Consider the following 72,089-nt stretch of genomic DNA (forward strand, 5'->3'; position numbering starts at 1 on the left):
TGTTTCAAAATTTTGCAATTGAATTCTGAAAGAAACAATGAGAAAATATGAGAAATCCTATGCAAACCACAAAAAAATCCTGTGGATGAGGACTCATCTTCTCTCCTGAGCCCACATCCAGAGGCTTTTCCCTGCCCCTAAGGAAGCTAATCAATAAGACATGGAATCTAATTTGGATATTTATTTCTAGATCAAGTATAAATTATTCCTTGGTTCCTTTTACCTTTTGTCATTTGGGGTTTTTATATCCTGCCTCTTAAGCTTTCTAAACTCAGAGTCCATTTGAAACTTTTCACTATGAGTACCTTTTCAAAGAAGAGGCGGTAGTGTCTACCAACCTAGTTTACAATTGACTTTCAAGACAGCTTAGATGGCAGTCACATGGGTTTTGGTATATGCTTCATCTGAAGATGCTAAAATTATGTCTGAAAAATGGGAATTTGAGAAGTATTGATTCTAACCCTGCATTAAAAATCTCTCCAATTTATTTTTCTGTTTGACTCTTTAGGGAGATTTATAGGGAAACTGAAAACATGAATTTCGTACTCAAACTTCTTCTTATGGAACTTGGTATGCTAGTAAAATAGCCTTCAATTGCCACACTCTTAAAATAGCTGCAGGAAGCCCAAGGTATGGGGACACAGGGCAAGTGGCATAACTTTGTCTGTCTTGTCTTTACCATTTAAAGTAACTGGTGCCCTTACTATAAGCTGGGTTTATGGTGATAATTATATCTTTCTAATACACTGTACAACAATGAAGTGTAACAGAGATGCTTTAGCAAGCTTTTGCAAAGCAATGTATCAACTTCTAAAAGCAAAAGCTGACCAGTCTTTAAAAGCATAGTGATTGCTATTACAAATTGCTAAGTAAGGTGTTTAGAAGTATTTAAAAGACCTGATCTCTGGGCTAGCTGGCACTTTTCTGAAGATATTTTCTCTTTTTTTTCTTGCTCAGATGGCTTCAAGTGGTGATTTGGGCAGCTGGAACCTGGGGGCATATTTGCTTCATTACATACATTATTTTGTCAGCTGGAGCTGATTTTTTGTTAATATACAGATGGACACAGAAAACCTTCAAAGACCTTACAAATATATTTTGTTTTAAATGTAAATACCACCCTGGTATCATTAATAACCAAGCTAGCTTGTTTCTCTTAGCATTCTACGCCTTATATGCCAATAATCTCAGGGCTTTATTTTGCCTGAAATAAATTTTCATTAAGCCTGAGGAGGGCTCTTTCTGTCTTTCCTGACTGATTCAGGTTTAATTGGCCTCTAAGGATAGTAAGCTGCTTGAGGGTTCTTTCAGAATCTGTGTTCCTCTGCTTCCTTGCCAAATATTTTTTTTTATTTCATCTAGCAATTTGTTTCTATCAGCTTCTTTTCCCCATTTTCCCTGCCAGAGACAAAGCTGCTATGTTTTTTCTCTCATTATATTTTAAAAGCATTGCCCCCCCATCAGTGTTCTCAGAAGAAACACCATTTTTCAGGTAGCTCCGCCTTTTCTTTCAAAGTCTATTCTGGTATGTCCTAAAAAAAGGTTTAGTCAGAAGATTTTTACTATTTGTCTCCAATCCAGTCTAACTGAATCTCCATAATAGATGTGTGGGCTGATGATGCCATTTAACCTCTTTCCAACAAGGCCAAACTGAGTGTAAGGAAGTCAGAAAATAATTGAATCTAAGATAGAGACAATGTGGTAAAAAAAGAAAAACAAAAACCCCCTCATATAAGGAATTCAAATTATGCAGGAAAGTACTTTCAACTTTCTTTTTCTTAATAATCATATAGAATTCTTGGAGCTTTTTTTCCTTCTTTCTGTCAGGGAAGACTAGGATTCTTATATGATTTCCTTTAAACTGAATTAAGAGTTTTGCTATCATTGTACATTTTCCTGATTTTGCATTCTCTTCTGTGTGGGTACAGAAACCTCCATTTCAGCAATATATTATTTCCATAAGCAGTACTGAATCTATTATTTGCTTGCCATACCTCTAATTGTGCTTTCAGAGTTTCAGAAATAGTCCCATTCTGCAACAGTAATTAGCAGATTTCTAAGCTGGTAGCTCACAGTTTGCTTTTTCAGGCTGCCTTTGTAGCCAGTACTCCTCTGTTCCTCTATGCAGCTTTATTTATTTAACAAATTTCCAACCATAAAGTTTGTGGCAGTCAAAGTCATCTTGCTTTTTCATAGATGATGACAACATTCAAATTAATGGCCATTTCATATGGCTGAGCACTCAGAGAGCCGAGCTTAGCCTGAGATGGATTCTGATCTCTCACAGATGATACTTGGGTTTTCAGTAGTGTAAACTACAAATTTTGAACCATGACATTCTCAGATATGCTCTCATGTTCATGTCATATTCTGATGTTCAAGAGCCTTTAAAAATGGAAGATACAACTATTCCAGAATTTGGTGAAGCTCTAGGTAGTGACAGCAGAAATTGTATCGAGGAGTCTAGCAAAAGTCAGTATTTTACAACATTTTTTATGTCTAAGAACTAAAAATTGCACAGAAAAGCTAAAAATGTATACTTTGTACTTTCTATAACAGGGAGAGAGGACAGGGGAAAGACTCCAGAGAGGTAAAAAGAATGGGAGAGAAATAATAGGGAGGGGATAGAGAAATAAAATGTTAGGACAGAGACATGACAGACAGAAGCAGTCTGCTTCTGACCCAAATGTGGTGGATGCTTCCCATTAAAGCACCTGTCTCAGATTAACACCCTGAATGAAATTCTGCATCCACTGAACATCAAGGGGGAGAAGATTCCATCACAATCTTCAAGATAAAACCAAATAACTGGATAGATGTTTAAGACTGCTGTTAGAATGTTTTCTGCAGTCTTTCTTGAAATGAAAAGAGAGAGCAGAGCATAGAAGTAGTTAAACAGTTTCATGCAAGTATTTATGCTTACATGGCTGAAGAGAAGCAGGAAAGCATGTTCTCCTAGCTCAGATGCTTGCTTGTAACTTGTCTTGGACCCTTTCACTACCTTTGTCTTCCTCAGAACATGCAAAATTTTCGTGCTCCAAGAAATAGGAACCTGAGATAACAAGCAATAATATTTCTTTGCCTTAAGTTTACATATACAAAGGATATATATCGAAGGATACAAGATCTCTTTTATAAACAGTGAAGCCCCACATTATCTGATAAGCATCAAATACTGTACCTGTATCCCAGCCTGGTTTTGAAGTCTTGGGATTGCAGGACTGCATTTCACTTGTCTGCTATGCACAAATCTTCTGCACACACTACACTGACCGATCACAAACTGTGCTGCCAAACATAGAAACTAAACAAGAAAAGAGTAGAAAACTTTTGGCCTCTGTGGTCTTTTCCAGTTATTGCCACTTCAAGTGTTCCTTAGATTAAGCACAGGTTAAAATATACTCAAAGAGAAATGTCATTTTAAATTGCAGGGATCACTAATATGTACTGAACAGTGCACTTGAAAAACAAATCACATTTTGCATGCACACACCAGTCGTTAAACATTCAGGTTGCAAACTGTTTATATTTGACATGTCGAGTGGGGGGGTGGGGGGTGGTGTTGGGTTTTTTAAACTTACAAAACGTTATTAATTCTTTAAAAAATTTTGTTGCCATCTTTTACAGCTGTTTACATCCTCTGGTCCTGAAATCTGCAATCTTCCTACAGTATCTGGTGCTGAATTTCAAAACTAGCCTGTTTCTAAAGTATGAAAAAAGTCATGAACATTGGGAGAAAAATTATAGCCCTTACTCAAAGTAATAAAAGTGTTTCACTTGACTCATTTTTTGTAGCGTAACACCGAGCTGAGTTTTACTGTGGCAATCCCTCCCTTTTGTCATAAAAGTAGATGTGAGCCTTACCAAAACAAAAGCATAAAAGTTGTTTGTAAGCAATAAATTATTTATTAATTTGTATATTTAATTATTTTTTTTATAAAATTGAGAAAGGGATTTTTTTCTAATTGTATAGGCTTTATCGTGTGAAATTATATAGATGGGATAACACAATCTTGCACAGATTTTAAAACCTACACAATGACCAGACAAGAGATATTCACAGATAGCTCTTTTACCTTATTTAACATTCACAGATGTAAAGGTCCCCTGCAGTGACCTCAGGCCACAGTTAACTCTTTGCCCCCTTTTTACGTGTTCAACATTCGAGAGCAGGGTCCTCAGTTTGTTTTTTCACACTGTCTCTCTCATAAGCAGGACAGAACAAAGTTTTGACCATTTCTACCCCAAAGCTTTCTGCCTCCCACAAATAAACAGACAGGAAACATCTGCTGCTCTTGCTCAAAGAGGCAGGAGGAGCAAAGGGGCTTCTAAGAAATTTGGAGAGCTGCGGAAGAGGCGTGTGTTAAGTGAGGCTGAAAACGAAGGCAGTGAGAGGATTAATGCTGGGAGGTGACAGTTCACCTCCCTTACTCTGCTCCTGAAGTCAGAGCTCATCCACAATTACTCTGTATTCCCATTCACTAGTGTTTAGTATCGTGCACGTACCGAGAAGGAAAACTGTAAAATATGCCAGATCCTGCAGTCCTCCCGCATTTGAAATATTTCTCATAGCTATTCCTCCCTCTGAGGACTGTTAAGACTTCCAGGGAAGCTAGAAAACACCTTCCGCCCCAAATCTCAGATGAGCAAATACATAATTGGACATTTAAAAAAGCTCATTAGCACAACTGAAAATGGTACTATTTTAATTTTTCAGGTAAATACTGATTGGGAGCGTAGGGTTTTTTTTTTTTTTTAAGGAAATGTAAGAGAAGTCCCAAAATGACATTAAGTATTGGTACAATTTTAAAAGGTGCATTATTTACAGAAAAGACTTGAATAGCTCCTTTGGAAGCATGTCAAGCTGTTAAATAATTATGTATTTAGGACAGACTACATTTAGTAAAAACATCTACAAACGTACATGGAAAAATTACGGCTAAACCCTGTTATCTCAGACGGCAGCTTTTGCACAAATAACCCCAGACGGAATTACAGACTTAAGCCAAGAACATAAGGCACTGGCCTGCGTATGACACCCCCTCACAGCTGCAGTGACCCTCCTCGCTTCTCACCAGCATGGCAGCACGCTGACCAAATGTCGCGTAAAAACAAAGCCCAACCCTGACCAGACGTCACTTAAAAACAAAGCCCAACCCCTCATGCTTGCACCCTTGGCCCACACCCCCGCCAGACCCACGCCACCCGCAGCCCCACACGCGCTTGTGCTGCCGGATAATGGTGAAGGGGCAGGGGGGGAGCTTGGGGCCATAGTGCGCGACCTACTGCTAGGCCGTGGATCCCCCACTGCAAGCAGGACCCAGGCCAGCCCATTGGACTGGTCCCCAAAATAAATAATGTTAGTTGAATTGTGCTCTGTGTGTGTGTGTATGCCTGTGGAGGCTGACACGGCGGAGTTGTGGCGGGGGAGCCGTGGGGCTGTGGAGGTATATGGGGGTCTGTGGGTCCTCCGCCCGGCACGGGCATCCCCCCACGGCCTGGGCCTACGTCGCCATCACAGAACAGCTGCAGCCTTCTTATAAGACAAGAGAGTGGCATAGACCAGCTCTAACCACATCAGGCGAACAAAATCACCTTTTTTTCAGACAATAAATAAAGCCAACATGCAAAAGAGCCGTGGAGGCAAAGAGGCAAACAAGCCTGATTTTGCCACAGGACGAAACCCCCCTCTCATACTTAATTTCCAATCCAGTTCCTAAACCATGCTATCCCAGTATTTAAAATGAAAGGAGAGGATTCAGCCAAGACACCGCTCAAGCAGCAGTCCACAGTTCAATCTTTAATGCGTATCTATTTTACTCCATCATAAATTGCCTTCAATAGCGCATATTGCCAGATACAAGCTTTAGTAGTCCTCAAGCAATAATGCCTATCTATGGCAGACCTCAATCTAGCATGTGCCCTCTTGCTGGGTTTACAGTATCTGGTGACCTGGCAGGAGAATTATGACAGGAAAAAGAGGTACACAAAGCAGTAAAGAACCAAAAGGCAGCAAGGACTGCTATGAGAACATTATGAATGCCGGAAAGCTTTATGAATGCCAGAAAGCTTTATGCAGCACTTAAATTTTGCCTTCTGGCCCCTTTCCTTGCTTTATCGCATCTCATCTGATCTGTCTACAGCCCCCCCAAACGGCTGCATTCACACCTGCCTGGAACCTCGACCCCAGAAGGTTTTGCAGGGGACACACCAGAGATTAGACCTGTAAAATTGCATCAACTCTTACTGTTATGTGTCTCCACAGCCTTCTGCAGCCCTGCTCCAAGTCACTTGTCCAACCCATCTATTCATACCTCTTTCCTGCCATCCTCACTTCGCTCTCTTGTTCACAAGTCTTCCTACCAGCCCATAAGCTGTGCCCCAAGAGCACTCTTTTATTAACTGCTTGTTCACTATCTGGTACAGCAGTTCACTATCTGGTACTAACAGCCTGCTTGTTACCAACTCACTTACCTCAGCTCCTCTTACCCACTCCCTGGTGCGGCTCTTGAAAAATACAGCGAAGCACTGCCATACAGCTCTGTATCTGCTCCAACCACACTTGAACATTAAATGTTTCTTTATATAAGGCTGTAGCAGAGGTCCCAACAGGGATCCAAGGCTTACATAGTAAGGGATACAGCTGTGCCAGATTAGCTTGTGCTCAACACCTCCAAAACAGGCAAATAGTGTGACCAAAAATAGCAGGAGCTCAGAGAAGTGGAAGGGCTGGTGGAAGGTCCCAGAGTAGGTCACAGCCACGCTAACAATACAAGACATGGCTTCTTACCTTTCAGGAGCCATCCTTTTCACCAACAAACCTTCCAGCAGTACCATTTGTAGGACTAGAACCAGACTCTAGTACCAGGGAAAAGAATGGTTCACAGAATAAAAAACCAAAGTCTCCTAAACCCACAGTGAGTAGAAGCAATAGGATTTTTTTTTTTTTTATTTTATTTACTATCATCCCTACGTACTGATAATGATTCTTGCAGTGGCCTAGATAGAGAGGAGAGAAATTGGGAAACAATATAAGCAGTAAATGTAGATCAGTCCTGTCAGAAACATCATCATGATGGAGACATCCACCATGGGGTGAACACATACATAGAATCCCAGTGATTTTCCCCCTAAACCTCTACTATGGTGTCATTTAACACAGCAGCAATAGTTGCTTGCAACATAATGGAGTAGACTGTTATTCTAAGTGTTTGTCAAATCAAAACACACCCTGAGGGAGGAAAAAAATCCAGTTAGGAAGCATCTGTAATGAAGTAGCCATTTGTGGGTTTTGTGCATAAATTATGAATAAAATTCTGTGAATACCTTGCATAGGGGAGTACATTCTATAGAAACAGAAGTGAGAACTTAAGAATGTGGGTGGGTGGCCCAGCATATGTGAAAGTCAAGGACTGCTTTGGATAACATAAGATTTCAGTGATATTTTGTCCATGCCTGGAACCCAGCTCTTTTCTTCTGAAGGCCCAAGAGGTCCTCACTTGAAAGACCTTCCTGGAGAAGGGTGTGTTGGATTATATGATACCACTTACCAACTAATCACTGGTGCTTGAAAATTACTTGCTATGGTGATCTAGCAGCCTATAATCCTTGCAAAGGTATTGTTCTTCACGTAGTTTTGTGAAAAATGCAAGTATGTTTTAAAATATATAAAGAAGTAACTCTTGTTTTATCTGTAGGCATGCCACTAGCATGCCCAAGATTTGAGCTTTCAGAGGGAACAGGAAAGCTGTGCACAAACAATAAATAGTTCCAAGTCTTGCTTTGGAACCTTTTCCTGCTAGTGTCCATCTCATGTTGAGTTCAAAATCTGTACAATTGGGCTTTTTGACTAAAGAGAAAGCATAGCAGGGGAGGGAAGGTTATTTCCTTGCAGATAATTTTCAGACCATTCTTCTGCCAACTCAGCAATGATAGAGCTTGAGAATGTGTACCAACTTGTCCAGACAGGGGCTTGGTCAGTGCCAAGATGCGAAAGTGAGCTCTGGAGTTACATAGACACTCTCTGGTTTGAGTCAGAAATGGCTTTTCTTTTCTTACTTTCAAGATTAAAGAAGGAAACATATGTAGAACCCCTTGTATAAAATGTTTCCTTTTGATACGATCTTACAGAAACTAGAGCACAGAACAACCTGATGCAAACCACCAGCACCCCACTGGTGTGAAAAATGGATGCAATCCCTGTCTAGTAGAAATGCTAAGGGTAGCACAGCATCTTTCTCTGCCAGGTGATCAGAGAAGAGCTGTGTGCTGTGTATTATTACTTTGCAGTCTTTGTTTTATGTTTTCCTTAATTTCAAAATATGCAAACCTTGAACAATCTTTGTATGGGCAATTTTAGGTCCCAATGACCACCAGACTACGGGATTTACTATACATAGTTTGTAGCAAGGTATGACTGTGAGAGACAGTGGAGACTTACCACTGAAGTGAAGGATAGGTTTTCACTGTCAGCAACGTTTCTGCCTTCTGGGTGAAAATAAAGAATCTTCAAATAATGTATTACCTCCACACAAACACATTTACAGAAAAATGTATGTAAATCCTTTGTACAATGCAGTACGTCATGTATTGTGTACCTAAAAATTAAATTATGTACACATTTTATAAATAGTCATTTTCCAAGCACAAAGGCTGAGACACCGTGCAAAAAAAGGCACGCAGCACAGTTCTAAGCAAAGGGACAACTTCAATCTTTGGACTGCTGCAAAATCGAAAAATCACACTCAAGAGCTTTTTACTCTGACCTTTTTTTATTTTTGGGTTTTTTTCATTTTATTTTTGCCTGTGGCCTCTTGGACATCTCAGGAATTGGGAAGGATCAACATATCTGGACAAGAGAGGTAGAAGGCTCCCACAGACCACTGTTTCACTGCCAGGAAGAGGTGTGGTCACAGGTGCTTATGATAAATTACTGATCCCATTTGGAGCAATACTTGAGACTGCATAAAGCACCTACTCATCTGACTAAGATTCTAGCAGACATCCTACAGACACAGATTATAGGAAAGACGTACCAGAATACAGTGAAGTAGTAATGAACAGCAATTCTGGAGCATTAAATGGAGGTGGTCTTTTTATAGAAAATATCATCTGCAAGATAAGATCTAAGTCAGCCACGTCAGCATCTTCTGCCCTTTTCTACAGTGCATGCTCCACACGTCTGGTGGTAATGGTGGTGGTAAAAGCTGGAGGAAAACCAGCCACCTGCTCGTTAGATCTTTACTTAAAGAACTAAGAACCATTTGATAGGTGACTATTAGCTCCATTCCCTCATTCCCCAACACCCAGAACAACTTGTTAGAGAACATATCAGCTTTCCTGAAGCCATTGGGAAGGTTTATCTTACTGATTCCAGCATCTCAAAATGCCTCAAACCAAAGCCTGATATTTCTTGTTCAGACAAGCCAAAAGAAGAGCTCTGTAGAGTCCTTTCCCAGAGGAAAATCTGAATCTTCAAACCAGAAATCCTGCTCCTCACAAGCGTTTCAGTGATTATATCATTCTCCTTAGTCATATTGCCCCTTGGCCTGGTAAATAGCAATGATTAAAACCTCGTTCTCTGCAAGAATCAGCAGTAGTTTGTAACTTGCAAGGATCAAACCATTAGTTAATTCAGGAATGAGCCCAAGAATACTTATATTATAGCAAGTGTATGTACAGGCCTTGTACTTACTGAAAATCAGTACCCTGGCTGTTGAGATTGATAACATGGGTAGCTGTCAAGCTCATGCTCTGTTGCAGAACCAGTTTTAAGGTCGTCTTAATTGGCGATTACATCAGACTTCAAGAGACAGAAAGCATCCAAGGATCTAAAGGCTACTGTACCAAGAAAGTATACAAGCAAGGAAGCCTGATGAGAAAATAAATACGTAAAATGCTACAGGTTGTACCAAGAAGAAGCAAGAAGCACACCAAGCAACCATCATCAGGAACCCATGAAGAACTGATTCACAGATAAACTCAGAAAGCCTTCTACAGAGTGCACAATTTTGTCTTGGTATCATGAGTTGCTAGAGTGACCACAAATGAAAGCCATGAGGTAGCAACAATCCTAGATATACTGAAGATCTTATTCTTGGGCTCGTGAACCTTTGCCCTGGAGGTGAGCAGAGATCTTTCAAAAATCACTACCACGCAACATGTGAACACACGCAGCAGCGTTCTCAAATAACACAAATGCTATGGCTGTGAGCCATTAGGCAGACGGCCCTTAGACTGCAGGCTTTCCGTCAGACTTTTACCTACACATTTCCAGAGTTACTTTCTTTCAAAACTTCTGCCTTCTGAAGTTTCTTAACAACAAAATATCCTTTTAAAAAATTCTGCCACCTAAACATTAATTAAAGTAACCACTTGATGTACTGAGCATTAAAGTTCTGACAAATAAAGCGATCTCATCTTCAGCAATGAGGCATCAAAACCCTTGGCACCAAAACACCTTCAGCCACAGATGCACATCAGTGAAAGTGTCATTCCATAAAACTTTTGAAAAGCAGTTTCATTCCCTCCTTCTTAAATAATGCACTAATATAGCAACAGATAGCTAGAGAGACGAGAAACAGAACCTAAGTATTAGGAATGAAAGTAATTTACACTAACATGCTCTGTACACTAAAACAGCTTTCGGAAACTAAGCCCACTGACCTGTCTAAAGGAAGTGGATTCAGAGTACGTTAAAATATTGACAACATCCATGGAATGGTGTAAGCGTAAGCAGAACTGTCTTCTCTCCCAAGCTGCTTGCTGCTCTTGTGACTTCCCACACAATTTCACTCTCCCATTTTATTAAATAGAAGATTAAGCTGATGGTGAATTAACTCCCTTTTCTCTGTACCTGTCAATTCCTGTTGCTCTGAATCTCAAAAGATTTGCATTAATTTTTTTTTTTCTATTAAACTGCAAATGCAGCACATCTTCCCTTCATGACTTTTTCCAGTTCTCTCTTTTCTAGGCTGAACTCTACCTGGTTTATCCTGGTCTGTCCTCTGGCCATTTGATACTCCAAGACTTTAGGCTTCACAAACAAAAGCTTTTCACTTTCATTATAGCATCATATACAACCATCACTCTCTTTAATCTCACAGTTCTCACTGGTCTTTCTTACTTCATCTAAACCATCACCTCACTCTTCCAGTCATATTTTCTAAGCTCACAGCTTTTTCCCCTTGTACTTATTATTTCTTCCTATGCTTTAAGCAGAAGGCCATTATCCCCCTTAGCCACAGTTCCCTATCAAGACTGTATTGTGGCATTTAAGTGTTATGTGACTTAAATGCAACTTTATTTTCATATTCTATAGCATAGGACCTATGTTTCCTTTGCACACTGCTCAGCATAAGGTCAAAAAAGTTGCCACTACACCAACACAGTATATAGCACATGCATGCCCATGCGCATACAGATGGGGGGCGGGGGTGGGGGTGAGAGCAAGGAGGTGGTGTAATACCATCTCCTTGCCCATAAGGAAAGGAAACACCATTTCTACTTCCCACCATCTAGTGCAAAATAATAAAACACCTCAGGCTATCAAGATGTATTATGAAATTACACCCTGTTAGTTAACAAGAAGTACAGTAAACTCAAGTCAAAAGAAAAAAAAAATAGTGTTTTATTAACTACCACACTGTTATAATACACTTTAAACGTACAATAAGGTAGCCTTTAAATTTGAGGTGGTTTTAAGAATAACAAATGAACAGATTTCCAAACGTTTGTAAATAGGTGAACTGCAGTAATTATTGTTGTACATTTTTTGAAAATGGTATAGCACTTACAGACTGGCTATATAACTTCATTTTGTACATTTTTCTATAATTGAAAATATAAACAGTAATTAAAAAATAAAAAGAAAATTCAGCATAATAAAAAACATATATGTTTATCAGTTAAATGTACTGGATACATACAATTTTTAAGGGAAGAAGCAAAAAAGGAAAGATGGCTGATATTTAAATGCAGATTGACTAACCAAAAACTAAACAACAAACAAATAAAAACCTCATAAAACCCCTAGTTCACTATGACTATATCCGTATGTTTGGGAGTACTGTCAATATGGAAGTGATTTTTCTATTGTATTTGCATATGTTATATTTTACTGGTAATTTACATGATGGCTTTTAAGGCCCTGGCAGACAGATGTTTTTTGGAAAAAGATTTGATTAAAATCACTGCTGAGACGCAATACACCTTATTTTTGGTCCTCCAATGTTCAAAAGAAGGGATATACTTCACTATAACATTTGCCTTACCACCCAAATGCTTCAACCTATACATTTTTTTTTTTTTTTTTAACATTTTAAGCTTTTTAAACATTGGTTATATTGCCCACCTTGGTTATTGAAAGAATATTAACAAGACATCATTTTGGCAAATTAAATCTTAAACATGGCTTTTCAATAGGATTTAAAAGGTGACTATCCCTAGAGTTCCATGTTAAAATGTAGTTTTCAAAATCTTACAAGAGTAATGCTTAAAATATTGTACATAGTTAACCTAATTAAAATAATTAGCTTCAAAATGACAAGTTGATGAGCTAAGTAAAGCCTACACTATGTAACATTTGCTTGGAAACTTGATTTGTCAGTTATGCATAATAAAAATTCCAGTCATCAAGAAAATTACAAAATTTCTTTTATCATAACATGATTTCTTTCCACCCATCAACTTCTTTTATCTTACAATAGATAAATACCAACATGTTCTCATTTTTTTTTTTTACACTAAACCACACAGGATTGATGCATTTGGTTAGACTACCATTTCCATCGTTAAATTCTTTTTTTTTTTTTTTAATATAACTTGGTAAAATTTCATCTCTTCTAGATTCCAAAAGTACCTACAAAACCCATGCAATTTTACCATTTTAATATACTATGGAATATCATACAAAGTAAGGCATTTCAGTGTCATGTATAACCAAGTTACTGTCAATCCAAAAATTTTTGCACATCAATAAAAAGATATCTAAGAACTTAGGAACAATATTCTTCTCACTACTGTATAAAAATAACCACAATTAATAGGTATCTTGTGTAATATTTACTCCATTGTCTCGTTTCCCGAAACTGTGACAAGCTGTAAAGGTATTTCAGTGTTGGTAAGAATATCCTGATTGCTGGTGCCAGATGTATTAACAGTTCCTATTCCTGAAACAGAACCTTGTTGAATATTTGCAAGGATAAGTGTTGTTCCTCCTGCAGTAATCAAAGTATCATCAGGTGTTGCTTCTACTGATGCCAGCACTGTACTGCTAGAGTGAATACCTTTTTTATTCTGATGTGTTTTAATGTGTTTGGCAAGGTGGTCACTTCTCATAAAGCGTTTTGAACATTCTGGACAGACAAATTTCTTCTCACCTGTCACAGAAGATAAGAAAAAAAAATGTTTTCAAGAACATTAAAAATATCACACATACACCAAAAACTGAGATAACTTACTGCCTTTAAGAGTCAAAATTCTAACAATATCTACACTGAAGAAAAAAGCAAACCAACATGATAAATCTGTGTGTTAAGTTTCTAGATACCCATGCAAATTCTTTTAAAGAATTGATTTATTTTTCTGTGTCTCACTGAGTTTGGGAGATCTTTCAAGCAAGCTAAAGAACATTGCCATCTCATATCCTCAGGCTGCTAAGTTTCACTGCAATTATTACCAATAAATAACTTTTAAGAGGAGAACAAAACCTGCCAAGTGATGGACCGGGAAGACCATATGAGCTTCTGCATAATCACATTCAAGACTGACAGACAAAATCACAGGGTAATTTAGGTTTGAAGGGACCTCTGGAGGTCTCTAGTCTGATCTCTCAGCAGGGTCAGCTATGAGGTCAGACCTGGTCGCTCAGGAATTTATCCAGTTTGGTCCTGAAAACCTTTAAGGATGGAGACTGCAGAAACTCTCTGGGCATCCTGTTCCAGTGCCTGGCTGTCCTCACAATGAAAAAGTTTTTATTTATATCTGGTCTGAACCTCTCTTGTTTCAGCTTACATCTGTTGTCTCTCAATCTCCCACCAATGCACCACCATGAAAAGTCTGTCTTTGTCTTCTTAATGGTGGCCTTGCAGGTGCTGGAAGGCTGCTATTAAGCTCCCCACTGCCCTTACTCTTCTCTTTGTGCAGCTGAATAAGCCCAGTTCCTACAGCCTCTCCTCATGAGGCAAATGCTCCAGCTTCCTGATCATCCTGGTCGCCCTTTAGTGAACTCAATCCTGCTGATCAATGTCTCTCTCATGTTGGGGCCTGAAAACTAGATGCAACATTCTAGATGCAGTCTATCCAGAGCTGAGAAGGGGATAATGACTTCCCTAGAACTAGCGTCTCTGCTTCTGTTGATACAGCCCCGGCCATCTTTGCTGCTGGCTCTTGCTCATGTTCTTGTTGTCTGTCAAGACTCCCAGGTACTTTTCAGTAGAGCTGCTTCCCAACTAGTCAGTGCTTAGCCTGTGCTCCAAGGTTAATTCCATCCCAGGTGCAGTACTTTGCGTTTATCCTTGCTGAATTTCATAAGGTTCCTGTCAGCCCATTCCTTCAGTCTGAGTCCCTCTGAATAGCAGCCTTGCCCTCAAATGCACTGACTGATGACCCCAGTTTGGTGTCATCCACAAACCCAAGAAGCGTGCACTCTGTTGACTCCTCCAGGTAAGTGATAAAGGTGTTACAACAGGTCAAAGGATAGATCCCTGCAGTTCTCTACTTTTTATTGGTATGCAGGTACACTAAGACCCATTAACCATACCCCCTGAGCTGGATCATTCAACCGGCCTCTTTTTTTAAAACCCATCTGGCTGTCCATCCAGACAGACCGTAACATCCCAGCTTGTGTTCAAGCATCCAACATGCCTAACAAAAGCACACCATTAGGTACAAAACATGAAATATTTTTCATAGACATTGCAAAGGCAGTTTTCTAAGCAATGTGAATGCTGATAACCACATAAATTATTTATCTGTCATCACTGGGTTTTTTAAATAGTCTAATTTTAAAAGGTAAGCATCCTGTAGAATATAACTATGGGTTCAGTTTGTAGGAAAACAGGTAATACAGACAATAGATTTGAAACTAACTGCTCCTTGAAAAGGTAGAAGATCTAGACTAATTTCTTTTCTTTGTATTAGACAAAAGGAAAAATGTGAACCTGCAGTCCCTAATGGGTGGTCTAATCATGAAACCAGAAGATGTAGAAAGATGCACCATCACGTGCTCTTCCTTGATGTTGTGATGACATCTCATCTCTTGGACATCTAGCCCTCTTTTTTTTTTTAAATGAGAGAAAATTATTGAAGTTTTAAGCTGGAACAACAGTTCTAATCTGGTTCAAAAAAAATGAAATGCATTGCTGAACCTGAACCAAAGTATTCTGATTAAGCTATATTAAATATTAGCTCAAATGTCAGGTCTGAATCAAAAAAGGTAGCTGTTTTTCCTCCTCAGACCTACTAAAGAAACATATATATACATAGCTCTAAGTATTACCTGATTTCAGAAAAGCCACACTACATTAAAATCAATCCAATACAAAGATCTGTTCTCCTCTTACAAGTTATTTATGCAAGCCCTCTCCATGACATGTCTTTAGTTAAATGCACCAGAATCAAAGACTGAAAACCTGTGTGCGTTCTTCGGTGTCGCTGAAGCTCATCGCTGCGAGTGAACCTTTTGCCACAGAACATCCAAGTACAAACAAATGGACGCTCTCCAGAATGCCAGCGGAGATGAGCTCTCAAATGTGAAGTTTTCCCATATACTTTGCCACACCCTGGTATGTGACAAATGTGTTGCTTCTTTTTTCCCAAGTTGGAGCCTCTGAGAGAGAGAGAGAGAGAGAGAGAGAGAGAGAGAGAGAGAGAGAGAGAGAGAGAGAGAGAGAGAGATTGTTCATTCTAATACATTCCTCCTAAATACTGGTCATACATATAAGTGGGGTTACATATACCAATAGATCTGCAAACAAACCTGAGCAGCTTCCCATTTTTGTTTCAAATACAGAGTCCAGTACACTCCATAAGAAGCTGGAACTAAATTCTATAATGCTATCCCGATTCTGCCACAAACTATAAATTCAACAGCATGTGAAATTTAAATGATAAACGCGTAATCTTTAGCAAGCATACAGGTATATGAAGTTGGAAATACAGTCATTACAGCAGTTTGTACTACTTTGATGCTGAAGTGTCCATATTTTAAATTTCTTCCAGTTTCAGTTTTTACCATACCAAAGACAGTTTTGGCAAAGAAAAACACAAATGACTGCAATTGCCAAAATGGAAACTGGAGATTTTGGCAACTGGGAAGAGAACAGATGGGACTTTTGGCATCTTGGGGAAACCTGAGAAGCAGTTTGGGGTTGGAGGACAAGCATACTAACCTCAATATTTCCACTAAAAGGAGTGGCAGTGGAACAGCTGATCTTGCTGACGTTTAAATTAATTCCTTGTCATTTCAGAAAAAAGAAATCCATCAAAATGAACACATAATTCACAGATAGTATAATCCAGACTACCGAGCTTGATGCCTATTTTAAGATGCTGCCTCACTGAAATGGTAGGTGATTGATTCAGGGGAAGCACCTAACACAAAAGCCTAACTTTTTTTTTTTTTTTAAATAAAATCACGAGAGAGAAGTAAGAATCTCTGAAGACCCAGAGAAAGAGATCAGTCTGGCCAGCGCAGGGCATTATGATTGATTTTAGCCAATTTAAGTGTTTGCTGCTGCTGAAAGGGGCACTCCAGGGAATAGATCTGGCTGACAATGCAGCTATATGAATGGTAAATGCTGGTACAAGGGAGGAGATTGGAAAATGCAGCCAGGCATCAGGCCACCTTATTCATCAGCAATGTTAACTTAGAACAGCTTAAGTGGATTCCGAAATCACAGACTTGGGCACTCCATCCTCCGTGACTGATTATACAATTTTCAGTTGCCTCCCCAGGGCAATTTTTTTCCTTAAATTGGGTGCTCAACTTCTCCTTAACCATCCAGCGGCTGAACGATTTGCCAAGCCACTATTAGACCTAGATTCTCATCCCTGCATTCAGAACAATTCTGGTTTATATCTAATGAGGGTTCAGGGTAAAATGCACATACACTTTAAGGAGCTAGCACTTGGACCAAGCATTTCAGAAGAGGCACAGAAATTAACTCACACCAAAAACTCAGAGCATCTAAAGGGAGTTCCAACCTAAGCATATATGCACCTAAAATATTCCAGACAGTCCAGAAAAGTAAGGAGATAAATAATAAATTATAAATTTATATATAAATTATGTTTATAATAAAAATTAAGTCCTAGAAAATGCTTCTAAGAAGTCTCAATATAGACCTTCATTAGTCATTTTGTCTCAGAAGAAAAAACTATCACTTTTACATACTAGTTATCTGTCATGACAATGTACATTTTGACTTCAGAACAAGTTCAATGGCAGTAGAAGTAGAGAGTCCAGAAAGCTTTTGACCCTGCTGTGGTAGCAGTAGACTCATATGAGCCTATGGATATGGTGTCAGAAGAGATTCTGCTTATCTATCTAATTTTTTTGGGTTTATTGCCACCCCTCAATCCTTAGCCTCACAGAAAGTTTACCTGCCTGTTTTATCCAGCTTGTTTATAAATTTCACACAAAAAATTCTCTGACATCTGACCTGACATCTTAAGCTCTTCCATCATTATTACTCTTGGCAAGAATACTTTTGACTTAATTTTCCTTTTTCAAATGGTCCAAAAGAAGATCTCTTCTTTGGACCAGGATAAACATTGCCTTTTTTTACATCTCCTACCTCAGCTGAAATGTCCATTTTTGGTAACCTTTGCTACATTTGAACTGCCAGGTTCACACTCTTCCATGGCCTTCCCTCAAGCCAAGATTAAAAAGCAAAATTAACTGTAATGTCAGGCATTTAACTTAGTACTATGCCACCTACACAAAAGCTCAATATTCATAAGTTTTGAACATTCAGCCAATCTCAAAGGCATTTAGCAAAATGTGTTTAGATTGCCCCCCTTCTTTTCTAGTTTCTCAGCCTCTGCAGATGGTTAGGCCACCACAGAAAACTCACTGTACCTGTAACAGTTCCAGTGGCATTCATCTATCAGCCCAAAACACCCAGCTCCCCAGACTCCAAGGAAGAAGTTTTCTGTATTCCTCCTTTTGCCTTCCTGCAACCAGTTCCACAGTTCTCAGGCTCTACATTCACCTTCATCTAATGATTCAGTTCTAGACAGCTCTTCTTCAGGTCCCCTTGTTTGATGGCTCAAGGCATCCAGCAATTGCGGTGCAAGGCAAAGAAACACCCATGGCTCTCCGCCATTATACAGTCTTGGTAACTGTCCTGTGTCTTTAATTGCCTGTCCAACTCCATGTAACCCTAAGAAGTGCTCAGCCTGTGCTTATTATAACAAAATGTATTTCTGCATTTGAGAATATATTTCTGTATCCAGAATATTTTTTTGTATTTGGTATTTCATCCCCACACCTTCTCCAAGCATACTATAGTCTTCCCCTCCACAATAATCAGTACAGGTATTTTGTAACTTTGCATGATACAGTACATAAATGTGACACAAATGACATGAAATCACACCAAAATTCCCTTAGAATAACTTTAAGATTCCTAAGTCAATCATTTGAAGTTGCTTAATTGCACCTTTAGCCTAGACTGAAGGAAACGAAGGTTCAACTCATGGTTAGCTTACTGTGCGTAGGTGGTGTAGCATACGTAATTTTAAGCACCTCACCTAATTGGTGACAAAATTCCTTAGCAGACTCCAAAGTTCAAAGTGAGGGGAAAGTTAGGGATTCAATGAAATCCGCAAGACTACTGTGAATGAGTAACTAAGCGTATTTATTCTACACAGCTTCATATAGGCATCTGCATGTTTGCTTCATGTGTGCTCTAAACTGATTGGATACGAGCCAAATTCTATCTGGATGCTTTGCAGCTGTGACAGTCTGGCACTATGCCCTAACATGTCATGGTAAGAAGCCTTTCTTGCTGCACTGGCCAATAACCATCATCACTGAGCGAAAGGATATGACTTCAAAAAGGATATATCCTTCGAAAGGATATGGAGTCTTCAAATCAATTAATATTTAAGTATTTTCATAGTACATTTTAGCTTTATAAAGATTGGAAACCACATTTCTCAGTAACCATGCAGAATGCAACGGTTTCAGCAGGAGACACTTTCATCCACTGAGAAACTGGACTTTCAGTTCAGCAGTACTTCCAGGAGGAACGTCAAGTATTTCAAGGGTAAGTAAAACATACACTTACTAGTTATTTTAAGAATGTGTGTTTTAGAGTTACGTACCTGAAGTGGTACTCAGAAGCACTGTTCCTCTATAGATCCAGACAGTAGTAGTTACATCCCAATGTAATTCCAGATGTAATTGAGAGGAGGGTGAAATCTCCAGATGTAACTGAGAGGAAGGTGAACTTTCCACCTAACTTGCAAACACCCTAACGAGAAGCTTAATACGGTCTGTTTGGGATCAGAGTAATTCTTTGAGGTACATCTCACTCTCGCTCTCTCCGCTTGCTTATCCCCCATTTACTCTAGAAGCTTGAGGCTATAAGGTTTTAATTTACATATCTAATACATTATCCTCTTCCTTTCCTACCTTCCACCCTGGCAAGTAAGGTAAAGATAATAGTGGCTTCCTACTTCACAGGACTGGTACAAATAGAAATCCTTTGAAGACTGCAACATAGTCTGATTCTGTACTGAGAGTCAAAAAAACACAACAAAAACCAACAACAAAAACGAGAAAGAACCCCTCAACTCCCCTTTGCATCCAGAAAACAGAAAACACAAGAAATGACAAAACTAAGGCTACACAAAAGATGAAATTAGGATGAAGTCTGCATATGTGAAGCTGTGTACTACCTCTTCCTACCCCATTCAGTGCACAGGAGGGATAGCATTCATTGAGTGAAATGCTATTCAGCTTTTTCATAGTGATTTAGTGTGCTTTTCTTGTCTTACTAGTTACATATTATTTAAGTACTAGCTTAAATACAGAATTATTCGTTTCCCCAGGGTTTTTTTTTTTTTCTTCATCATGGGCACTCACAACACTCACAGTGTCTAAGCAGTTCACAAACATTAATGAATTTATCATCTTGCAACACTCCTGTGTAGTGAACTTGAACTAGTACAATCATTTCATACATCCAAATATGATGTAGAAAGAGATTAAGGCCAAAATTGTCAAACACCCACCAGCTTGAGGTGTCAAGTTCAATATAGCAGCATATTTTCTTAGAGTACGGTAGATGTTCACAATTCAGCTCAATCAACTTCTTTACAGGAATAAACTCAGTACTTCTGCAGCGGAAAAGGTAGGGTGGATAGACAAACACCTCCCAAACTTCAGAGCCCTGTTTCTGCAGTCTCGATCTCACTACCTAAATGCCTTCCAATTTCTCCAATAAGTGAAGCAGGTGCCAATCATTACACAGCCCTGATTCACTCCCTGTGCATCATCCATCCCATCCACTGAACAGCACTGGGGTCGTATGAAAAAAAACAGTATGCAGTCATGTAACTAGAAACCAGATGATAACATATATGCACAAGGGATTAAATTAAAGTTGCCCAGGATACCTTAACTTCGGCATCTGCCAACTTCCAAGCTTTCAATTTTGCAACCTTAATGTCATTTCAAGAATTGTGAATGCTATCTGAAAAAATTTATAAAAGCAAATATCCTATTATCTGAAACTCTGCAAGTCATCAGTAGACTTGAAAGACAAATCAAAACTCAGAATTACAGCACTAGAGATAAACAAGTAACTGCAGGAGCTATGGAACATGATTAACAAGTATCAGAGGGAGAAGGAAAATATCCTTGCAAGTGGACTTACTCCTTTTTGCTAGACTCTGAAGGAATTCTACATTCCGGTGGGAAAGTTGCTCTAGCAATTGTAGGCACTTTCACTCTTTTTCTGTTTCCCCACCATTGCCTCCTTCATTATCCTGTTTCTATTCCAGTCCTAATTCTTCTCACATCCTGACTTCCTGTCCTACTTTTCCTACTTACTTTGTACATTTGATATGTCCAGTCCTTCCTTTACAGTGGGTTTCACATTCTCACCTATCTAAACTCTGTCCCAGCTCTTACCAAAACTCCTTCCCAAATTCCCATACGTGAGTTTCAGTCAGACTACACCCTTTTCCAGACATCATCAAAACCATCTCTTAAAAAGATTCTCTCTTGGGGTTCAACTTTAAAATTTGGTGTTATAGCAACTCCACTTAGGAGGAAGAGGACTTTGAAGTAAAGATGTCTCTAAATTAAAGCCACTGTTGTTTGGAATAGAGCGTGAGGATGATGCAACATGTGAAATCTATGTTTCCTAAGAGTACAGACAGTGCAAATCACATTTTCAGAGTTTTCTCCCAGACTGAATCAAATCTCAACCCAGGGTGTACTTTGGGCAGATCTTCATCGCAGAGCCAATGTTCACCAAGAACTTAGAAATGTCTGTGACATCAAGATGTTTAAAAGGAAGTGTTTTGGAATAGAATAAAATCTTTATAATAACAAAAAGCTGAAGAATACTTTCATGAGATGTAGAATAATAAAACATGGCTTCCTGTGCAGCCCTGAAGTTTTATACTAATTGGAACTTAGTACCTCTTGTTAGCCAAATCTCCACTAACTTTGACTGAAAACAATCAGTTCAAAAGTTCAAAATTTAGTATTTAGAGTTATTATACAAACCTTGTTTTTTCTTAGGAAACCAGTGAATAAGAAAACCAGGATAACTGTATTTTTATAACACTCTAAAGCAATCAAACTGTGGAAAAAAAATGCTCAATCAGTGAGGAAATTCAGGAACACGGGATTTAATCAAGTCCTTGACATATGATAGGAAGCCAATCACGGATGTGCATATTCCAAAATATTTCATTTTCATATTATTTAGGGCAATGTTCTATCCCCCTCACTTGTACTAGGTAGCATCTAACTCCAGATTTTTCTGGTTAATCTCAATGAAGTAACTCAGAGAAGATGGAATAATCTGCCTGTCCATCTGCAAACCCAGAAATAAAAGATGGCAGTCCTTTATTGCATAACCTCTTTTGCATAAGCTTCTAGTTTTCTGTCACTCCAGATAACTGCTCTTAACTAAGGCTCCTTTTTTCCTCACTCATTATTTGTTTTCATCATTACATGCATTATATGACACTGAACATTACACACCTTCCACCACCTTCTTTGCAGTTGGGACACGTGCAAGCTACTCGTCGCAGTCTCTTTCCCTCTTGATGTGGTTGGTCCCCTTCCTCATCTACCACCTGTACTCTCAAATGTGTTAGATCATTGGTATTCAGTGTAGAATCACCACTGAGCTGCCACTCTTCCGGATCAGGCTCCTCTTCTTTAATCCTAATATCTGAAGAAAAGAACAAACACAGATCCATAAGTAGCCCATTAAATAGAGAGAAGGAAACCATAATGATCAAATCTTTTTACTGTTGAGAGCACTATGTCAGTCAAAAGTCAACATCCTTTAGTGCATACCGACATTGCTTCTGTGCCCTTGTAACCTGTAACGTATTTAAAAAGTTTACCTTACTATACATTTCAAAGTTGAAGACAAGCTATAACGAAGTATTAAAGTTTAAGTTTGAACTGTTCTTGGTAGGGAAAGCTGTCACCAGGAGGATTCTGCTTGCTTGAAACTTGGGAAAAACTGAGGAACAAGAAGTTGGACAAAGGTTGAAAAAAATGTAAATGCATGTTTCAAATGATCCTGAGTAGCCATTAATGTTTCCACAGGATTTCTCAATTAGTGTGACATGTAGTAGAAACAGCCTTTCTTGATGATCTTCAGAAGTTTTCAGTATGCACAGTGATATATAAAGTAGTATAAGAAATCAATTAAATAAAATGTTTTGACCTAAGAAAGACCAAGATATCTATGGAAAACAAAAAAAAATTCATGCCTTTGTTCTATTTTCCCCTTCTCACCTCAAATTTATGCCTTTTCCACTATACATAGAGAAGAAAACATTTAAGGAAGAATGTCATTCAGCATTAGAGAGGTAAGCAATACACAAACCACTTTAACATTTTGATGAGCTAGTACTCAAAATAGGTCTTTGCAGTTTCATGGATGCAAAAAAGCCTCTTAAGTTATCCTCATAGGATGGACATTTGCAAGTATGTGTATCCTCTCCCTACAGAGCACTCATTCAATCTAATCCAAGAACTAATTATGGCATCATACTACACTGTGAAACAACTATTTTAACAAATTTACATTTTAATAGGAATATTTTTCCCCTCAGACACTATTCTGGATTCCCAATGAGCTAAAAGTCTGTAAGTCTGCATTTCAAAAAAAGACGGTTTCTATATCTCATCTTAGAAAGCTGAACTCCAGCCCCTTCTTTGGTTCAGCAGAGTAGTTTACTTGTATTTTTTTCAGTGAAAATCATTAGCCACTAGCACAAACTAATAAGCAAGCCATCGATTTCTTTTTTTTTCTTTTGTTGAAGCTTCAAACTAAAAGCCGTGTGTCTTTCTGAATGTATTTAAGAGACTGCTTTCTCTGCAGAACAAACTCAGTTATCATGTAGATTCTTATCATTAACTCAAACCTCACTCAAACACTGAAACCTTGACTGAATACTGTGGCCACTCCCAATTCTTTCTGGGAGTCGGTGTATCAGCCATCATCTGTATAATGAAGAAAAAGCTGCATAGATTGCATGAGAAAACGTAAGAAAAACCATGCTGGGTCACATCATAAACAGCATCCTGTCCCAGTAGAGATCAGGAAAGAAATTAATGATACAACACGTAAAGAGTGACAGTTACCCGGTCTACCTTCCAAACCATCTCCAGCATTCGTCTGTTTAGAGACAAAGGATGTAGCTACACACAGAAATTTGCTTGATGCTAATAAAGTCTCGGTCCAGTCTTTCCCAACACTACAGTTTGCCTTCCTTTTACTTGCACATGTAAAACCATTTGCAGGACTGTGCTGTAAACTACATCACTGACGTAACTAAAGTTAAGATAATTCTCTAGGAAACCACTGCATTGGGAAGATAATTCCAGGTCAGAAACAGAAGTCTAGACTACTTATCTAGTTTGGCTGCAATAGTCAATGCTAGAAATTAAGTTTACATATGAATATGACAGGCTCTGAGCTGTGGGAATCCAGCAGCTAGCACACTCACTTTTGCTGACTGTTTACGCATGTGGTAACGTCCAGCAGAACTACTGCGGTAAGCTTGTCCAAAGTTACCTGCACACTGAGCTTCACTGTTACCGTAAGAACTTCACAATTTCAGACTGCAACGTAACAAGTGTCTTTCACATGAAGACCTAGAAAAGCCCTGTGGTGACTTCAAGTCTTTTGCATTAGCCACCAAACTATCTTTCCTACCAAATGAAGTAATTTTCTGAGACTCACCTATGAAATAATTTTATTACCTGTAATAATTTGCATACACATGTTCTATATAAAATTCATTTTATGTAGGCAAAGATTAAAACACTATACAACATACAAAAAGTTTATAGAATTGATCTTTCAAATTGGATACTATTAAGTATACTAATACATTCACTTACAGCAACTTTAGAAAAAGGCAAAAGCCTGATTTACTCTTACGCAACAGGACACATAATAGGAATTTAAACACAGCAAAGGGGCAAGGCTGCCAGCACAGGCCAATTCAAGCCTCCAAGCAGTTCTTTAAGACTGGGTATGTTATGCACCATACTCAAAATTCTTCTAGCAATCAAATGTTCCACAAAACGTACATTGTATAAATTCGGGTTTTATTTAAAATAAGAATTACTGTTAATAAAACAAAAGACTGTATTAAGAAGATAATTTAATTGTGATCTTACTAACATTAGACACTGGCATACAGTGAGTTTGTAAAGTCAGTAGCTGAATCCAGTTAGCACTGCGTACACATACTTCAAAAGAGGTATCAACATGTCTATGTCCTAGCAAAGATGAATGGATCAAATTATGGTATGGATCTGTGCTCCCAAGACCCAACTCCACTACCGAAGTCAAATGTTCCATATAACATATGATTTGTCCCGTTACACTGACACCCCAAAGTCACACTCTAATAACAGAGATACACCTAGCAATAGAAACACGTCCAGAATGTCTATCACTGTACACCACTATCCAGGACTTTCTACCTTCAACTCATGCAATGTTTGTTCCAATTTGCAAACTTTCATCAGGAGTTCCTTCCACTTTTTTCATCAGTATCTCTCTATTCTCAGTCCCTCCCAATCACCACCATTATTGCAGCAGCACAAAGGCTCATAATAGTTCATAATGGCGGAGGCATAAATGAGAAAATTATTTGGACAAAAAAAGAGGGACAGACAAAAACACTCCTAAGAGTTGAGGATACTGGAGAAAATAACAATTTGCATAGACATGCAATAGTTTATAGTATTATTTAAAAAAATGCAAAACTTCATTTCAGAAGTCAAAGTAGTACTGTGTTTGTAGTTTTGTACTGTGTTTCCTGGTTATCTTGGTAAGGCACAAAATGTAGCTATTGCTTTAGGTATTCCTCAGGAGGACCAATTTCTACTCCAGGCACACAGAAAAGTACAGTTTAAACTGGCAATTTACAGACAGTACTTTTAAATACTTAATTATGTAGATTATACTTTAAATAAAGCAAAATTAAAAGAAATATCAAAAGATGAAGTGTTTATCTAGCCTCCCCAGGATGTAGTATAGCGGAGAGTGGATTGTATCAAATCCCATAGTGAATATGATTGCCTTAACGAGGTCCTTAGAACCAATGAGTCCGTTGCCCTCCAAGTAGGTTTTACATTATTGCAAGGGATAAGGGAAAGTCCCATCACTATGTTTCGGGGGAGGAGGGGGTTCCACTGTAATTTAGACAACAGTAGGAAAATGAAGGGGTAGTGCTCTTCTCCAGTGCAATGGAACTGGAGATTATGCAAATTCATACAGATAGCAACAACTCTGCATTTTTCCCTTGGTATTCCTCTGGATGTGCTCGGTGCTAATTCAGTCTCAACTGAGAGAATACTAGGTTTTACACATACTCTGCAAAAATTTGGCCTAAAAAAAATTTACATAATCTCCAAAATCATGACAAGCTGATGCAAACACTGGTAAATTTGAGGCAACTTTTGTTTTCTACCAATTAAACACAGGCTAAATGAAGGTTACATTTTCTTTACTACTATTTTATTTCCATGCTTTCAAACTTCTATATGCCCTTACTTCTTAATTAAGTTCAAGACTTAGTACTAGGTAAGCATGAAGGTGAAATTCAAAGATACTGTTTCAAACTGCCTACAGATTCTGAAAACCATATATTCTGTTCCAGTTGTTCTTGGTTTCTAGTGAGCTAGAATTGTTTTAGGTTTTGCTTTCCTCTAAAGGATGGAAATTGGGATCTTGGTATATAATTTTGTTCCAAAGGTAGTATTTCACAGTCACAGAAAGCCCAGAGCTAGCTACAATATGGAGCAAATGTAAGTGTATTTGGCAAATAAGAACAATAACTAAGACATTTGTTTAAAGCACTTCAGAGAAGAGTAACTGAACTGACAGGATGAAACTATGCAGATGCAAATGCAGCTTAAACTACTCTTAAGTACGTTTCAACTATAATCTAGTGTGGAGAGAATTACTGCTGCCCATTGATACAGCCAGGTCATTTACCTACTTCCCCATGTATCAGATGAATGCATCAGTTAAGCTTCACTTTCTGTCTTGGTCTGTTTCAACTAGGACTTCAGGAACCACTTTAATTTTCTGATATATCTACCTCTGCAGAATGTCTCATAAAGGCACTCTCAGCATTACCTGTAACTGTCTCCAGTGCGGCTTCTAGTTTAGCTGCTTTTCCTACATGCTGAAAGCCACCCTGCCTTTTTACACAGCTAAGCTTTACAAGTTCCTGATCTGAAAAGCAGAAATATAGCCTTTCAGCTGAAAACAGATTTGCAACAGCACTGCACTTACCTTCACACCAATGTCCTCACGACATCACAAACTGACTGTCTGCAGTTTCAACATCTTGTAATCAGTCATGCCTTTTCATTTATTTTTCCAAATAGATGCTTCCTTTCCCACTTCTCCCAAGAAAACAGATGTGAATTCCCATCTCCTTTCCATCTGCTCTTGTTAATTTTGTTATCATTTTTCTCTTCAGTGCAACCCACATTCCCTCAGTAACTTGACTTGCCTTAATCTCTGGATGTGAGGAAGCTTTAATAAAGATATTCAAATCTCTTACACACTGCCCTTGTTCATTCCCATCTAAACTAAAGTTCCTAAACTAAAATTAAACTCTCCCTACTAGTTGGCCAGCTGTCCAAGTCTTTCAGACAGGAAACTCAACAAGGTTCATGAAGTCTACTCTGATTTGCCCCCTAAAACTTAAGCGTGAATTTAGGCATTTTTATTATGTAATAAATTAAAAGGCAGCAGAAGATACACTACAGAATGTCATCTTAAAATACCTGTGAACCTCAACTCAGAAGAAAGGCTGTCATCTAGTTTCCATAGCTCTAAATCAGATTTTAAGTTTCTGAGGAAAGCAACTGTTGTGTACAAGTCTAAGAGCAGGACCTCACAGTAGTGAATATTTAAGCAGTACCAGCAAAATCATTAAAAACAGAGCTATAGATTTTTTTCTTGCAAGAAATACCACATACTGTATTTCCAAGTGATCCTATGCATTATTCTAAACCGATTATTTGAAAATTGAATCACAAAAGTACTTAAGCCAGTGCTACCACAACACGTTATACATCAAAGAACAGTTACCTACCCTGCAGTAAGTGCAGTTCTTTGAGATGTGTTGTCTACAGATTCTCAAGATTTTGGATTCTTATCGACAGTAATGCCTGCTGCAGCATGCCCTTATTTTTCCCTTTTTCCCCATAGTTGAAAATATACGAGGGGACAACTAGAAAGGGGGAAGAAGAGTTGATCATGCTCGATATAGAAGAAGACAGGAACTGCAGAAATAGGCAAGGAAAGCAGTAGGACACAGAGAATTCTGTGACCAGCAGGGTTAAGTATTCCTACACAAAAAAGAGTATTAGACTGCTGCTAGGGTCAAACAACAGAATTGTCAGCAGTAATTCAGGAAGGCAGAACTGTTCAATAAGTATTTCTGTCCTGTATTTAGGTAAAAGCCAAATAATGGTCCTATCACTAGATGAGAATGAAAAGCTTCCCACTGACAGTAAGTCAGGAAGATGTAAAAACAGCTACTGAAATAAACACTTCATAAATCAACAGATTAGGATAATTTTCATTCAATAATTTTAAGAGAAGGCTGAAGAGCTCTCTGCAGTTTTAGTGCTGCAAGCTTTGGACCATGTGAATGATCCAGTGGGTTAGAAAAAAAGTTAGCACTGTGATAATACTGAAAAAGGGTAAACAAAGACTCAAAGAAATAGAGAAAGAATTAATGCCACTCAAAATGGGATTACGGGAACAATTAGAGTCAAAAGTAATTTTTTTTTTTAAAAATCAGTGATGACACCATTGTTGATATAATATACTTGAGAGTTCCGCACAGCAAGTGACTTATTAGGATACAGTACAACATTTTGATTAAGAAAAATGAAGTACAAAACATACGTGGAATATGTGGATTAAAAACTGGCATGAAGTTTAAATGCAGACTGAGAAATACCATTTCTGTATGATAAATAATGAGGATATGTCACTGACAATGTGTATTTTTTCCCCCTTTTGTCCTTAAAAATTACTACCTTTGAAAAAATGTGTCTTCTACAAGCAGTGAAAGACAACCCATCTACAACCCAGCCGTATCTTCAAGAGGGCAATCACAAGTAGGATCCTGGTGAGCATTCGTGGTGTTATGAAAAGAGTGCTATTGTCCTTGGTAGAAACTTCAGATACTTTTTAGGAGCCAGATGCACTCACAAGTTAGCTTGACAGATCAGAACCAAAGTATGGGATCCTGACAGGGAGTTAAAATGGCAAGAAAACCGCACAGAACCTGAAACAATGGACCTAAAGTGCAGAGACTGCAAAGACAGAAGATGAGTTTCCAGCCTTCTTTTAAGTTGAAGCAGTACTGGAAATAAAATCCCTTGCCTCTTTCACTTCATGGATACTTGCCATACATCCCCACAAGTGAAAGACAGTTTTCCTTTTGCTTCAGGAGTATCTTGTAAAAAGGGTACTTGGAAAAAGTACTTGGAAAAAATGAAAAAGGAATGAGTACCTGAAACTGGATAATATATTCTTTTGTGAACATCCTGAGGATATCTGAGCCTAAGATAACTCAAGCTAACTTCCTTAACCTTGAGAATCTAAGTTGCATCACCAGACACTCAGCATACATGACAGAATATTCACTCAGGAGTAACGTACTTACAACAAAGTCTCACCTTGCCACCAAGGGCTGTGAGAAAATGAGTTAGACTCCGAGCTGTTTTGGAACACAGAGCAGAAAAGCACATGAAGTACAGACACAGAGGAAGGATGTGACAATTCAGTCTTTTCAAGAATTTGAAGAAAAAATGCAATTCTATTCCACAGCAGTAGATACTGCATTAAAAAAAGATCAGACTAAAGTTACGCAAACTCTCTTACACTTGAAGTGAGATAATTTACTATATGCTGTTCTAAGCAAGATTGTGAAACATACAAGCATGATCGTCTAATTCTTCCACAATTTATTAATTTCCTTTGAAAATGATGAGAAAATAAGGAATGTAATTTAAGCATGCTGAAAGAAAACTATTTACACAAGACTGGTACTTAAATAGCTCTAATGCCTGCACTAACTTAAATTTGTCAGTTTGCAATTTAATTTTTCATATCAAAAATAAAACATTGGGGGAATTGTTTTTAACTATTTTGATTTTACAACATGCAAATTAAATGCCTCAAATGTAAATGGCATCGCCCAAAACAGATGTTGTCAGATGAAAACATTTACTTAACAACAGTTATTTACTGAACTTCAGTTTACTTCATGCATTTCATAAGACTTTTTTTAATAATGAGATTCAATTCCATAACACCATGCCCTTCTCTCAAAAGCTTGGTGTAAAGAATGCCTTAGAAGGAAAAATCGCATAACTAAAAGTAAAATTAATAAGGTTAAAAACTGGAACTTAAAAAGAAAGAGAAAAAACTAAGTTGTGTAACACTAAAAAACAGCCAAAAAGTTCTAGATGCCAGAAGAAAGCTATGCTTTAAGTAGCATTCTGCACTACTTCACCAGAAGCATTAAAACATTGAAACAACCATCCCTGCGAGTAAAACGTGAATACTCCATTTTTAATTTTTTAGGTTTGGGGGTTTAGACTGTTTTATCTAACAGATGTTAGACCAAAGCCTCACAAGATACCAGCAGATGAAAGATAAGTTTTCACTTGGGCAACTATTTACCTTGAAAATTGTGAGCCAATTTTTTGGCCAAATTTAGAATAGCTAAATTACTTCAGCATGATAAAGACTTCAGGTTCTGGCAGGAATGGAATGAAGTCCCCACAACAAACAGCCAACCACTCCCACTCTCTATCAGCTGGTATAAGTTGATCAACAGGCATGACTGTAAGGTTCAATGGCAGCAGGCAGCTGAGTCTGTTAAGTAGCTGCATATGCTCCTGCAGAGGAGGAGCTGGGAAGGAAGATGAAGAAATGAAGACCTCAGTTTTGTAGTGGCACTTTGAGTCAACTCTTGAAAGGAACTCAACTGTGACTTTATTCTAACTGTAGACCAGCCTGGAAAACTGTGTAGGGTTTGTTTTTTTTTTTTAATTCTTAAATAAATGAATCTTCCCACTGAGTGTGTTTGGGTTGGTAAACAGCAAAGTCTCTTCTCAAGCCAATGCTACTTTCTTTCAAGTCACTTGCTAGTTTCTTCAGATGCTAATGGAATAGTCAAAAGAAGTATCAAAAAAAATGCATCCAGCATTTTATAAAATGTTAAGAAACCTAGATAAGACCTGGTAAAATTGCCTTTTTTCAGGAAATAACCAATCGAAAACTGTGATTCAGTACATTAATAAATTAGCTGAGATGCTATTACAATCAGATTTTGATTAACACTGTTAAGTCTCCTTTGTCTGAACAATGGCTTTAGGGGAAAAAAAATGCAGTAACTTAAAAATTCTTTCAAATTGACAAAACTTACAGGATCAAAATATGAAAACCAAGTTGGTACATTTCAGTACCCTGTATTTTTCCAAAAGGAATGCTACTTTATATGAAATGTTTGAAGAATAAATCTATAAACATGCTAATAAAAATAAATACCTTTCTTGAACAGGTAAGTTGCTAGAGTAACATGAACTGTGTGCGTAATGGCTCTTTTTGGTACACACAATGCAATATATTATTACAAACTGCCAACAAAAGGAGTAGACTACTAGAGAGGTTTCTCAGGTTTACCTTCCTCTCAAGACCAGAAGACTGAAGCCAGAACACAGGTAAGAAAGGTATCTCTTTGCCAGCATTTAACATGTAGATATTATTTGATAGAGCTTTTTGTTTTGAAAAGCAATGCTGAGGAAAGTTTCAGCTATGACTAACCAATACCCTTCCCTTCACCACGAGACAACACTAAGCACAATGAGGAAGAATATGAGCTCTAATAAACATTCTAAGAGAAAACAAGCTCAGCCAAGACTTTTCAGAACAAATTCAGTGCAATGGAAGTCTCTGCGTATGCACACCTGGTAAAGCAGACATTTTGGTAGAAGCATAATTACTAGACATTTTTCAAAGAAAACTGTACCTTTACCGGACAAAGCTATTAGCTCTGTATTAGGGTTGTGATGACTTTCCATTATGCAAAACAAAACGTAGGACCTAGGTAAGACCTTTTTTCCTCTCACACACTCATGAGAACAGTAAAGATGTCCTCTGCTGCTCACCTGGGAAGCGAGGCTTGGAGGAACACCTCTCACACAATGGGCTGTAGCTACCAACATCTAAAATCTAACCCACAGTTTTCACAGCTACACCACTAACAGAGCAATCTATGTTATTTGGACTTCAGATAATTACCAACCATCTCTGACCCAAGACTAGGAATGTTTATATTCTTGCCTCAGGTAGAAAAGTTTTGCTAAATGAAAACAGAAAATACGGCCCGACTGTATTTGTTATGGAAGGAAGTGCATTATCCAGGCTGGGGGGGAGGAAATACACAGACACCCTTCTTATCTTGCTTCAAAACTTCTTGGTAGTTTGCAGAAAAGAGGAATCAAGTAGCCTCTCACCCTTTAGCTTTAACTTCTCTCATTCTGCTGTCCCTTCCACATACCTTCCTCTTTCAGTTTAAAACTAAACGGTTTTTCCTGATTTGCAGATCAGAAGAGCAATATATTTTTGACTGGAAAAAAAAAAATTATAATTTCATTATCTACTTCTAACTGCATATTTATTCTTCAACCTAAAGAAAGGGTGCCATACAATATTGCAAGAGGTTATAAATAAGGGGAGGAACATCACTGAAAAAGATCATCTTAGATAACTTCGATATAGACAAAATACCAGATGCATATGGAAAAGCCATTGAAGGTCATCAAGATAATTCAGCCTGATTCTGTTAGTTAGAAGCAGTTTTACATTGATCGTTACTTTGGAAAAGTGAGTTTCTTATAACATAAAGGAGGGACCAATTAAATTCTCCCCAAATTTAGGGGATGGCAGTTTTAATACCTTCCAGTCCATTTACTGTTCCTAGACAAGTAGGAAAAATGTCACTATAAATCTCTACCCTATCTTTAATATAACCAGGTGTTTATAGCTATTCACTTCAGGCAATAGTTTCTGCTATTCATCTGCTTTTTGTTACTGACTTATATACCCCATGTCCTCATAGGTAACAAGGTGTGATGGAGACAAACCAAGACTCTCTGCGGTCACTGGAAATAGAAAATTTAAGAATCAAGATTACCCAGCAGAGCAAATGCTATGAGGAGCACACTCATCTGTTTGGTGCTGTTGCCTACAAGCCAACAAAGAGCAGGCTTGTCTGGGTTACTTTGCCTTGCTAAGTCCATAATACAGAAGTCACTTCCAAAACAAAATGAACTGAAAAAAACATCCCAGCTTATTATTTTAAATTCAAATTTTAGATTCCAAAGGGAAAGCAAGTTTCCTGACATAGAATATGCCAATATTGATAACTATAGAAGTATAATAATCAGTAGGCTTTTGAAACACACCCAATTCAGCAGCTCCTCTAGGCATTTTTCACTTAACATTGCATTCTTCTCACATGCTTAAACAGGCATACAATACAAAAGATTTATGTTTTACTTAAACATTTGTGCTCCAGTATCTGAATGAACCAGAGCCTTGGATCACGTGATTATAGTAAAACAGCAATTCCCAAGCTACTTTGTGCAACAGTTCCCTCCCAAATTACCTCTACTGCTCACTCTGCCCCTCATAACTAGCCTGGGCACAATACCGCAATGATGAGATTAAATGGCTTCTGGTACAGCAAAATGTCTTGAACCTCAATCATCTCTCATTCTTTCTTTTAGGTAGCTAAGCCCTGAAGTTTGGAATTTACCAAATGTACTGTATCGAATTTACCAAAAATAAACGGGCATGTTTATTTTTCCTCACATTAAGAAACACCTGTTTTAAGAAAACAGCCTTTCTTCTCTGCTTACAGAGATAAAACACACTGTGAAGTTTATCATTAACAATTGTACATTCTGAAACACAATGCAAATAAGTAGTACTGGAAATTCGCATATGTTCTTAAGCACAGGCTCCATTTTGATATTTACATGCTTGTTTCACTTCTGCTTACATGAGTTTTGCACATCATAGTTACACTGATATTAAATCAGTAGGAAATGAATTTAACAAAACAGCATATGAATAACAGCACCTCAGGGGGTCTGAAAATTTTCCGCAGAAAAAAAAAAATGCATCAACAGAAATATTTGGATTTTCCATGAAACCTTCATCTACTCAGGTCTGGGAATAATGGGGTATGCTAATGACACTGCTGCCTTAGAAGAGTGGTAGTTGATAGTCAGATTTCCCCCTTCTCAATTTGGTATGCAGATCTTCTGCGTGGCAAGACTTACAAGCACCGATAAACATTTTAATTAATACAACCACTTGGGAGTTACAGGAGCTTATACTAGAAGAAGTGAGGTGGGACTATCTTCTACCATTACAGCATTTCTAAAGGAATAGTAGTTTCAAATAAAATCTATCATCACTATGTTCAACCCACTGCATTTTGTAGGCTTCCGCAGCAAGACAATAATGTTATGATTATCACCATTTAAACCAACCACATGCAATAATAAAAAACAATTTTCTGCAAAAAGAGTAAAATAAATACCTGCAGGACTGCCAGCATTTTCTCCTTGATGCAGCTGAATACCAGCAGAATCTATAGAGTTTACTGTAACTGTCTGTAGATTTGGCAATTGAGCAGTGCTTAGACTAACTGGAGTTGACGTCAATGCCCCACCTGCTGCAACTTGACCAAGAGTGAGAGTCTGCACAGGGGTTAGAGTTATTTGTTGACCAGGTGCATTCTGAATTTGCAAGTTCTGCAAGTTCTGAACTCCTTGCACTTGAAATGTCTGCCAGGTTATCTGCCCAGAAGGGGTCACTGTTTGTGCCTGAATTAAAAAAGTTCCAGGATTCAGCTGCAGTTGAAGATTTTGAAGAGCCTGTTGAGATATACTTTGACTTGCTTGCACACCATGGATTGTCTGTTGCGCAATACCTTGTACAATCTGGGCTTGACTGGTTGGCTGCTGAGACTCTTGAAGCTGTATGTGTTGTACAATTGGCTGTGCTGTGGAGACCTGAATATTCTGAGCCTGTGTGTCATCAGAGACTGACGTCTGGATGTAATTTCCCTGAAGATCAGAACTATGAACTTGACCACTAGTTGTGGTCAAGTTGTTTGCATTTTGTTCCAATATACTTGAACTGTCTATGGTAACGGGCAATTGTGATGAAGATGATGTTGGCACAAATAAGTCATTATCAGTGGCGGTTTCTGTAATTTCAGGAGAAACTTGCTCACCAGTCCTTTCAGAAGTATCTGAACTATCCATGGCCTGTCCAGTATTTATCAAGTGCCCATCTGCATTAATGCCTGCTGTCATGGTTTGAGAACCACTGCCGAGTCCCAGAGAATCTAGATCAACACTGTTGATGGGTACAAAAGTAATATTTCCTGGCAGTCCAAGAGGGACATTAGCAACAACCTGTGCTTGGCCAGGGAAAGACGAACCACCAATCGCAACTCCCTGAACCTGGACTTGACCAGACTGTGATAAGATATTCTGAATATTAGCTGAAGGTGTTCCAGAGGCAATGATGGTTTGATTAGAGCCAGGAATGATCTGAATTTGACCAGTTTCTTGATTTATACTGCTATTATCAGAAGAGGCTGCAAAGCCAAGTTGAACCTGCTGACCATCCGCTGTCTGGATCTGGGGTATTACTTGGTATTGTACGTTAGACACTGTACCATTCGACGAATCTGATCCTGGTGCAACAGAAAAGATTTGTTGATTTTGCAAACTCTGAATAGGAAGGACATACTGCCCACTTGAAGTTACTGTGGCAGCACCTGGAATCTGTACTATATTACCAGCTTCATCCTTTATAGTGGCAGGAGCTGCAGACAAGACCTCCCATCTATTTGGGGTTCCTGTTAATTGCACAGAAGCCAAATCCCCTGTCTGAATAAAAAGAAAAAAGAAAAGACAAAATTAAAACAAGAGACGTACAGACTATACACTAGAACAATCATGCAATTCAACACTAGAGATTGCCACACTACTGGAAAACATGCAATGCAGCCCATATGAACAACAGCAACTGGATTAGAACTATGAAATACAGATTTTGTAAGTGAGCTAATGCCTAAGTCAGGGTAACCAACCTGTGGGTCGTGAGCTGCATGTTGCTCGCGAGCAGGTCAAATGCAGCTCCTGTGCCATGGCTACGTCAGGTGACCAGCAGCAGGGTTATTCTGGTGTGGGGGCTGCTGGGTAATCCAAATCCCTGGCTGTGGGAAGAAGTGAGCTAGCAGGGGCTGCTGGAGCTGTCATCACCAGGTTACCCTGGGACTCAGCTATGCTCTTTACCTAGCCCAGCACCTATTGCACAGAAGTGGAGGAATTGCCGTGAAGCCAGTGTCGGCTGTATCTCCCAGAGCTCCACTGTCTTTTGACCGTGTGTTACACATAGTATAGATCTGCATGTTGTGACTCTCAGCAGTACAGAGAGCGTTAAGAGGTGACTTACTCACACGGTTGGAAAGTTTAAGTTATGCATAACACAAAGTCCTAGTATTTATGAGCTTGTATGAGTTACTGTTTCACTAGGGAAGAAGGCCTCTAGACTAAGGGCTTTACACTAAAAACACAGTTGGATTAGTCATACGTATCCATTGGGGGTGGGGTGGGGGGGAAATCTATCTTCATTAAGTTGGAACAATAGAAAAGGCCAATGTTTCAGAACAGACCCCCGGATGGTTAAAGACTAAAGAACCTAAGGACTGATGTAGTATGTTTTTGTTTCTTATTCAGTAAAGAAAAGGTAAATGGCACTTACCTTTCTTTACCAAAGCAAGCTTTTTCAGAATAGACTATTAAGAATTAGATTTAACATTCCACAATGCTTAGCACAGATTTGTGTAGCCAACCAACTTGGTATTGTAAATAACTATCAATCTAAAAAAGACGTAGTTAAGTTTCTCCTTATCTGTTTTACGGCACTACAGTAAACCGATGGAATAACTTAATATTTAGCAACAAGTAAGTAACTTGTCTCACAACTCATTCAGCTCTGTGAAACAAATTTTGTCTCTTTGGCAGAGTCCACAGGACATAGAAAGAAAAGCTGTAGTTTGTCCTTCTGCACTGATCCTGCGATCACTCCTGATAGTGAAGTTACCGGAGCATATCACAGCTTCCTTCTGATGCTGCACTCGGACTTCCTTTACAATAAAACCTGGGTATGCAAAATGCAGCACACAGCTTTTTCTTCTCTAACATGGCATTGAGACTTAGCCAGCCTGAATGAATCCTGCGGCATACATCCAAGTGAATTTAGTCCACTGTGTAGGCTGGGACTTTGCTAGTTTCACTTTCTTATCCTATTCTGAGCTGCAACACTAAAACGTTAACATGTACAAGAAAAATACTCTATTTAAGTTTGAGTACTTATTTAAAAAAATAGTTTTACTGTGTTTGGCAGGCTTCATTTCCAATAAGGAAACACACATCTTGGTTCTAAATTCCTCTCGAGAGCTGTAGAAATAACGATTGCAAATAAAAAAAGAATGCTAGCCTTCTTTTGCCCCCAAAGATATATGTGTATCTTTCAGGTAGTTTGTTAGTAAATAGATACATCATCACAAGAACAAAACTAATTTTATGGCCTTAATGCTTCAAGTATCAGAAAGAAAAAAAGGAGTAATGGTAGTTCCATTTTATTATTTTCTTTTCCTCCTATACTGATTAGCCTTTCATTTAAAGGACATATTTAAATCCTTTAGTCTTTCAAGCTTATAATTTATGAGGTTAGAAAAAATTACGCAATATTCCATATCATACCATCTTATCGCAAAAAAAAATCCATTTTCCACTGCTACCACATTAGCTTTATACTCTTGTGTTTAATACTGTTTCCACATAGGTACCGGTTGCTGAAATGCTGCTAAGAAAGTTCATAGCTACTCAATTCACTAGTACATAGATACTTATTAACTGAAGGTTTTATAAAGCATCAAAAGACCTATAAAAGTCACAGGTAAACATCAGCCAGAAAATACCAAAAGCAAAAATATGATTGTTACACATTTAATGTGTGTCATTAGAAAATAAATGTATAATATAATGTGCTGATAGTATCTGTTAGAACAGGAGAGAAGGAAAAAGTAACGGGAACCATTACAAGTCTGACATAATTTCTCACTGATTTGAGACTACATACAAGCAAATGATGAATGTTTAGGCTATAACTGGACTGATCTAATGTGCAATAGTATGTCTACGTCTACTCATACGTAATACATGAGTATCCTCCACAGAAATAGTTCAAAGGGAACCTGTCTACTTCCTACTGTAGAAATTACCTACGTTATTCTTCTCCTCCCCAAACACATGTTGATTTCCATATCGCCATTTGACAGCCTTTGCCCTTTTCCCATTGGGCAGACATCTCTCCTCGTCTTTTCATGATCTAGTGAAATCCTCCCTCAAACCTTGCTCTGTAAGCATTTTAGCTCAATAGAGCCACTCTTTTAGTAGATGCACTTGTCAGTCCATGAAGTAGTTCAGGGTAGCCATGCATCTGGATATGAAACTATTGCTACACATAGTACACGAAATGCCTGTTATTCACATGTTGCTCTTACAGCTGGCTATATCAGACACTACCAGATCAATCACGAGGAGGGAGGGGAAAAAAAAAAGAGGGTGAGGCTTTCAAGAAGCTATCTGACAGCTATCAAAATTACTAGTATTAAAGCATGAAAAAAACCCTGTATGGTAAAGAGTATTTGAGGATGATCTCTAACCTCAAATGGTCAGCAACCTGTCATAACAAGCTTGACTGTTATACCCTTTCTCAAAGCATGCTGAGCTAGTAGGACATTTCTTGGACTCTTTTTCCTACTACAAAGAGTAGCAATCTTTCACTGCATCCTCAAGCAATTAAGCATTGTTGTAGTAACTCAAAGTTCTACCACTGATGTATGAGCAGCAACATCTACAGCCCACTTGCTTACTGATCTTTACAGCGCAGTCCTAAAAGACCAGAGTGAGTTTGCTGTCTCTCAGCCACCCATGAAAAATACTTAGAGGGTACAGATAAAGCAACAGTTCTTTTCCTTATCAACTGATACTCAGGCAGCAGTTATTTGGAAGCTGCTCCTTTAAGAGAACATTGGACGGTTGCAATCCAAAGGCTCTGTGTCAAGAGGAAGGGACAAAGATCTGAGGAAAGTTCAGCATTAGCACTACTCAGCCAAGGAGGAGAGAACAGGAAGCAACAGGGAGTTCACTGGAAGCAGTATCAGGAAACAAGAGAGAGAGACAGGAACAGAGCAAAGAGAGTAGCTGGCACAAGGCACGGGAAGAATTAAAATCAAATGATACGTCCACCTGAAGAAAGGTCAAGTACCACCAAAGAGTGGAAGCAACAACCGGTGTTCAGCCTGTCTTTTGATTCTTTAACAAGCCTTGTATAATTTCCAGTGGGTAAAATAAAGAGATCTCTCTGAGCCAAAATACTCATCCCTGAAGAATGAGGGGTCATGAAGTCTAATAATTGTCGTCTTCAATTTGTTTAGAGAAAATTAAAGCAACATTAAGTCAAATGTGGAAGAAGATAAGAGAAACAAATACAGAAGATAAAATACCTTTAAAAAGTGATCTAAACTGTGTTGAGGGATGGGACTTGGGTTGAAAAAATAAAACATCCTTCACGAAAGTAAAACTAGAAAGGGGAGAAACATCCCTGTAAGAACTGTTAGATGTTGTAGGCACCTGCATTTCAACACGTCAAATGTGATCAGCTGGACACATGCCATTAGCTATCAGTATTTTATTGCTAAAGAACTACCAAACATTTATCTGTGCCAGTCCATCATGGACTGCTTTTTGCTGCACCTTTCAGAAAGTCACTTTTGCCCCATTTAGTCCTCGAGCAAAAGCATCAGCAAAATGAGCAGAGGTGGACAGACAATGAGTCACGAGCTCCTAAACATTTAAAAATCACATACCTAATGAAGAAGATTGGCCACTGCCTCATCCAAATTGTTGTTTTATGAACGAGTTAGGGCTCTAATGCATGAGTTTAATACCATGTGTTTACCAAGCTACAGTAAACTATCTGTGCATTCTTAGGTCATTACAAATATAAGATAAAATGCACTTGCTTCAACTCTTTCATTAAGGTATGAGCTAATACATTCTATCTTGTATTTGCCATAGGTTAAAAACACGTTCAGCATCAGTCACTGCGGTTCAGCTGACACAAAGCTGCTTGTTAAGGCAAATTAATCCTGTTGCATGTTTCAGCCCTCTGCCAATGAAGCCACTCAATTCAGAGAAACACATTTGCCCCAATCAAAAGTTTAGAGAATCAAAGAATGTTTCCAGGAAAAAGTATTATCTGGGGCTGCTTAAAATGTTATTTTAAAAGATAATTCTAATCTGGTGAAATGTATCCAACGTTTAATTGTGTCTCATTTAAGGAACATCTACATCTTTTTCCTTGAGATGGACAACCGGACCCAAAACTTTAATAGCGTGTTTTTAATCAGCAGAACTTCAGAACCTGTCTAAATTAAGACAATACAACGTCCCTGACATTAGCAGAAACAAGAAAGATGCAGTACTGAGAATGACACATGGCAACAAGGAGGCATTTTTTACTCGATTGCATGTAACTTTTTTTTAATTAATTATTAATCTATCTATGTGTATCAATCTCTATATAACTGCATGCCAAACTAGAATTTTGCATAGAAGTTTGTGTGAAATGGTTCATTTTTTTCATGCCTTCAACTCAGATGCTGAAGGCTTTACCAAATCGTCAAGAAAGGCACAAAAGAGGACCTGGGGCCAGTCAGCCTCAACTTGATCTTTGGGAAGGCAATCCAGCAAATAACCTTGAAAATAACCTTGGGGGGGGAACTTCAGATAAACTTGGGGGGGAAGAAGGTGATCAGAAGTAGTCAGCCTAGACTTAGAAAGGGGAAATGACACTTACTTAACTAACCTGACAACCTTCTATGATGAGACTGGCTTGGTAGATGGGGTTAGGCAGGAGATATTATTTATCACTCCTTTAGTCAGGCTTTTGACTCTGTCCCCCATAACATAAGAACAATTTTTTTTTTTCTTTTTTTCCCTGTAAGGCTGATCAAACACTGGAACAGCCTGCCCAGACAGGTTATGGAGTCTCCGTCCTTGGAGATATTCAAAACCCACTGGATGCAGTCCTGAGCAACCCGCTCTTGTCAATGGTGCTTTGAACAAGGTGTTTGGACCAGACAATCTCCAGAAGTCCTCACCAGCCTCAACTGTTCTATGAAATCTTACACTTCTTACTAATGTTTAAATATCAGAAAGAGAACTTTTTGGTTCATGCTGTCTTTAAATACGGAACTGCCTTAAAACATTTATTTTCTTACTTTCCCTAAAACTGTAAGCAGAAATAAAGCAAAATTGTTTAAGAACATCCTTAAAGCACCAGTAAAAGAACTTCTACGCTTGGTTCCGATCCAGCACTAGGAAGACATAATCGGAATGTGAAAATCAAAGACCATTTTAAAAGGTGAGCTTCTGGACAGCAGCGGGGGAAACATACTGTTAGGCAGTACGTTCTACCTGAAACTTCTCTGTTTTTGCAAAAATGTAAGATGTAGAGAAGCAAGACAATCCCAGGCAGACTCTTCTATGGTGCCTGAACACATTCTGCTACCTTTGTTCATGTCCAGAAACTTAGCATCCGGAAGCTGTATTATCACCCATAAAGGAGAAAATGGATGTCAGAATAACTTTTGAGCTTCTTCAGAAACGTCATATAGACCAGACAACTGAGAAGTATGGATAACTCTGACACATGGCATTCATCCATATTTTTCCCTAGTGGAAAACAGGAAATTTAAAATGCCTTCCTATTTCTCTATCCTATTAGCACTATTACTATTTCCACCTAAACTGAGGTTAAGCTGTTTGCATCTCAGATGGTTAAAGTAATGTTCTGAGGCATAAACAAACTGGAATTGCAGATTTTCATTAAGGTCTGTGAAGCATTCATACTCAATTCTAAAGCTCAAGATATGCCAAAGAGTCTTATAACACTCCAACCTTCATTTGTAAAAGATACAAGTAAATGCTTTGTCTACAGCAGAGAAACGATACTCATCTTGCCCACACTGCTAATTATTAACCTCTCCAAATGTTTTTCACATATTGTTGGTAAGCAACAACACAAATCATTCCCCCTTGCTTTTTTTTTTTTAAAAAAAAAAAAGACTAAAGAACCAGCGCAGCCTGCAGCGCACTAGATGGAACTCCATACCACAACTGGGGCAGTCATCTCTGACAACTCCCGTTCTTTGGCGGCTGTCAGAGCCAACAGTTTTCTCAGCCAGCCTGCCACTTTTCTCAATTCACCCGCCTTCCAGTCCTCCCAGCCTACACTCCCATCAGTCTTACACTGTATCCTCACCTATCCCAGCCATGTCCAGCACAACCATAAGAATGGCCCTCGGGAGCACAACAGTTTAAGAGTGTCTTTAGCTTTGCATTGCAATGAAGTAAGAGAACATAAACAACTGGTGATCATCTCAACTTTGTAGCTTCTTAAACAATCATCTGATCACGCACCAACCATACAACTGACCTTCAAGTCTTTGTTGGACCTAAATTTTAGAATCTGTTTCCTTTTGTTTCCTCCCCTATACACAGCTCTGCCATGTTCTGATTTGCTTCTCCTTTTCACCTAATGCTAAAATCTTTGCAGATGTTTAAACCAGAATGAAACTAGAGTATTTATAACTAAAATGAAAAAGAATCCTAAATATGGAAGTTTGAAGTAGAATTATTAGTCAACAATAAACAGTGAAAAAGCAAGACCCAAACGAAAACTTCTCAGACTTTAAATTCCCAAGGGAGGGAAGGACATCCAGAGAGGTCAGAACATATGAGCTGTCATTCCCGGCCAGACAGTAGCGCATACCAGCCCAGCAAGGCTTTCATACATACCAGCAGGCAGCAATATTCAAGGGGAAGTTTCCATGGCAAGTGTTTGAACCAACCATGGATGCAGCAGCATGGTAACCGAGGAAAAGATTCTCAGGTAAGCAAGCCACATACTCAAGGCCATCTACATCAAAACCAAACACCAGCAGGCAAAACACAAAGCACTGGTGTTGGACAATCATAAGCAGAATAAATCATGGTGTCAAAGCCTAAGCTGAAAGACTGCAATCTCCATCAACGCACAAAGACGAGATCAGCAGTAATGCCTGCTAGTATTTTGTCATCCAAAAGTACATATAGCTCTAACCAGAATCCTGGGCCGAGCTGAAAACCTTGTGGACTAGAGACAGCCTGCCCAGTTCATTGACAGGATGGAAGGGAGAAGGTTGAGTTTAGTTCTGTCAACTGTCGTCTTCACTTGCTTTCCATACCAAGCAGTTGCCACATTCATTAGTCTTTTTATTTCCACACTAATCCTTTCAGTGGCATAAAAGTGGCGTCCACTCAAACAGCAGGCTAGGATTCAGATACCAACATAGAATCATAGCGTAATTTCAGTTGGAAAGGACCTCTGAAGGTCACCTGCTCCAACCCCTGGCCTCAAACCAGGGCCAACTAGATCACAGCAAACACAATCACATTTGCTCCAGCTCTTCCCCAAATCCCAGGCATGCAATATTCCCTGCATTCCTATGGGAGTTTTGTTGTTGCTGTTGCTTTTAAATCATACCCCTGGTCTCTCGGGGAGCAGCTGCAGCATACCATTTCAGCCAGGAAAGCAGTGTGCAGTAACTGGCTAGCCTAGCATACTGGCTCCAGCCCTGCCAGTTCCTACCAAGCGAATGTCAGTAAAGCATTAACAAAATAACCCCAAAAACACAGCACCACTATCCTCATACAGGCAAGCTCTTCAAATGCTTCTAAAAGGAAACGCCTAGTTTAACTTCTACTATCCATTTATATGGCTTGAGTTCTACCAGACGTTCAGCAGTCAGAACTGCAGTCCAGGTATAGAAGATACTGAGAAAGGACTGCCCTCCCCATCGCTACATTAGGCACCATCACTCATACACAGATATCAAACTGATTCATCTATGCTCCTGGGAAAGGGATGAGCATCACAAACCCCAAGAAGACAATATGTCTGTGTCCATGCATATAGATTTCATTTTCCATATGAGTTACGAGGTACCTACAATTTAAGCCTCTTCAGCTCCTCCCTCCTTCTTCCACCCCCCAATAAGATACACTCAGGGGACCAGAAAAAATAAATCTTTATTGCACTAAATCCCTTTCAGCATTCTGTTTTTCACAAGGAATATATTTCAGGGACTTTAGTCCCGTCCCTCCCCTCCCTTTATTACGGTCATCTTAATTAACTCCAGTGTCTAGTTCAGCTACTGTAGGTATCTCCTCCAGTTTATATTTAGTTTCCACCCAAAATATTCTGAATCATTTCAAGAGCTATATTGTAGGAGTGTAAAAATTACCAGAATGCTATAACCTAACTCACAGCAGATATGTAGGAGGGGCCTATCTGCATGTATGAAAAGTAGTGAGTGAGTTTATATTCACATTTAGTTTTAACTAAGATTTTGGCTTCTCTTGAATTGCTTCCGCCTTGCCCTGAAAAGCCCCTGATACATAAACATAACAACAGATGAATTTAACAGGAATAAAGAAGTACTACTTCAAAATTGCTTTGCCCATTTTGAACTACCAGGAACCATTTGTCCTGTACTAGCACTCTAGTACCCCATCAGACCTAGCACTGCTCATGCTAAGCAATCAACCCATCCTCAAGATGCACAATTCCAGCTTTAAAATGAGAACCTTAAGGTGGATATAGGAAAGCAAGCTATCATTTAAGCACCATTCATTTTTCAGTGTGTATGTTTATGTAAGAGACAGATCCAACACTCTACTTTTCAGCACTGTATGCATCTGGTATTATGAAACAAATTTTAGAGGTTATCAGGCACTTAACAATGTCTACAAAGATTTTTAAAAGTGTACTGCTTAAGAAAATAAACAGGTTCAACAGAAAGGACACTTGAAAGGGGGTCAGAATCTTAATGTATTTTCGAGCTCTGTCATTAGTCTACAACGTGCTGCGTGACCTCAGACAACTATTTTGCTGCAGCTTCCCTTTATGTAAAGTAAGCTGAAACGTACAGATGAAAAGTAGTTCAAAGTGTGGCACTTGAGTATTTAGTAAACTTAACATTATCATTTTGACATTTGTTAAAAGCTTGCCAAAGCCACTTCACCCACCAGTACGACGCTTTGCAGGTTTTTTTCCTATTTGCAGAATCCTAAAAACATAGAAGGCTGATATACAGCAAGTTTAAAAACCAAGACTTGCTTTAAAAACAAAAAAAGAGCTTTTTTTGCTTGTTTTATAACCCTTTTTGTAAGGAAAAAAAAAAGAAAATCAGAGGTAATGTATGCGATTTCCCAAGGACTAAGGCCAAAAAATACTTCATCATGCCATTTTAAAAGGTATTTTGGAACTCCCTTTTAATATAACAATATTTTTAGCTACCAGTTATTTAGAAATGCCCCGTCTCTTTTAAGTATGAGCATATGTCAACAAGAGAGTTTAGCTAGACCAATTAAGGAACACAGGAGTTTCCATTAGGCTTTTGTTAGGGAGATGGTTAAACTAGCTTCGACAAGAACACATTTCTAGTCTGCAAGATCCATCTCATCACACAGGTCCCAAGGTCATCAAGGCTCCTTTCAGAGCCGTCAGCGCAGGAGAGATAAGGACAGAAATGCAGTTTGCAATACGAGGGACTGCATGATAACTGCACCTAGAAAAAACAGCGTCGATACAGGAAGCAGCTTTCCACCACCGCGTTCGCTTCTAACCAGCCATTTTACTTCTAACTACATCCTTCCCTACAGCCAGCCTTCATTTTGTGCTCCTGCCTGGGCGCGCGGTTCCAGGCTGACAGCTAGGGAGCGGACACCGGGGGTGCGCTCAGGTGGAGGTGAGATGCCTCCCAGGCTCGCCGGGTGCCGAGCGAGCCGCTCCGGTGCCAGGGCCGGGGGAGGGAGATTTCCCCCGCCTCCCCCCGTTTTTGAAAGTAAATGAAGGCGCCGCTCCCAATGGCGGGGGAGGGGGGAGCCAGGCTCCCTCCTCCTCCCGGGAGCCCGGCTCCTCCTGGAGAGGCAGGGGAGCCCGGGGACCCCTCTCCTGGCAGGTCGGCCCTGCTATCGTCCCTCCCCCCGGGCGGGCAGTGCCGTGTGTCCCGTCCCTCCCCCCGGGCGGGCGGGCTGGCTGGCTGTGCTGTCTCTCCCCCCGGCAGGCCGTGCGAGAGCGGCGGGGCGGGCACTCACCGCTCCGGCAGAGTGAGAGGCAGCGGCGGCGGCGGCGGCCTCATCCTCCTCCGGCGACGGCGGGCCGATCTTGCTGCAGGTGGCCGCCAGCAGAGCGAGCGGTGACGGCTGAGCGTCCTACCCACAATGGGCGGGTTCAGGGAGAGAAAGTGGGTGGCGGTTAGTGCGGGACAGCGACCGGGCTCCTCGCAGACGCGCACACAGGAAGCGGCGGCGGCGGCACCGGCTCCCGCACCCGCTCACAACGTGTCACCCGGGGGAGGGGGGGAAGGGGCCCGGCCGGGCCTGCGCTTACCTGGGGGGCGGCCGCCCCGGCGGAGGCCGAGGCGGCGCCGTTGCCGTGCTGGAGATACTCGCTGTGGCTGCTGCTGTCCACGTCTAAGGCAGCCATTTCCTCTTGTTTCACGGGCTTCTCGGGAGCTGCGGGCACAGCGGGGAGGGGGAGGGGAGAGTCACTGACGGGAGCGATCACCCCCCTCCCTCTTCCTCCCTCCCTCTCCCCCCCCCCCTAACCCCAGCGCTCCCCCCGCCCTCCCGCACGGAGCCCTCCTCCTCCTCCTCCTCCTCCTCCCCGTGCTGCTGCCCCTGCCCCTCTTCTCCCTCCTCCCCCTGCTCCTCCTGCTGCTGCTCTCAGTGCCGCTCTCGCCTCGCTCGCACACGGACGCTCCGGGGCCGGAGCGGGGACGCGCAGGGCCGGAGCAGGAGCAGGGAGCCCCGCGGGGCGGCTCGGTCGCTGCGTACGTACCGGTCATGGTGTGAGTGCGAGCGGCCGGCTGGCTGGCTGGCTGGGCGGGAGGCAGGCAGGCAGGCAGGCTGGCTGGCTCGCACACAGGCCCTGCTGGCTGGGGCTAGGCGGCTGCCGCCGGGGACATGCTTATTGTGCTCACGGGCTGAAGCGGCGGCGGCGGCCCGAGCCTACTCCGGGGTTTTTTTTCCTATTTTGATTGACGGTGCGGGAAAGCCGAAAGGTGGGGCTTGCAGCGGGAGAGGGGGCCCGGCCGACACCGCCGCCCGCCCGCCCGCCTGCCAGCCCGGAACTCCCGCCTACGCCCTGCGCGCGCGCGCTCATTGGCTGCGCCTCGCCGCCGCCGCCGCTCGCACTGGCCGCCCGGCCTGCCAGTCACCCGCCAGGGGCGGGGGGGGCGCCCCATGCCGGGGCGGCTTCCTGTTTGCCAGGGCTTGTGCGAGGAACAATGAGCGGGACCCGCCGAGAGCCCGCGGCCTGCTCCGGCCTGGGCCCGCGCGGCCCCCGCGCCGCGGGGAGGCGGCCCCGCCGCCGCGCTCCGCCGCCGCTGCCGCCGCCGCCGCGCCGGGGTGATGCGGTCCGCGGGGCCTGGCCGCCCGCCCGCGCCGCAGGGGTCAGCGCAGAGGCACAGCTGCGCGGCGGCGGCGCTGCTCTCCCCCCCGCCGCCCCCCGTCCCCCCGCCGCGCAGGCGGCGCGGTGCGCCTGTGCCCGGGAGGCGCCGGGCTGGATCCGCGCTCGTTTGAAATCTCCCTGGCGCGGGTGTCACTCAGGGCTGGCGACAGCCGCGGCTGCGGGGCGGCGGCCGAGCTGCGCCCGGCCGGCAGCCAGTGCCGCCGCTGTCGCCGCCGCGCTTTGTCCCCGCCGGCGCTAAGATGTCGGCGCGCCGTCCCCAGGGGAGCCGGCCCGCCCGGGCAGGCCCTGCCTGGCGGCGGCCCCGCGCCGCCGGCTGCCGGATCCCGCAGGGCAGGCCGCCCCCTCCTGCGGGACCGGGGGTCCGGGTCAGCGGCGGCCTGCGGCCGGCGGCGGCGCGGCCCCGGGAGCCAGAGCGCAATGGCCGACCCGCGGGCCGTTGCGTAAGCTGTCTGCCGTCGCGGGCTGGCACCCGGCTGACCCGGACGGGCTAAATCGAAAAAGCTCCTTTGCCTGTCATGTAAAATAAAACCCATCGAGCGTAAGGCCGCGAGTAAGATTGTGATGCGGCACGTCCTTCCGACAGGAGTGTCAGCGGTAACGATGTGCTCCGCTCTGAGCTAGGGAGCCAAGCCTAGCGCAGACCGAGTCTTCGTGCCAGCAGGCTTTATTTTAGTCACGTTAAGGGGAATTAATAAGATGTCAGCGTCAGTTTGCTGCTCTGTCCCTCATGTTACGCAACAAAGGAAACCGGGAGCTCTCGGATTGCTAAACTAAGGCACGAAATATGTTTAAAGCATTATATAAGTATACAATGATACAGGAGTGATTATTAGCGGGGCCTGTTTCCTGCTCCACCGGGTAGCTTGTGAAGGGTTCCTGTCGAGGGGAGCAACTTTGGCTTGCCCTTTCCTCAAGTCCAAATGCACGTGCAGGGTGCTAGGACAGTGCGGAGGTGGAGGCAGTGATTTTGACCCTTAGCTTGTAAACTCCCCTGATGAATGAATTTTTCTTAGTTACCTTTCATGTGGTGTTCCAGGGAGTCTGTGAATGAGGCTGAAAAGCATGGGATTGAAGAACTCAAACCTACTTTCCTGTTACAATATTTAGTGTAATTATCACTGAGAATTACCTGGGAGATACAGTGAGCGTAGTCTCATATGTCTGTAGTTGTGCGGAGTATTTGAAGCCGCAGGCCAGCCAGATAAACCCGTGGAGAAGTTAGTAACTAGGAAACCCAGAAATACAGTCAGGATATTCAACAGCCTTTCTGAGAAGAGAATAAACAGTGCTTTTTAATCAGTCCAGCACTATGACCTTGCAGTAACTGCCCAGGCTTAGCCTAGAAACTATTACAGAACAGGAAAAAAATCCACTGAGAAAATTAATTTAATATCAGGAAGTCACAATGGAGGAAGACTGCAGGATTTTCCCTGTCGGTGGAAGATCGCAATTACTGCATGATGTGTAGTCTTTATTTTAAGCCCATTTACTTTTGCTGGTGTGTTGAGAGTGCATTCAGGTGACTTTTAATAGTAAGTTGTAAATTAATCCCAAAGCCGTTTGTCACAATTCATTTTTTCCAGGGTAGTAAAAAAACCAAACCCCACTTCTGTTTTCAAAATGTCTATATTTGTTTACACAGACTCTTGTGATTCTGCCTTAGAACCAGTTGTTGGCAAGTTAAATAATATATTGATAGAGGAGCGGAAGCTTTTTTTGCAATTCATTATTTTTATTGTAATAACAGAACACTCTGAGAAGCCAAAGTTGTAACTAGGAACAGAAGTCACATTTATTTTGACGTAATAATATAATAATGTCAGAAATAATTTTTAGCCAGTAAAAGCTAGAATACATAGACTCTAAAACCGAGTCAGTATATATACATAAGCAAATTTTAGAAGAAAAATGAAAATGTAAGATTACGTGGTCTACAAGACTACTGTACTATCTAAAAAAAAAGTCTTCTACAGCTGGTATAAAATCTGCAATTTGTTGTGCAATATGAGAAGTTGTTGGTGAAATGGATGATAGCCTGTCATCCTGGAACCAGAACTATTACAGATGACTTTGGACTTTGATAACCTAGGAAGTGGTTCATTTCAAGATTGATCTGTAAGAGAAGTAATTCCTGTTCGTATGCTGGGAAGGTGGGAATGATAAAAAACTGGCCCTTGCTAATTAGCAGGGTATTGCCAAACATTGTCAATGGCATTTTGCTTTAGGAAGATTATGTTGTCTAGGACTTAAACTAAATATGAATGTTGGTCTTTCTTCTACAGTTGGATGTGTGTTGAGAGCTCTGTGACTTCAGTGAGATGTTGTCGATAGCTTTGTTTACCTGTATGGATCTGATTGCAGACATGCCGAGGATGTAACTGCAATGCTTTAGGACAGAATGATTTGAAATATCAATAATGGGATTGTTTTTATATATTAAGGAGTTTTTCAGTGCAATAAAACTGGAATGTAAATAGACTTCACAACACTAGTTGAGGACCAACTTTTTCTAGTCAAGTACCTAAAATTAGGGGGTCACCGTGATGATAATATTACACTCAGATAAAAAAGAAGCAAAACATAGTAAAGTATTAATAGACTATTAAAAAATAAGATCAATTACAAGAAAGTTGCAAAAAAGGTATGCTATTATGAAAAAGGGGTGTAAAGAGAGACTCAGTCAGAAATGTTACATAGAAACTGGTAATAAAAACAGTGTTTTTATTTACCAATTCCCAGTGGAGATTAAGAACACGAGAAGCAAAAAAAACTCAAGGAAAAAAGGAAATGAGAAAAGACATTATTTGTAGCTTTTTTCTTATCAATATACTAGCATCAAGATGTTCACTAGAAAAATCCTGGATGTGTCGGGGAGATCATTGTATCTGTACTGGGTGGAAGTTCTGTTAGGTGGTGGTCTTTCTGCTGAGTTAGCACTGTGCCGATACCCCCACAGAGATCGAGCTCCATGCCCAATTAGAGGAGCCATTGTTTCCTCTTCCTTGAGATTACTCACCAGATGTACTGTATCAGTATGTCATCTGAATAAACGAACCATGACCAGTTTATTATTAAAGAGTCTTGCCTCTGTAAACCCTTGCCTCCTGCTTGTAGGCTGCTTGTGGTAAACTGCAGGTCCTGGGATGAATTCTCAATCCATTTGCTGAAAATGGTGTGTTGTAATTTAAGCTATGTAGATACAGAGAAAGCAACGCTGGTCTATACATTATAAGAGTAACCTCCACCAGCTACCAGAGTGCAGCCATTTCAGAACTGAGATGCAGCCTTTGCGGTAAGTGGCAGTAGAGTTCAGGAGAGGAAGTGATGCTACCAGCTTCTGATGAAACCTCGGGGAAGGTTTTGAAAGATCAAATAAGATGCAAATTGGAAGGAACACTAAAACTACCATCTACCCTGCAGTTCAGTTGTAAGCTCAGTGCTGCATTTGGCCACTGTAACTTATCTCTCATTGGTTTTAAGTCTTGGAGCTCAGCCTCTGTGAGGCTATCAGTTCAGTACATGTTCAGAAGGAAGTGCACCACCTCACACAACTTCCATCCAGTACAGTGCCAGCTATACTTGACAGTGTCTCTTCTGTCTGTGTACTCCTTTGAAACTTCTGAGTTATGACATATTATTTGTGTCTTTAGTGGTCCCTTCTATTGGTGACCCTGCATTTATTTAAAGGAATGTATTATTTAAGGGTCACTGGTATGTGGTCCAGTTCAGTTTTCACATCCGGAGGTTCCTCTGTAAAGGGGTGTTTTTGCCATGCTGAAGCCTAGAATGCAACTGGACAAGACGGGCAGGAACGTGTTCTGCTGTGGTGTGTTCTGTACCACTAGGAGAACTCGGACTCGGGTCATTTAGTTTGAAAGGCTGGATTTAAAATGGCATTGAAGAATCAGTAGGGATTCAATTCAACAAGCTACCTTAAAACCCAGCCTTTACTGAAAGGATGACAAGCAGAATTGTCTGTAAATCTCATGCCTGAAAAAGTAACTAGGACACAAAAAACAATTCAGAGGAGGTATGCTTTCGAATGTGAGGTACCTTCTTTTACTTTAGTCATCTGTTTAAAATTTAAGTAGAATCTGGAGAGCCATATGGTTTGGTTTCTAAGTGCCAAACATTTACTTGGTACTACAAAAAACAAGATAATTACAAGGTTCTGAATCAGACCTATTAAACTTACTAGAATTCAACTTCATTCTGAATTTCAGCCTTCCTTTCCAATTTGTTTAAGTCTTAGCAAACAGGGAAAAGAATCTAGCTACTAGTCCTAGATGCTGCACTCTTAATTTGTGTCAACGTTTTTGGGAATTTGAGATCTTTATGTAGGGCTGCAGGAAGGACTGACAGGTTGACTTGGACGTTTCTTGAGTCAGCACATAGTAATTGGAGATCGGTGTATGACTTGAGTCCATCCCCTTGGAAATCAACAGAGAAATGATTCCCTGCCTGGCATAAAATCAGCAAGGAAGAAGCAGTGGTCGGAGAAAGGTGTTGGCTGGGATCGTGTCATCATCCCCCAGAAAGCACCTCCCTGTCCTGAGATGAGTGGCTATGAGAGCACAAATTTTGCAAGGCGGGAGCAGGCTTGAGCAGTAGGTGTGGTTTGACCAGAAGAAGCTGAGCCAACCTAATAGCTCATTGACCTGGCCATAATTTAATCAACTTACACAACTGCCAGAAAACAAACCCTGCAAAAATACTGCTCCCCACATTGCAAGCTAAATTGAGTCAGACTAGACACAGTGGGGGACAGGGCTCCATGGGTGGGAGCAGATGAGGAGAGGTAGGACTCCCTTCAGCAGCAGTAAGTAGATTAATTCGGGGCATCAAGCTTGCTAGACTGCACAGGAACTTGCTTTTGGCTATGTTTGTGTAAAGCGCCTGTTGGTAGCCTGGGATTTCTAGCCTCTAGAGGTACACAAACAGTGCTCAAGAGCATCTGAAATATCAAGGCATTTGTATAGTCCACTGCACAAGTGTGATGGTATCCAAGTGTAACCATATAAAAGACAAATCATATTTATTAAAAGTGAAATTGGATTTTAAAAGAGCAATTTTTCTGTTTTAAATGGGAAAATTCTAAAAATACTAGTCTCTGCCTGAAACAACTCCATTAAAGAGAGGTCAAAGAGAAATCTCTGGTACCTGGATCCAGCTGTTAGCAGGGAAGACATTTGATTCCACTGATCTGCTCACGTCCAGTGGAAGCTGTTGGTGGGATAAAGAAGGGCCTAGCAAACTAATGGACAGCACCGCGTTCACAGCAGGAACATGCCAGCTCCAGACACTTTCTGCACTTGACTGGAGGTCTGAGACACGCAACCTAGCCACAGTAAGAGGAAGAACCTGTGAATAAGTAGCCTAACTACCCACTCTGCGCACAAATCTAAAGGCTGTGACTCTTCACCAGCACACATGACAGATCTTCAAAGAATGGGGCCAACAGAAAGTCTGTCCGAGCTTTGCACATGCCAATGTGTGAGGACAGTCCTCTGGAACATTGTTTCTGGCCTAGTCATTGTATTTATGAATTTTTTTAAGCAATTAGGACAAAATAAGTCATGTTCCCTTTTAGTCAGAAATTCTTCCTCGTTTGTTAGAGCTGCAGCTCTCCCTGGGTGATATATTTTTGTATATTTTGCAAATTGTCAAATTCCATGGGGACATCTAACATTTGACTGGTAAACAGGCTCTGTCCTTAATAACATGTTGGAGAAAACTAATTCTGCTGTTCTTTCTTTCTGGTGTTAAACTATGTGACTAAGACGTGAGAAGAATTTCAATGTACTTGCACAAGGTTTTTTTCCCCATTAATTGTATTGTCTTGATTTTAGTTGTGTATACAAATAAATAAAGAGTATATTAGTTATATCTTCTCTGTAAAATTTGGGTGGTCTTTATTCAATTGGCAGCTTATTCCATCTAAGTAAGAACTTTTTTCATTAACAAAATGTGTTTCTTACAAAGAGGAAACAAATTAATCTCTCTCCCATTTGGAGAGAGGTATCAGGAGGAAGCAGACAGGCACATAGCTGAAAACTTGCCCCTTAGCAGGTAAATCACTGTAGACAACTTCTTCATTTCACCTCACTTAAGTAAGAAAAGAAGGAAGCTTTTTTCAAGCTTCCTAAAAGTTACTGCCTTTGGGTCCCATCATTATCCTGTTTGTTTATGCTTAATTCCTACCCTTTAAGGTCATCACAACAGCTACAGTTTGATTATAGAAATAATTGGGGGGGGGGGGGGCAGGGAATCATAGATCCTTTAGGTAAAGTTAGAAAAATTGTTCGGAGGGAGAAGTCCATAACCATGACTTGCAGAATCAGTAATATGGCATCTAAGGATCCTTCTCCATAGCCTGTCACACAATTGGAATGGAAATTATTTAATAGTTACATAGATAAATTCACCTGAAAGAAAAAAAATGTGTGGTGTTATGTACTTCTTGTCTAGCATAATTCTGTCTTTTTCCCAATTTGGCATTTTACTTTTAATAGTACTGATAGAAAAGTAGGCCATTGTGGAAATGAAAGAGACTGGCAAATTATATACATGCACATATGTTTACTGAAAATTTGAAAACTTAATAGCAGGAGTTATGTACTCTGAAAGGAAATATTTTTAGAGGGATGAAGTGACATTTTGTTAGGCATCTCAGTCTGAATTCCCATTCCCAGAGCAAGAGCAAGGAGGACTCTGTGGCTCCCTCTAGGAGAAGGCAGTCTGGGGCTCCAGCCCAAACCATGTCCGCTCTCTGCAAGGCTCGGGGTTGCTGGTGAGCAGACCAACGGGTTAAGGTGGTCTGAACAGTGAGGGACCAAGTGCGAGTCCATTTTTCTGTGTAAAGGAGATCCATAAACCTGGATAACAGCGTTAAGCTCTTACATATCTTTAGGTGAGGGAGGGGGGTTTGTTTCTTAAAAAAAAAAAAACCACAACGATCCTGGACAGGACCTTTGAAAGAGGAGTTGGTGGGCAGCGACTTCCAGTAGAGGGCTGGGGACCATGTATGGCAGGAGAACCTTTCCTGGCAGGTGTCTGATGCAGGAACGACCTGACCTCGCAGCGATTCTCAGCATTTTGTTTTACCTGGCAAAAGGGGACTGCACGCAGCCCATGCCATCTCTAGACTGGCTGGCTTGGATGCCCCCGAGGTGCCTGATCTGCTCTTGCTTCCCTGTGAGGATCCCCAGCTGTTGAACAGAGTTCTGGCACGTCCACAGTGGCATATAAAGCCTTTGTGGTTTTTCCTACAAGCATAATTTCATTAAAGTAGACATAAGCATTGAAAGCAACAGAACAAATTAGGTTTGTGCCTTTCTACTTAGTTACTTTGAAAGGGGGGGTGGAAATTTCTAGGGTTCATTTCAGGTTTTTCTGTGTCTATGTTGCAGGGAAGTCAAAATTTAAAATGTGGACAAGACCACAGTAACAGATCTATTCACCTTACCTTCCTGCAATACCACAGACAAGTGGAATTGCATCACAAATACCAAGGAAGAGAAAGCTGAGTGAGATTTGAAATTCCAGTTCTGGACATAGAAAAAAAACCTGTTTTCAGGGAAAAAATATACTAATTAAAATTTATCTAAAAAATGCCTCTGTAAAAGAATCTTCAATCTATTTCAGCTTAAGTCTGAGAGAGGCACACATGATGCTTGAAAAAGACAATAATTAACACACTGATGGTGCTGACGTAAAACACCAATAGACATTTTTTAACTGCTGATTAACCTCTGGCTTGTATAGACATCTTTAAAAAATGCACATCTTCATCACCTTTTTTGCAGCTCACTAGCAATCCCATAGTTCACACTACTCAGACCATGCTGCAGATCAGCCTTGGTCCTTTTGACCTGTTTTCATTTCAGAATTACTGCACAGCCTTCCCAATCTAATGACACTTGCAGACATCTGCACTTGCTGCAGGTGTCCTTCCTATTTCTAAAAAGTAATTAACGAAAGTTAATTATTTTTAATGTATTGTTTCTCTCTCTCGTGTCAATTAATATCTGAATTATTGAAGTGGATCATTGTATTAGTTTGTTTTCACAAAGTTGGAAAACTCAGAAACTCCACTATCATCTTAATTACTTACAAATGAAGGGTAAAATGCCTTCTTTTCCATGGCAAAATGCCAAAAGATGCGAGGGAGACAGGATCTCAACGGCAAGCCTACGTTCCCTACGCATTCCTCCAGTCTCAGCAGGACCACTCAGGCACTGGAGGCAAAGCATGCGTGCCGTGCATAAGCACAAGTATGCGGTTCCAGGACAAGGACCCCACTACATCTTTTACTTTACAATACAACAACACATGTTATGTTTAAACCGAGTGGTAATTGAATATTGTCTGCTGCGTAGAAAAAAAAAAATTAGTTCATCCTCCTTTTCCTCTCCCAAAGGAAAAGCATTACAATACTTTTTTTCCTAGCCTGGATTCCTACCGAAATTAAAAGGGCTCTGAGATCATTATGTCTTCATATGTATAATAAATCTCTCTGTGTGTGCGTGCATGTGTGCACACATATGTGCATGTACATACTTGCACGCTGTGCAAGAGAAAGAGAGGGAACAAGAACAAACAGTAGCCAATTTTAACCACATCTGAGAGAGCAATAAAAGCCTAAAAATGTTACATTCCTATACATTTCATAAAAACAGGCTGCTAAGTAAAAGAAGAGAGACCCACTGCAGCTTGAGTTAAACCCTTATTAAACACCAAGAAAGCTGCAAAGATGAAAGATGTTATGAATACCCACCCACAGGAAAAGCTGCAGTCGGAGCTTCCAGCTATGTAGACCTAGGAGAATCCAAACGAGATCACCCAAGGAAAACCAGGCCCCATCGGATTCATAGCTCACGGGACTACTGGTTTCTGCTGGATTTCTATTCCATTGCTGTCCAGCTCTGAAGATGACATACTCAATGTTTGCCCTTTGATTCTGGGGAAGAAAAAAAAAAATTATTTTTTTTTTTCTCATACAAACCTGATGAGCTGAAACCCAAGATGAAAGGAAGGACCAGAATGTGTTCTCAGAGACCCCCCTGGGATATTCTCACCTGAGTCTCAGTGATCCACGTGCAGCACACTAGACAAAGAGAAAACAGCATCTTGAGGTTCTCAAACCCCGGAGACTGGAGAAAAACTTCATGCCCTGGCAGCCAGGACTTCAGTCTTGTTTAAGTTAGCAAGAGCCAGTGCTGTTAAAAAGCCTTTCATCCCACTTTCTAACCTGCCACATGACTGATGTCCAAGGGTCTAACCATTCTCAGAAGTTTGGTGAGGAATACATATCTTAGGCCTATTGACTTTCCTGATTTTTCTGTAATAGAGGTGTGGTATCCATGCAGAAGACACAGCTGGAGGAAGGAGTAAGTCAGGCTTCTTGGCACTGTTGTCCCTTGCTGGTGCAGCGCAGGGCCCTTGGCTCTACTCGTCTGTGGGAGACACGCATGCCAGTGCCACGTGTCTTTGGCATCTCGCTTGGATGCTGAAGGAAAACTGAAAGCGAGAGGGTCCAAACAAGGTGCTGCATAATGTACCAATAAACACACCGCGACACTTACCCACTATAGTGCTTGTCTCGGTCACATTTCCTCTCCGCTCATAGCTGGGGTGCATTTGACAAGGTTTGTTTACTTCACCCCAGAGTTGCATGTTCATCACCTACCAGTCACGCATCTGGGGACAAACTGGTCTCTGGAACTCGAACATTTGCAATCCCCTCTGGATGACTGCCCGTCTTTTTATGTCCTAGTCACGGTAACTCATCTTTCATCTATACCTCTCTTCTGTGCTGGACACTTCAGACCCTCCTTTGCTAGGCACGTTCACATCTCTAAAAATATCGTCCAGGAAGTTTTTATTCTTCTTCGTGTTGTGTAGCAAGGAAACTTGGCTCTCAAGCTCAGCAATCTTGCTCGTAGGTGCCGAGGCAATCAATGCACCCAGGCTGCCTTGGATGCCCGTAGCCATATCTAGCAGTGCTCTGATTCACAGTCCTCCATACCCCACGCAAAGGAAGGAGAGATAATGAAAGAATTCAGCACCCAAATCCTGATATTCCCCTCTTCTTCCCAAAAAGGTTAACTCCAAGAAAAACAGAAATGCCCATTCTTGTCACAGGGTGACAAAGGGATGTGTGTGGCATTATTATTATTCTTGCTGCTACACCTGTGTGAGGTTAGCCTGAGATATTTTTAATGAACTTAGATATTTTTAATGAACTTTTTAATTTTTTAATCTTTTGTTGCTAAAAGAATAATAATGACCTGGCACAGTAATAAGAATCTCAAAGGCTTGGAGCAATAAAATGCAAGTTACAGTCTTCGAAACTAGCTATATTTTGCAATTTTATGGGAAAATAAACATCCATTCTCTTCAGTACATTATAGTGTCAGTCCCTGTTTTTCCTGCACTAATCTAAAATAAATTAGACAAGTAGCCTTCTTTTTGTGCTATGTCATTCATTACTTAAGGATATAGAGAGGAAGTTAGAACAGCATGTTTGTTGAATAAGTAAATATTTAACAAATTGACTTTCATTTCAACAGTATAAGGGAACAGCATCATAAAACCTTAGAAATTTGGAAGTATCTTACTGGGTTTTTATGTGGCACTCAAGTTAGTCATTGGAGCCATTTTATTTCCTGGATGAATAATAATTCTTGTAGTAGGACAATTCAACATAAACATCTGCAATAAAACAGGTCAATTAAATCTGCAAGTTAATTCTAGGCCAGAGGGAGAAAAAGCTGCCTTATTCTTATTTACCGTTCCCTAAGGAGTTGAGATCCCAGGGCAGTACAACTCTGCATGGACTAGAAGTTAAACGTGCGCTTGATTTCGGAGTTTCTGGGACCCACACTCACAGTTCTTTAATTCATGATAATGCTCCTAGTTGGAAGGGCTGTAGTCACAGAATGTTTCCTTATTCCCATGATTTTCAGCCAATGAAGAAGGCAGGTTGGGAAGCAGGTTGCTAAGGCCACAAAAAAAAAAAACCACAAACCCAAAACAACCCACCGTTTGAGGGGCTTCCAAATGATCCATGAAACTTTGTAATCTGCCTCTGGGCTTTCCATGGGGAGAAGCAGCTTATTTGTGCAAGTCAGCATAAAGAGCCCCAATTTGGCTTCTGTGAAAAGTGTGATTTAGATACTACTTTTGTCACATAGAAATCAATAGGAATTAAAGTATGTTAATGATTTCCCACGGGGTGAGAGAGGCAGCCACTCACGCATCAAAAACGAGTGCCAGCCAACGCGACAGTGAGCTAATGCTCCTTTTCCCCATTTCCTCATCCGTTTATCGACCATTTGTCCACATTTGATACGCAAATCATCAGTATGATAATTATAAGCAGAGAAGAGACTTCACAGAGAACATAACCTGCTGTATCCTGAGCAAAAAGGCCTCAACCTGCCCAGTATCTTATATTTAATTCAACTCCCCGTTCCAGTCTGCACCAGACCGTTTGGGATGTATTAAGAGTCTGAGAACTCCCAAATAGTGACTATGCAAAGTATTTTCATTGCTGCAGCTAATCTACAAAGACAAATATTTTCTTGTTTACATTGTGAGAAACAAGATATCCTTATCTTCCAATATAAAACATTTGCTCTTTGTTGGATACCAACACTGTTCAGCTCCAAAACTGTTTGAAATCCTGGCTTGTTGCTTATCTAATTCAGCAGTGCCCATTATAGAAACCAGAGAACTCCCTCCGATACTGCTCTACCTCCCTGTCTGAGGATTCAGTCTGTTGAGGATGTTCTCCTCATAAAATATCTGTTGATTATGGAAGAGATTATCCACATTTCATAGACATGAATGAGATGTGCAGGAGTATTGAGAGCCTTGCCGGATGTTACAGCAGAGCCAACAACTAAACTTCCATTTTTTGGATCCCAATCCATCCTACCTTTCACCATCTTTCCACCTCAAAGAAGGAAAATGGAATAGTGTTCTTCCTTGTCCTCTTTTTTGAGTAAGAGCCTAATTATTTGGCTACTGCGCCATTCCATTCTTTGGAAAATATTTTTCCTGCCTGTTGTAGATTTTTCCACATACACATGCCTTCACAATTTGCAAATTGGTGCCACACAGCATCAGTTAACATCCTGGGAAGCAGCAGGCCGGCTACGAATGCAGCTCCCAAGAAGCACCAGCCCAGGTTGTGCCTGCACCATGCATCTGCAGTTATGCAGAAGGAAAACAGCTCATGGCGTTAATGGTGGGAGCAGCTCTGAATTCATCAATGACTTGGTGTCCTCTCGGGCGCTTTAGCGAGCAAGTGGGGAATCCTGCAAAGCCCCCACAGAGCCTGCTGCCGCCTGGCCCGCACTCTCTGGTTTGGACCATTTCACACATGCTTGTGCGTAGGAAGTTTATCATTATAACCCCTTGGCATTATAGCCAACTTGAGCTTTTCAGCCTGGATGTTAATAGACGCCTTTCCCAACATTTTGTCAATTAGAGCTATTGCCAAAATACTGGCCGGAGATTATTTAGATCTGGTTTTCCACTTTTTTTTTTTTTTTTTTTTTTAAGGTTGTGCTGTATCTAAAATAAAACAAAACCGATTTGTCCAAGTCTACCTGTGCAGTATTAGTAACTGCTTCCTTGTGGGACAGTGCTCCTCTCTCAATCATCTCTGTACAGTTTTCAAGCCTTGCCATCCGCCCATCTAAGTTGTTAATTCTCTCTGACATTTTCCTGTATCTTTCTTCCAGAGAAGAAAGGGGCCATTGAAGAATATCGTGCAGAGTCTCAAGCAGTTCCTGAATTGATCCCTCCAGGCTCAGGCTGGTGAGAGGGCAGCACGGCTCAGAGCCAGAGCCCGGTAGAATTTGTTGAGGAACCTTTGAGCCAGTAGCATGCCGCTTGAAAAGCCTTTCTCCTTCAGACACGTTCATGCCTCGAATCATTACCAAATATAGAATGTATTCTTTAAAAGGTACTACTTTCCCCACATGAGGTATCTAAAACCGTTGGAAAAAGGAAAGCTGAAAAATACAATGATACCCCATGCCATATATGAGACGTGATTAAATCAAAATGCCCCCACAGCCTGACCTGGCGGCCATGCGCACCTTCACTTTGCTCGCCCGGGTAGGCGTACGAGTTACAACCAGACTCCTCCGGGGCACGGAGGTATTCACACACACACACGGCCACGGGCTGGGCTCCTTGGATGCCGCCAGCTATGTGACAGACTATGCTGGCATGCCTGCAGTCAAGCAGCCTGTTTACGTATAGGAAGGGGCATTTAGCAGGATCATTGTTAATAACAGGAAGATATTAAAAGTAACCAAAACAAAGGTGTAACATTCCCTCGTCCAGACGCACTGTGGCCCAATATTTTGCCTCTGTCACATAGAAAATAGCATTACCAGCTCCTCTCCCACCAGGGCTCCAAACCCAGGCACCCAGTGCCCCCTCAGCCCTTTGCTTTCTGTGCCCTGTTGCTTTCTGGCTGCTCTTGCAACGCCGAGCATTGCAGGGTGGTGAGCAAGGCAGTGGTGCATGCCTTAGGCACGCGCACTCGCCCAAGAGAAAGAGCCTGGAGCAGCACATTTGGTTTTACTTTTGAAGTGAAATCGTGATATTAAAAAAAAAAAAAATTGCATGGTTTACATGACATATCCTTCCATCAGGAAAGGTTGTTCCCAGGAAGAAGTTAAGGGTAGAGTAGGAGAAGGATAAAGTCCTTCCTCCTGCTACTTTTTAACACCCTTCTTGCTGTGTAAGTTTCCTTTTTCCATTCCAGGAAGCAGGCTTGCATTTCAGTGGCAGTTCTCAATCTAATAAACATTCTAGTTTATTTCACACAAAGAAGAAGGAAACATTTCTGATTCAGTGCTTAGACTGGATAGTTGTTTTAGTCCCAAAAACTGTCAAAAAAGGACGGATAACTCTCCCTCCCTTTGTTTCTTTTCCACTTTTACACAGTCTCTGGTCTACTTCCCCTGTGGCTGATCTCATCTCCATGATTTTTTCACCTATCTTGTGAGATTACTCACTCCGTCCATCACCTGTGCATTCGACAGAGGTTCATTTTCCACAGGCATTTGCTTCCATGCTGAAGTCCCGAGTGAGCTCTCTTATGCAGCACAAACCAGGTGTGTATCAGGTGCCTGAAGCTGTGGTCACCTACCTTTTGTGCCAGCCCTGCTTAGGCTTCTCTCCTTTCAGGTGTGTCCTCGACACCCTTCCTTACTCTTCAGGTAGGGATAAGCTTCCCCTTCTTCTAGCTCTTCTTCCAATTGTGCGCAGTCTCCTCCAGGAGAGGAGCCAGGTGTTTTGGGCTGATCCAGGCTTCACTGTGGGGACCCAAACCCTTCAGAGCTGGCAGTCCTGGCTGGGCTCCTTTGCTCCTTCCCGCCAGTGCTGCCCTGAATCATGTTAAGGCACAACATTCACCAGGAAGCAACCACGCTTGAGCAAATACCCTCTGCTTTTGCAACACAAGAAGTGAAAAGCAAGATCGCAAATACCGCTGCGATAAGGTATTCTGTATTTTGATGCACATTTGCTTGAACATTCAGCGATTCCAGCTCATCTCAACAGCTCTCTGACTTGCAGACAACATTTGCCTTGGTGTTTCTTTCCCTTATGTGTAAAGACTGACCATGTATAAACCACTATTCAGGCCAAAACTGAAGGCTACACAAGCAAATGGACTGTTCATCTGCTGTGTAATGTTTAACCGTGGTATGAATTGAGCCCTAAGAAAATGGCAGCCATTCACTGGGAGTAGCACACTTAGAAATAGATTAGGAGAGTCATAATAACAAGATGCAACCAGAAAAGCCCACACTGTGTGTTGTGTGCGTCTGTTGCAAAACAGCACTTAAATGCTGCAGTGCTAGGTGGTTATGCTGCTTGGCTGAGTGAAGGAAAAAAAAAATGGAGGGGAGGAGGAAAAACAAATTGTCACCGCTCCTCGGGTCGGAGCCCTGACAGTCTGCCCGCTCTGTTGCTCTGCCTGAGCACCTGAACGTTATCACGCTTGCACTTCTGAGACACGAATACAAATACGTCCCTTAGATACTGGCCAGCTGATCACTTCTGCCTTGCAACGTTTTGCATATTCATTTTGGTATCCTTTTATTATGAAGTTGATAAATACAATCCGGACATTGAGGAAGCAGGAAGACCCAGCGTTCTTTCACACCGACACTGCGTTCCTAGACGGTAAATCTAGTTAAGGCAAGTCTTTCCCCCCCGCAGGAACTGAAAAAAACCCCACATACTCATAGTTTACATCTTTGATCCACCAGCTTTATACACGGAGCACAGCATGCCTCCCATGGAATTTCACTGAGGGCTATTTTCCCCTCGTGCTGCCAGTGAGACCCCAGGAGGTGCAGTGTGCGTCTGTTACAGCTGCAGGACAACGGCTGGGGGTCAAGAAAATCAGAGGCGGAAGGGGCATCAAAACTATTTTCTGACTCATCACAAAAATCAACAGAGAAAAAAAAAAACCTTTAAAATCCTCTCAAGATGTTTTAATATTAAACTTTAAAAGTTACACAGTTATACAAGTCGCTCCCAAATAAACAAGAAATTTGCAAGCAGCTATTAGAATACTACACAGTTTGTAGTAACACTATTAAAACCCCCAAATATTTACAGTCTTCCCTTCTAACCCAGGGGTGTGCCAAAATGCAAAAAATAATTCTGGTACCAAGACGACTCACAGACAAAATGGTCTTGCAGCATTTCTCAAGCTGTGAGTAGTGGAAATGCATTGGGATCCCACTTGCTCACACACACACCATCTGAGCAGCAAACATCAGGTTTAAATATCAGGTCTCACTGTGGGAGAAACGCTCCACAGCCCTTGCTGGCCATCTCCCAGCTTGGTCTCAGAGAACTTAAGAGAAGCGAATGAAACAATATATCACACTATCTAGACTTCTGTTAATGAACTGTTTCTAGCTGATGACTGTTTCTAGCTGCCATGAGTTGGAAGTCTCTGAGCATGAACAGATACTAGTCTTCCCAACTACAGTGGTGCAAAGAAAACCAGTGTCTGCTCAAAGGTCAGGGAGGATTTAATGCTGAACGCAGTGCTAACAGATGAGCAGAAGGTATAATTAATCTATTTCACTGTTACAGTCAGACCAAGTTTGGGATTCTGGGGGAAGCCTACACAAGTCTTTCCTTTTCAACACAAGGCAAGGATCCACATATCTCCTAAGTGAGCTGTGTCTTCTGGTGTTGCTTTCTTAACTGCTCTACTGGATTAGCCACTAGGGACTCCAAAAGAAAGTGTCCCGTTCTGTTGAAGCCCAGTCGAGCAGGCAATGGCAGGACTACTAGTGTCATATCCAACTGGCCTTGCTGGGAAGGGCACCTCAATGGGGCTGTGTCATGGCCAGCGCCTCGGTAAGCTGGACCAACAGTGGATCATCCTGTGACGTCTCATGGTTTCTTATATCCCACCCCCAAGTTCTTGCTTCACTTTCCTGACCTACAAGAGCTTCTTTCTGTTCCCTTCATCCCTAGTTATGCTTGGTATTTATAGAAGTTTTACTTCTCTTTTCTTCAGCTTTGTTTATTCTGTTTTCTTGTTGTTCTCAGTATTTCCACCCAAAGCTACATGCTTTGTTCTCTCCTTTCAACATGCACGTTTGGAACAAGCAGCACAACTGCATGAGCTCTGTACTTGTCCCTGAGCAACCCAGGAGAAGAGAAGCATAAAGTAGAAATGAGAAAAAGAAATGGGAGAGATGTTGACTTCCTTGCAGCCCCCGTGCTACCTCTGAGCAAGGCTAGTCCTCCCACGTGAGCCTAGAGCCACCAACCCACTTCATACCAAAAGCAATGACTTTAGCAACCCAAATGTCACAAGGCTTTGCCTCCTCCTGCCTGACATTCAGATAGTGGAGGGCACGTGGGAAAGAACTCACCCGTTAAAATAACACCTTCAGTGGATCTTTCCTGGACCCGCTGAAATGCCAAGCAGCTGCAGCGCTTCCAACAGTTCAGTGCAGAAAACACGTGGCTCCCTGGGATAAATCACCGTTGTTCCTAGCTCTTCTTTTTCTGAAGTCTGATAAGTCCCGGTGGCCCTGGCATTGCACCCAGCCCAGATGGCAATTCAAGCTGGCTCTCTCCTACTGTGCCATTGCACTGGGACCTGCGGGGAAAGCTCCTGTGTAAAGTCCTAGTTCCTTCACCAAGGTGGTGTGGGGGAAGCAGGTTGCTGCCTTTGGCCGGTGGCCTCCAAGTGCTCCACAAAACCCCAGGGAGATGAATGGGCCTTGTGAGTTCTTGCATACACCTACCTTGATATGATTATGGGGTCGTAGACTTCAGAGGAAAAAGAGACCAGTTCCTCCCTTCTACCCCTTCAGTCAAAGTAGTCTTAGAAATTCCTTTTAACAACAGCAAGCAATTTTTAAGTGGCTGGCGTCTTTCAAATACTGAGAGATATCATGTATTCAGAGAGTCACAGCAAGGTTTTTGTCTTGAAAAAGCTTAATTTCCTGAAGCACATATCAAAATCCCACCCTATGAATCCCTTCTGTGCTACAGAGCTCTCCTTGTTAAAATTCTGCACAAGCATATTTCCTCCCCACTCCCTCAGGTACCATTCTCTCTATGTACACTACAATAACAACTGCGCCTTTACTAAGATTGAACACAATAACCAGGTCTTTGTAGAGGATAATTAACAGCCAGCAGTGAATCTTAGCATTTATTCAATGGGGTATGAATGAGTTATGAAAATTCTTTTTTGCTGGAGAGGTAATGGGATATTGTTGCGTTTGCGTATGCTTTGCTTCTTGCATGATAGTGTGTTTATGGTGTTCAGAGTTTAAAGTCAGAAAAATGTACACAGATACTATGCGTTTGTATTCAGGCAGTTATGCCTCAACATGTTTGCTTCTCTTTCTGTCATTAACGAAATCCCCACTCCATCTGTATCTAATCCAAATTCCTTGTGTCCATTCTGAGCAGGATGAGTAGACCTGAGCCTCTCCAGCTGTTCCTAGAGATGCAAAGGTTCATTTCTGAAATTGAATTTCCGCAGTCTTATGTAAACTATCTAGATTAGTGCCCTCACACAGGATACTTCACAGGGTACTTGGAGGTAAATACAATGACATTACACAGTTCTGAAATATGTGGAGCCCTAAATTTGTGTGTGCTTTTCATTTCATGATAGAAAACTGTCGTGTTGTTCCTTACTATCGAATAGCTAAGTGTGTGTGAAAAGCAGCAACTCCCACTTGCAGTAGTGTATATATATCTATAGAGTGTATTTGTGTATGTATATACATTGTATACATGAAATACAGAAATATCTCTCAACTCTAAGACTAAAAACCAGTTGTAGCATAATTTAAATGAGAACACGGTCTTTTAAAAGTAGAAATACTAATGACCATTGATAAAAAGGCAAAAGGAAGAAAAAATGTCCAGGTACATTAAAAAAATAATAAATAAAACAAGGTTTTATCTGGACCATTCCCAAAGCCCACAGTTTCAGTTCTCATCCAAGCTACCGGGAGATGATTAAGAGAAGAGGGGACTCGGGCTGAGGAAACGCACACTTTTGCTGCTGATTCACAAAACACCTTTTCCCCACTTTTTTGCAGCCCGAGAAATGTTGATGTTCCAGAAGCTACCGCAGAAAGCGCCTGACTCTTACCTTGCTGCGCATTGCAGGCGCGCCCCTGCATCACCAGGGCGTATCAAGACACAACTGCTTAGGTGCAATAGCCAGATCAGGATGTGAGGAGCTTTGTCACTGCTCTTACTTGGTTTTGCATTGCTAAGCACACATGAAAACTTGGGAACGCTGCCAGATAAGCAGCCTTTTGATCTGACCTTGGGCCTGTGAAATGGCTGGAAAAGCAATAATGCTATTGCTGGCACGCCAACGAGCGTGCCAGGCAGCCCAGGCTGGTGTAGGAGTCCCAGCTGTAAATGGGCCACGACAGCGAGTTTTCTGTTGCCGGTGAGGGTTTGCTGAATCTGGAAACATGGCTGTACGCGGGCACTTCACACCAGCACTCCTGACAATGGACTTCACACCATTTCTGTAATTGTTACTGAATAGGTGGGTTTTTTCTCCTCCACTGCAAGTTAAAAGTCCCCTTTCAGTCCAGCGAGTTGTTCACACCAAAGGTGCATTTCCAAAGCGGCAATCTTAAGAGAAGATGGGGAATAAAAACATTGCAGTGCTCAGCTGCAGTGCAGCAGCCCTTAAAGGTGACCTACAAAGACAGCCTGTGAGCCTCTGACCTCCCTTGCCCTTTTATCATATTTTAAAGGAGTCAAATTTTTTTTCCTTGTAAACTAGCAGGGACAGATGAGAGGTTCTGCACAGTGGTTTATTTATTTGTTTGTTTTCCTTTAGAAATGTAGGTCCTGTCTCTCCCGGAAGGGGTTCTGGCTAACTGGGCAACTAATGAAACAATAAGATTGCCTGAGATGAGGGAGTGAAAGTCTAGAAGGGAAAATACATTTTTTATTTATTTTTTGGTTTTAATCTGACTGCTTAGCATTCCTTCTTCCGAGTTGACGTCTACTGGAGTTCAGTCATCAACTGACATTTTGGAGAAACAAGCTTTTTGTAAAACATCCAAGAGCTCCACTCCTCCTAGCAAAGCCTCTGTACTAAACACACAGCTGTCAGCCTGCTGAACGGTGTTTCAGGCAAGACCAGCATTTAGTACTGTGCACATTTTAGGGTTTAAACAAAGCAAAAAAAGGGGATTTCTCTTTTAAGTATCTGTCCACTGCCTTTTTAACCGTCATGCAAAAGAAAACAATAAAAAGAAAATAAGAATTGCTCTGTAAATCACCTGTGGACAGCAGACATGATGAGTTGAAGATATTTAGTTCATTTGCAGGGATTTCTTCTATGCATTGTAAAATATGTGCTCTGTAGTCCTTAGCGAACGTATCCTGCACCGTGGAATAAATGAATGTGTAACATTTTGAACTGCTGGCCAGAAGGCCACTCGACAAGTACTGCACTTGAAGTTATTCATTGCAAAGATGAGTTAAAAATGAGTCTGCTTCTGCACAGGTGCAAAAAAGGCATTCTTTGTACAGGAGGGTTTTTTGACATTAAATTAGGTTCAGTAGATGATGATGGAGATGCACATAATGAATTTGTAACTATGGGGAAGCAAAGCATCGTTTCTGACCCAGATAAAATCTGAAGCGCTTTGCCGATGCCCTCCCTGGCTCGCAGGAGGAGCGCTGCCCACCCAGCCCCGCCGGCTGCGCAGCTCCCTGCCTGGGGCTGACAGCGCTCCAGCACCTTTCCCGGCTCCGGCAGCCTCATCACGGCGACAAATACAAACACGGATTACTACACTAAACACGTCAGGCTAAGTCAATAGTTTAATAACCACTATTAAGGCTTTTCCAAATCCATTTAACAACTGTAAATTATTCCAAAATAAAATAGCCTCAGCCAATCAGCTGTGTAGTCACTGACCCACAACTACGTGCTTATTTCTCAATTAAGCAAATCTCCACACCCTGGTTGGCTTTAGCTGCTGTTGTGGTTTTGCACATTGCAAGATCCAGTATATAAATCCCTGTCCCCTGCCTGAGAGCCTCAGCTAGCTGTTCCTGACACCAGGTACTGCAGCTTCGCCTTCGCTGACAGCGATGCTGGTGCTGGGACAAACCTCTCCCCTCCGCTTGGACCCCGCCATCCCGTCCTGTCGCGTCCCCCGGGTAAAGCCATGCCGCTCAACCGCCCCTGCCCTGCCAGGCTGCGGGACCACGCTGAAGACCTGTGCTCGTGTGTGCAAGGAGAAGGGTCACTCAGCGGCTGGTGCCGTCCCTGAGCTCCCCAGGACCGAGCCAGGGCGGATGCCCTCACCTCTTGGAGCAGCATCTGAACGCCTCTTGGGCTCCAGGGCTCCCTGGGTCCCGGGCGCTTCGCCGGCACCTGGGAGGCAAACTGGCAGCGGCACTGCCGGCACTGACAGGGAGGTGACGGGGCGGGGGAGCGCGGCGAGGCAGCGCCGTTAATGAGCCCGTGGCACCGCTCAGTCGTTTAAAGCCGGAGAGTTTATAGTAGCCAATCAGCCCATCGGGGGGAGCAGGGGGAGCCCGTCAGGCACAGCAGGAATAATTGGAGGGAGCTCCTAATTAATTTGATAATAACCCTATCCTGTACTAAAACACTCCACATGCAAAAATGGGTAAAAAGTGCCAATTAGTGGTGGAAGTGAACGGAAACGTGCGATGGGGATTCAGGGCACTTGGCAGCCAAGGCCTGACGGCACGCGGGTGTGCCGGGCCCTCGGTGGCACTGTCCCTCCTCAGGCACCGGAGTGACCTGCTCACGTCTTTTGTAGCCGTGTGTCTGCTACAGCCTACGTCTCCCGTGGAACGAGCTAGCTTTCTTCTGGGTACTCGCATCCATCAACCAGCCGTAGATGGGCTCCTGATACATATCAGGGGTGTGCCAAATTGTTTTCCTGGTCCGTTTTGCAAGACCTAAGATCCTCATCCTCCCCAAATGCACGGGAGTCTGTGGGACCTGCATGCCTGCAAGCCGGGGAGGGAGGTACAGCCAGCGGAGCAGGGCCTCAGCTCCTGCGAAAGCGGGGCTGTAGCTGCATGGCCATGGCCATGGGCATGGGCATGCCATGGGCATCAACAGACATCTTAATCCTTCCACAACGGTGTCATCAGTTTTCTTATTTTTCTCGCCACCCGTCCAATCCATCGGGAGGTTTGGGGCAAAATGGGCAGAGCAGCCCTCCTCCAGCTCCCCTGCCCGGCTTGCACCGTCGCCAGGCGGTGCCAGCAGAGTTGGCCCGGAGAGGCCACCTGGAAAGCTCACAGAGAGCTGGGACCCCACAGGAACCCCGGAGCTGCCCCTCGCCCCCCGCAGCACTCATCGCAAGCTGCTGCTAGTCGACAAATCAGATTTAGGACTTAATTTCTAAATACCGATGTTGGCCTGCCACCAGCATTTAAGATAGCCTTTTTTGTTTTTTTTCTCTATTAGTCTGTGTCAAGCTGGTTTGTATTTTCACTCCTGACTTTTCTCAAAACTCTCAGCATTCTGTATTACAACCTAATCCCAGGGCCAAAACTGGCAAATAATACAATATATTTTGCAGAAAATAGGCAACTCAGACGTAATTATATGTTGCTAAAGTTTTACCAGGTATCTCGTACTCACCACTTTTAAAGCTCCCATAGAGCATGCAGCTATAATGAGCTCCAGCTTGCTTTCTGGGCAAATATGAAAGAGGGTTTTTTTATTAACATTTGTGAACACGGACAAAAGCCCGTGCTCTGTGGATGTTATTGTGATCTCTGGAACAGACAGGCGGTGTTTTACTTATTTCCTAATTTGTGCCTTGCAAAGCAGAGGGCACGTGCAGGAATTTGTGTATTCCAGGAATTTGTGTATTGTGTGTTTGTGTAGCAGAGAGGTTGGCAAAGCTGGCAAGGAGAGGAGCTTCAGAGAACAGAAAGGCAGTTGCTGCCAGCTCCTGTCAGGGGTAAGAGCAGAGAAAAGGGACCCAAGTCCAACAGCCTGTCCTCACAGCAGCTCCACATTCACAGAGCAAGGGGTGACTTTCAGTCACTCGGTATCCAGCACTTGCTTTCAGCCACAGGATAAAGACAGTTGGGATGAAGCAGGTGTCCCAAACACAGGGGTGCCCCACACCCCAGAGTCACCAGCCCTTGGGGACCTCAGCCAGGGGATAAATGGATGGGAGGGTAATTGCAGAAGACTCTTGCCTGGGTGGGGATGCCTGTGCCCAGTGTGCCGGCAGGGATGAGCTGTGCCCTGGGACCCTTGGCATGCCTGTGCATCCTCACCTGGGCTGAAATCAGGTTTAACAAAGCCTTGGAGGAATGCCCCACCCCTGAGGAGCCCCTCCAAGCCCCGCCAAGTCGAGGGTCAGCAGAGGGAGCCTGAAGCCACAGTGTGGGCAGGGGTGGGAAACAGGGTTTCTACCTGTGCGGCAAAGCCAAGCAAGATTTCCCTCCTCACGGGACAATGCCTTTAACATTGGGGCCAAATCTTGGGTTTAAAACAAAGCCAAAAAAGAAAACCCTCCCCCAGCATTCATAAGCCTCTTTTAAAAGCTTCAATTTAAAATGAAACACAAACCTGGCACCTTGCCATGGGACTGCACAGCTTTTAACTGACCCCATATGTAAAGTCAACGTGAGCGAGCTGTTAAATACTTAAATCCAGCCCTCCGGCCCCCTAGAGGTACCTTCCTCCTGTGAACTCTGGAGCCAAATCTCTGCAACAGCAAGCTTTAAATCTGGAAACATTAACTACCCTCCCATCTCGTTAGAGAGTAAAAGTATTCACCAGGACATAACAAACAGTAAACCAAACACCCAAGTTCGGGATAAGGCAGACTCAGTCCTCCTGCAACGAACAGCAGTGCGACGTGATTGCAAAGCCACTCAGCTTTGCTACGCGAACGTACATCTCTCCATCTCAGGTAAAACTGGGCCCACCTCAGGCTCCCCAAAAGCTGCCTATTCCTTTCTCCCATAAAGCACTCACGCTTCAAAAGCATTCTTAACTATTAGTGGTAGCACTCGGTCACAGCAGAGTCTGCCTTTTAATTAGATGACGATAGGAAGAGGCTCTCCTTCGTACCACATGCAACAGAGAAGGCGTTGGTTGTAGAAAGCATCCCTGCCACTGCTGTCAGCTCCCATCCAAGCACGTTGCACAGGAGGAGGGCTCTGCTCCTCCTTCCCTGGGAATTTATTAATTTTAGACCGCATTGCAGCAGAGCAGATTCACACCCCCCCCCCAGTAGAAATAAGAAGTAAACCACACTCTTTCCTTAGAGCAAAGAGACCAAAACTGAAGCATAGGACATACTTAGTTAAAAAAAAAAAACAACACACACAACTTTGATGTATTTGATGCAGGAAATGACATGGTTTCTCTAGCTACATTGCTATGAAATCTTAAGTGAAAGATTGCTTCCAGCAGAACAGTCTGATTAAATCTGAAGATATTTAAGAAAAAATAAGGTTTCAAGGCCCAATTAATTTTCTGATGAAGAAGTCAAGATGGGTAAGGAACTGGTATCGGCAGCTGAGATGCGAGTCTTTCTTCTTGATTATGCTTTATTAATGAAGTTTTAAAAACCACGGTACAGGAGAATAAAAGGCTGACCTTTGATGTATGTGATATGCCATAAACTAGAACCAGTCCTCCAGATTTTTGCTTGTCAGCTTTGCATTTACTAAACAGAAGTTGCCTTTAAAGATAATTTCACATGATTACAGGTCTCTCTCTAAGACTGAAGCTCTCTCTTAAAAGTAGCCTGTATACATTGCCCCTTCTTCCTTTACAGTGTTGGGGGAAAAAAAAGAAAAAGGCCTGAAAGGTTTGCAAACCAATGCTTCCTGCTTGTCTCTTTTTCTTGGCGTCCCAAAGTCATGCAAAACCTTGTCCTTCCTTTTCTTGCTAGAGAAATATGCAGATGATCTGGGCTTCTCCGTGAGGGGAGAGGGCTTCCTTGCTCTTATAGAAAAGTAGGAGAAAGGCAGTTCCTCACAGAAAGAGCT

At 41.6% G+C, this 72,089-nt stretch overlaps 1 protein-coding gene across 2 annotated transcripts; it reads right to left on the reverse strand.

The window, feature by feature from the left end:
• Nucleotides 1–11,605: 11,605 nt before the first annotated feature.
• SP3 (Sp3 transcription factor) lies at nt 11,606–46,912 on the reverse strand. 2 transcript variants are annotated; one of them, XM_075710344.1, is made up of 7 exons: nt 46,881–46,912; nt 46,431–46,555; nt 46,136–46,252; nt 34,384–35,746; nt 22,232–22,424; nt 15,633–15,829; nt 11,606–13,379 (listed from the first exon to the last, which is right to left on the reverse strand). In XM_075710344.1, the coding sequence occupies exons 1-7, from the start codon at nt 46,885–46,887 to the stop codon at nt 13,063–13,065; spliced, it is 2,319 nt and encodes a 772-aa protein (XP_075566459.1). In that variant the 5' UTR covers nt 46,888–46,912; the 3' UTR covers nt 11,606–13,062. The 2 variants fall into 2 exon arrangements, with proteins under 2 accessions (XP_075566459.1, XP_075566460.1); XM_075710345.1 differs by lacking the exons at nt 46,431–46,555; nt 46,881–46,912 and having other exon boundaries at nt 34,384–35,550; nt 35,656–35,746; nt 46,136–46,205.
• Between the last annotated feature and the right edge of the window lie 25,177 nt (nt 46,913–72,089).

The sequence above is a fragment of the Pelecanus crispus genome, chromosome 5, assembly GCF_030463565.1.
Source record: "Pelecanus crispus isolate bPelCri1 chromosome 5, bPelCri1.pri, whole genome shotgun sequence".
In the NCBI taxonomy this organism is placed as follows: Eukaryota; Metazoa; Chordata; class Aves; order Pelecaniformes; family Pelecanidae; genus Pelecanus; species Pelecanus crispus.

What these genes read in the sequence shown, in the direction of transcription:
- SP3 (XM_075710344.1), bottom strand. An exon ending in CCGGGGCGGCCGCCCCCCAG is followed by an intron (nt 46,253 to 46,430) that starts GTAAGCGCAGGC and finishes CATTGTGGGTAG; the next exon opens with GACGCTCAGCCGTCACCGCT. An exon ending in TGCAAAGAAGGTGGTGGAAG is followed by an intron (nt 15,830 to 22,231) that starts GTGTGTAATGTT and finishes TCTCTCTCTCAG; the next exon opens with AGGCTCCAACTTGGGAAAAA.